The sequence below is a fragment of the Solanum lycopersicum genome, chromosome 1 (genome assembly GCF_036512215.1).
Source record: "Solanum lycopersicum chromosome 1, SLM_r2.1".
NCBI classification, from domain to species: domain Eukaryota; kingdom Viridiplantae; phylum Streptophyta; class Magnoliopsida; order Solanales; family Solanaceae; genus Solanum; species Solanum lycopersicum.
Genome location: NC_090800.1, coordinates 33994184 through 34066272, shown reverse-complemented (window position 1 = coordinate 34066272; position 72089 = coordinate 33994184). Strand labels below are relative to the sequence as shown.

The 72089-nt window shown below is 34.1% G+C and overlaps 2 pseudogenes; both read left to right on the top strand.

Moving 5' to 3' along the window:
* Positions 1-51678: 51678 nt before the first annotated feature.
* Positions 51679-53710, top strand: LOC138341865 (uncharacterized; annotated as a pseudogene).
* Positions 53503-59964, top strand: LOC138348352 (uncharacterized; annotated as a pseudogene).
* The last annotated feature ends 12125 nt before the right edge of the window (positions 59965-72089 follow it).

The window sequence follows — 72089 nt, the reverse complement described above, 5'->3', positions numbered from 1 at the left end:
ACCTCACTATTATTTAGGTAGAGCTTTCCAGCCTGTGAGCCGATGTTTATTCCATCCTGGAGATGCGGAGACTGAGTCATAGAATACTCCCACTAAGCTATCTAAGGACACGGTTCTAGAGGCCTCGTTCAAGGTCCCTGTTGAGACACAATTTGAAGAACAATTTTTTACCAAGAGGCACCACTCCAGCCACACCACTGAGGCTGGTGATGAGGCTTGTGCGAGAAAGAGAGAAAGGATAGAGCTGGAGCGAGCTAGCAAGGCATCTTTAGAAGATGAGGAGATACATCAAATGAGAGAGTTAGAGATGGTAGTTGGGGCATCCATTTCTGTTCTAGTGAGCGGAGAATGGTGCCCTACTTATGGTGCAGAGGCTGATTCGGTCACTACTTAGGGTGGCCCAAGTGATGATCCTGCGGGTTATGGGAAACTGGACCCACCAGTTGTTGAGAGTTCTTCGTCACTACGCGCCATAGGTTTGCTTCACATACCACCCTATGTATTTTTGATTTTTTATGCATTGGGGACACTTGCAAAAAAAAATTGTTGGGTGTTGGGTAAATGGAAAGTGAGTGGTAGGGTGAAGTCTTAGTAACCCAACTCACAATCTTCTCTTGGGATTTTCTTACCTATGTTCTTTTTACCCAAGAGACTACTTAAATTTCTGTTTAACTAACATGTCATAGGAAGTACAAGTATAGAAGCATCAAAAATAAAGCCTGATGGCAAATAAAAATGATACCTCATCTATTGTTGTGCTTTCATGTATAGGTTAAGATAAGTTGAATGTGTTGGCTCTAATTGTTACATTAATAGGCACCCACTGCATGAACTTCAATTAAAACCTAACTTGGAAATGTGATAATTTGATGATTCAACGGTGTGTCAAAAGACTGTGAGGAGATTCGAGTGTTCAAATAGTTGGTGCCTATCTATATCTTACCCTGTTAGTCCTGCGATGAAAATCAACTCTAGAAATTAGGAAGTGATCGTATGCCGTTGTTCGAAATAGCCAATATCTAGCCTAAAAGAAGTTTACCAAATGAAATAATTGTCCCTTTTTTAGCCAAATATGGTGAGTCTCTAATAGAAAATTTTATTATTATTCACCAACTCGCCTTTCAAAGGTCTAATGTTTTGGCACGGTCCCTCCTTTGATATGTACACCTCGACTTAGGCCAAAATCCTAAGTTGATGGTGGCTAATGCAAAAATTAAATTCGTCTTGTCCCTGACCCGACTTCGGATATTGTGTACCTCAATACATGGTAAAACATGAGTTGAAAGTGGCTATTATGAGTGAGGAACCCAAAATTGGTATGAAAAGAGTTGGATGTTGAAAAGAAAATCTTAAGTGAGTGAAAGATGTGACTTGTCGAAAAATGAATTAATAAGTGGAAAAAGAAAAAAATATCAAAGAAAAGTTTTCTGGAAAAATAAGATGCAAAAGAAAAGTGAAAGTCACATATAAAAGAAAAGGGAAATAAGGCAAAGAAAAGAAGAGTAGAGAAATAGGGGGTTAAAAGCACTAAAAAGAGGTAGTAAGCTTAGAGGTAATGTTAAGGAGGGAAGAAAGTCACTAAAAATTTACCCAAATGTACCTCACCTGACCCTGAGCCTATGTTACAAGCCAAGAAAGTCCTACCATGATCCTAGAATCTAGTGTGGCAAACCTAAGCAGTGAAAATAAAGGCAAGCCTATGGCGTATAGTACTAATTGTATTTGAACTTGTTCCTGAGTGAAAGAGTTGAAACAAATATCCTTGTACCAAAAATGCATAATCACTGTGTGAAAAATAAGGATTTCTTTTGAAGTGAGGGTACTAGTTGTGCTATGAAGAAGTTTGTACCGTGGTGAGAGGAAAAAAGTGGAAGAGTCTGTTTCATGGTTAATTTGTGTCATGATGTCATCCGCATGAGTTAGTTTGTCGATCCTGAGAGCGTAAACCTGCACTTAATCAAGAAAGGGTCAGGATTTATATATATGTGATTGCTAGAGCTTAAAAATGTATACTCATGTATGAGTGTCGTTTAGGGTCATTTTGTGTCGCTTGAAGACAAAAATTAAATTTAAGTTGAGGGTGTTGATATGTCGTGATTTCACATCATTTCTAATGTATTTTACTTAAAAGTTGTGTGCGTCTAAAGTCGTTTTGTAGTTATTTTAACAAGTTTTGTGTCTTGTTTTGCAGGAAAGATGTTCAGGTGGCAATAAAAGAGAACAAAAAAAAATAGTGCAGAACAGACCTACAGAGACAATCGACGGACTGTAGGTAGTGACCGTAGATGAACAGCTTGCGACATTAAAGGAAAATCACAGAAGGATCCAGTACCTGATTTCAGAAGATTCTAAGTATGGACCTAGGGAGGATCATCAATGGCCCGTACGTGGATTTATGGACCGTGTTGTTGGTCCATCGTTTGATTTAGAGAGGGTGCAATCCCAGGAGAAAAAAATATTCTAAATCTCGCACGACAGAAGCAGTGACGGTCTGTCAGTTGGTCCGTCGATTGATGTCGCGTTACCTGAACAAACTTCCCTTATTTTAATTCCTTTTCTATAAGGGCTTTGTTTTCTATATAGAGTATTAAAACCTCGTTTTGGGGGTTAGATACTATTGATTTTTTTCTAGTTTGTGTATTGGAGATTAGTTTTTACAACATTAGAAATTAATTGACTTCCAGATTTTGGTTTAAAGAGTTTTTCTTGCAATTTCAAGTTGGAAATCTGGGTAAATTCTTCTTTTTCAGCAAGTTCATGATTGCTTCATCTAAAACTATGAGTTGTGATTATGCAAGCATGGGTAACTAAATCCACAACTAGGGTTGTGGGAACCATGTTCAATTAACAAAGTAATCCTAGTAATTAAGAAATTCTTGAATAGTGTTATTGCATGCATTGATAATTCTTTCGTTTAGAAGTATTTTTAATAGTGGCCAATGTTAGAACTCGCCTTGTTGCTACTTGTCAGACCAAGGAGGTAGTAATATGAGAATAATTATCAACATAGATTTAGTGTCATTCTATCTAATAGGCTAGTGTCGATTGGTGTGAAGTAATACTAAGTCATACATCGATTATGATGTCTAATATGAGGTAATGGAAATGGTTAGTAAATCATACACACATAGCCGGACCAATGTACGGGGTGAAATTCTATAGAGGCCGGACAAAGGATTTAGAGATATCTAACTTAACATTTTGCATGTAATACACTAGGAAATGATTGCTATTGGTAGGAATATTGTGGTAAGAACCTCTAGGAAACACATATACCCTAGTTACTCTCTCATCTTGTTAATACCAACGTTTATTTTTGTTCAAATGTTATGCTATTAATGAAATTTATTTCACAACCCCCCCCCCCCCCCCCCGTACTTACTTGCTTTGAAAGACATTGACTAAATAGATATAACCGTGAATTAAAATTAAGTCTAAACCATTTTCCTCGTGGGATCGACCTGAACCTACTAGTTGGGTACTTGATAACGATCATTTATGCTTCATTAGGGAGATATAATTTGAGTGTATCATCAACTAAGTTAAAGGAATTAAATACATATTTGTACTAAACACAAATTTTAGGTTTATATTTATACATAGTTATATAATTATTTCTGAAAAACTATCAAACCTATTTAGAGAAAAGATTTAATATACTTTCAGATTTTTCAAAATCAATTTTTTCATTTGAAATTAAAGAACCTCGATAATTAACACGAATTTCATAGGGTTAAAATTGGGTACCAACACTTGTGATGACTCTAAAAATACAGTCACCTTATTTAAAAGTATCTACAATTTCTTAGTGTATTTTTTGTTTAATTATATATAACAATATTAGAGTGTATATAAACATCTTTTATATAATATTATGCATCTATATAAAAGTGTATTTATTTGTACATATAGTGTATAATGTTGGATACGTTCAAAAGACAATACGACTGTAGATTAAAAATATGGTCTTTGTAGATGTAGTTATTTTATTAGATTGTAATTTTTTATAAAATGTCTCTAAGCATATTCAGAAAGATTGTGTCATTTTTTTAATAAAATGATTTAGGAGAATTAAAAATTATTACAAAATTAAACTTTCGACTTGGTTTAAAAAAATCTAATAATTTGTTCGTTTAGAGTAAATTGATTTAAAAAATATTGATAGTCATAACAATAGTTCTTTATCATATTATATTTAAAAGGTTAGTGGGTTAATATGTTTCATTTGTGGTTTCATTTTGAAGTTTAGTTCAAACATATTATGAAGTAATAGAAATGCATGAAATATTTTACATATTTGGAATGTCTGAGTTTGTAAGTCCATGGTATCTCTGTAAAAGTGCTATACGTATGTGGAATCACTACTAAAAATGTTCGCATATTAGATAGTAACAAATAAATCGACTTAGTCTGTACAATTTACGAATCACAAAATTGATATACACGCACAAAAATTAGCACCAAGACTTGAGAAATTATTTTTCTATTGTATTTATCGGTGAAAGTGTATAAAATTAAAAATGAAAGGTTTTAAACCAACAAATATCTGTAATGGAGTGGTAGAATAGTGTCCATTCATGATACTTATTCTTTAGATTGTATTACTTGAATGATGCATTTTCTCATAGCATAATCTAAGAAAACTGATGAGTTTAATAGTTTTTTTACTTTTATAAAATTTACCGAATACATTAGTTTTAAATTTTTCTCTCGCCACTTAACAAATGAACTTTGTCTATTTCTTGTGAAGCAATTGTATTATTCTTTTTGTCAGTTGTAATTATGAACAGAAAATATCATAAATGGTCCTTTAACAATTATACTAGGTCTAAAATAGTTTTATCACTATATCCTAATATTTTATCATGTTTGGTCTATTTACTTTACAATTATCACTTTTAGCCTTTTTTAAGTATTATAAAATTTATCAGTCTTGGTCGCTACCTATTTTTTATAACATAACTTATGTTTATATGAACGAAATTCGTGTATTTGTTAAATTAAATATCTTACCCATTAAATGTCATGTATTCGATACATCATTTAGTGACGAAATAATGTGTCACTACTAATTTTAGATTTATTACTAATAATATTCAATAAATGGCGGGTGGGAAATTTTAGACAATGTTTTGCTTCAAATTTTTATGTTTCGTCACTAAAACTATCTCATACTTTTAAGCACGATAAGTACTGTTTGTCACTAGAAGTGAACAATTAGTGACAAGTTTCATGTCGTAGCTATATTTTCGTAGCTATATATTATATTTGTTGTAGTAATACTTATCATTCCTGTTCTTTAAAACACCAAATGAGTACAATCTAATACAACTTTTTAATGTTGTTTTTTGAAATTTCATGATTGCAGATTTTATTTTTTTTAAAAAAAGGTGGCTGTGGACCAGGGGGGCAATTTCAAAAAAGAAGAGAGTAAAAAGCAAACTTTTTATAAATTTATTACTTCAACAAAAAATATTTCAAGAAATATTTTGCAAGTGAAAATGACTAAATAAAAACAAAGGAGCTAATCTTGTAGACTGGGGTTCCCAAATTATATTTATAATATGGTAACAAAAATATCTTAGAATCAAAGAAATTCTAATCATCAAAATAAAAAGACAATAAATATAAATAATTATGGAGAAATAAAATTTCATTTCACTATCACCATACAATTTTATAAAATAAATAAACAAATTTAATTTCATTCATTAAAAAGTAAATAATTGATTTAACAATTATTGAAACATAACAATAAATAATATATCGAATATCTAATCACAATGACCTAAAGCCCCTGAAAGTTTTTAAAGTTAAGGCTTGTACTTCATTAGTTCTAAAATTGCTATATTTGACCATAAAATTAGTTATCGATGCTAAGATCATTCGTGCCACTACATTCACCAACCAATTATGCTTAGTTATCAACAACTAGACTTATGTGAAATTTTCACACTGTTGCCCTTTGAAATATTGACTCAGGTCCCTTAAATAGTTCTTCATCTGTTTCATTCTCAATATATTCTTTTCATTTTTTCTCAACTCCTTTTGATAGATTCGAGTTTCCAATAACACCCATTGATGACTTCTGTTTAGATCCATCACGCGTAAATAAAATTATCAGATTTTTCAGAAATTTGATCAATTTTTGCTTTTATAGCTATGATTAGTTCTTCAAACTCAATTTTCCATGACTTGTAAATTGAAGATGCTTCATCAATAGTACCCATCAAAATTTTCTTCTTTTCAATCGGGTGTCTGATTTCAACAACAACTTTACCACTTCTTTGCTTTTGATCACCAACATGTTAAAACCTAGCACAATTTTTGTTTGGTGTTATTTAAGGTGACCTGGCTAAAAATTTCAAAGGGCAGCGATGTGAAAATTTTATATAAGTTAAGGGTTCTAGTTGTTGATAATTGTTTTACAAAAATATACAGTAAAAGAAAAATAACTAAATTTCAAAAAATCAATTAACCTTGTCATTAGAGAGAAATTGATTTTCTGAATTAACAATGTCGACACTTAATCTTTAATTAAAAATCAATAAACACTTATAATCATTTTCAAAAGATTTAAACAGATAAAATCAGTTGAAAAATGTTTGAAGTTCAAATATACATTTCGAGAATGTGTTAGGTCCTCGGAATATCCGCTAATTTGTGGTTGACTAGTGATTTGACTAAAATGACCTTTTACAAATATTTTCAAATTTTTACTAAGTATAGAAAATACATTCTTATTTATCTACTTATTATTATATTATCGTAAGGGGAAATAGGAGAGGGGAAATTTCATAAAAAGGGAAATAATTCATAAGTGTTGCTAAGTAATAAACATATATGAAAGAAACATTTGTAGTTTTGAATATAAAGAGAAATGGCTATCTCGGGATTTAATTAAATTACACCATAAAATAAGCGAAGTTAGTCAAAATAATACGTATATGTAAAAAAAGAGAAGAGAGTATCAAATTTAGGTCTTTGGCCCATATCTTCATAACCTGCCCTAATCTAAAATGACCCAAAATTGATCTCGCCCCACTTTAAATTCTGTTGGGCCTGCTGGAAAACTCATTGGGCCTTTGGCGTATTTTATGTCCAAAAATCTGCATATACACTGATTGTATATGGCCGTATATGGGTTGTATTTGGATTCCTTTTCCTGTATATTGGACTGTATAATCAACGATAATTCCTAATTCAGCTCCTCGAACACCTGTATCAATTTTTAGACCTGTATATCGTATTTTATGACTGTATATCGGTGTATACAGCAATATATCAGCCCCTCTCTTAGCTTTTGAAAGCCTGCAAATTTAATTTCCAGCAATATTTGCTGCTTTGGAAACCTGTACGTCAGTTTTAGAGGAGCTAGCCGAATCGAGAATGAAGGATTGAGCCTTCATGGCTCGACAGGAGGACATAAGGAGAGGAAATGAAATCCAAATGGACTCGAGAGTAGTTTCACATGCACATAAAATGATTATATTAGCCAAGGAAGATAAGATATAAAAGTAAGATAATAGAAACATAAATGAAGAAGTAATTTTGGCATGCTTATTGGATCGGTTCCAGAGAAGAAACAAACAAACACCATACTAGCACAAGCTTAGAATAAGGTAGGCATATGTATACGATAAGTAAACAACGATCTCTATAAATGTTTTGACAAATAAAAAAAACATGTAACTTTCATTCTCTACTTAAAATAAGTAAATTACTAAGTTATTTAAATTGCTACTTCTATTCATGATAAAACACACAAAGAAATTAAAACTTAAATGTCATATTGGCATTAGAAGCACTTAATCTTTTAAGAGACAAAGTCAAGAACACATAAACCTTGACAAAGAGCAGAGGTTTCGAAATCACACAATGTAATATAGACGACTAAGAGTAAATTACTAGTCTCCATATGATTTAGTGTAACACCAAATGGCAGCGATATATAAACCATTAAACTAACAGTGACTACATGAAAAGACCTTGGCATATTTACTTGGACAAATAGTGACCGAGAAGACCATTATCAGTAAAAAAAAAAATAATGCAATGGATCAGACTATTAAATTAATATTACTAAGTTTAAAAGGTAATACATGTTCAAGTGAAGGCACCAATGCCACTAGTTTGCAGATGGACATAACAGTAAACAAATCAACAAAAGCATGCCACTGTTTTTGCTAACATGTATCAATATATCCCTTATAAATAACATCTCAGCACTGATTTGAAAATAGGCTTTGGACCCTCGAAAGAAAATATTTTTTTTCTCTAAAAGAATAAGGATTCACATTAAAAGATATCAAAAGAAAGTGAAAAATCTAAAAGCAAGTTTTCTTTCAAAGTGTCGTGTCAATTCTGTGTCGTTAGCACTCTAATATGACCGACCTATAAACCTTTTCATATGGATATTAGATTAGATATATTTTTAAAATTTATTTCTCTTATTTATATGCTTAAAATTATATTTAATTTTATGTATTTCATAATATATATTAGTATTCATAATTTTTAAAATAATAATAATAATAATAATAATAATAGTAATAATAATTATAATAATAAAATTATTATTATTATTATTATTATTATTATTACTATTCTAATTATTTTTATTATTTGCTAAATTTGAAAAAAATTATATTTTTTTATAGTTAAACTTTATGTATTTCATTAATGTGTATACAATATTTAAGTATATTTATGTATGTAAAATTTTTTATTATTTTTTATTTATTAATATGTTTATTATTAAATAACAATCTCTTTAACCTTTCTCCAAATTATTTGAATAATAGCCTCTTCTATTCAATTGCTATTTCAAATTTAGCCAATTTATTATTCTATTTTATGTCAATTTTAGTCACATTTGGTTCAATTGGACAAATTCATATTGTAATTTACCTTTTAATAAATGTCACGACCCAAAATGGGTCGCGAGTGGCACCCACACTTATCCTACTATGTGAGCGAACCAACCAATCTAAACCCAACATTTCAACCATAATTAACATAATATAATGCGGACGACTTACTCATTAATGAAAATCAAAAATTATTATTCCCAAAATCTGGAAGTCATCATCACAAGAACATCTATCCTCAAATTACTAAATCTAAGAATTTCTAGGAAACTAAAACAAATACAAGAGATAGTCCATGTCCGAACTTCAAGGACATCAAGACATGAATGAGAGAGAATCCAGTCCGAGCTAGGAACAATAGCTCACCCTGAAATCTGACGCGGTGAAGACTGGCTAGAGTTGCTGTTGAGTTGAAGACGACGGCACGTTTGCTGCACTCCACAAATAACAAGAGAAAAACATACAAGTAGGGGTCAATACAAAACACAGGTACTGAGTAGATATCATCGGCTAACTCAAAATAGAAAACATTATATATCAGATAATATCATAAAATCAACTACAATACCCAACATGCGGCATTTACAATTATCATAACCCTTGGTCACAACACCAAGCACATCAATGAGGACTCACGCCTCCCCATCATACTCATTTGGGAATCAGGTTCATTAAATTGAGTATATTAACATATTTCAAGATTCGTTCTCTTTACTAATCCTGGTGCCGGAACGTGACACCCGATCTATATTCTATCCTGGTGTCGGAACGTGACACTCCGATCCTCAAATACTATCCTGGTACCGGAACGTGGCACCCGATCCATATACTATCCTGGTGTCGGAACGTGACACTGCGATCCTCATATAATATCCTGGTACCGGAACGTGGCACCCGATCCATATACTATCCTGGTGTCGGAACGTGACACTCCGATCCTCATATACTATCCTGGTACCGGAACGTGGCACCCGATCCCCTAATCTCACTACTTTCATTCATCAAGCCATATTTTATACCAAGGCATCATCATTAATAAAGTAGATTAGGGCTTTTCAAGATTTAGGATTCAATAGCTTCATCATGCTTATTTTATCACAATTATATAATCACATCATGCAAGCACACAATTAAGCATATAGAAGGTTTTATAATACTACCCAACACATATCATTCGCTATTAAGAGTCTACTACGAATAGCATAAAAACTATAACCTACCTCCACCGAAGATTATTGATCAAGCAAGCAAATTCCCCAAAGCTTTGTTTTCCTCTTTGTTTCTCCTCTCTCTCGATCGTTCTTCTCCCTCTTTCTGTTCTTTCTATTTTTCTTATTCAACCTTCTTTCTTTTACCCTAATTAGCATATAATTAAGTATAAAAGATGATGAATTAACCCATTAATTAATTCAAGGTTATCTCCTTTAACCCTGAAGTAGTTAAATTATTAACATTAACCCACTAAATTTATAATTATAGCAGGAATAGTCCAAAACGTCCCTTAAAACATTTAAAGAAATCCGACTCAGCCTGGGATTACAAAGCCTGTGACGGTCCGTCGTGCCTACGACGGTCCGTCCTGCTGCTTCCGTCACAAAGTTCAGAGACTCAATTCTTTGAAGGGTCTGTGACGTCCTGTCACGCCTGTGACGGTCCGTCCTGCCATTCCGTCACGAAGTTCAGTGAGTCGATTTCAGTACCCAAATTTCAGAATTCTAAGTGTTTTGGAACGAGACCCCCTTGACGGTCCGTCATGCCCATGACGGTCCGTCGTGGGATCCGTCGTCTCTGCCAGCTTTTTTAGAAATAAAAACTGCTGCTCAAAACGACTAAACAGGTTATTACAATAGATACCAATTTACCCATCGTTCATCCTCGAACGATCACAAGAAAAGAAACAAGGGCAAAAAGGAGTACCTGAATCTGTAAACAAGTGTGGTGCATATCAGCCTCCTTCTCCCAAGTGGATTCTTCAACTGGTCGATTCTTCCATTGAACCTTGATGGATGCAATCTCTCTTGACCTCAACTTGCGGACTTCTCTATCTAGAATAGCAATAGGCTCCTCCTCATAAGACAAATTCCCATCAAGCAGAACTGAATCCCAACGAATGATGTAGTTCCCATCCCCATGGTATCTTTTCAACATAGACAAATGAAATACTGGGTGCACTCCGGACAGTCCTGGGGGTAAGGCTCTTTCATAATCCACCTCCCCTACTCGCTTAAGTACTTCAAATGGTCCAATATACCTTGGGCTTAGCACCTCTTTTCCAAACCGCATCACCCCCTTTATGGGAGAAACCTTCAACAAGACTTGCTCACCCTCCATGAACTCCAAGTCTCTAACCTTTCGATCTGCATATTCCTTTTGCCTGCTTTGAGCCGCTAAGAGCTTTTCTTGAATAGATTTCACCTTCTCTAATGAATCCCTCAAAAGATCAGTACCCCAAGGTCTAACCTCAAATGCATCAAACCAACCAATGGGAGACCTACATCTCCTCCCATACAATGCTTCGAAAGGAGCCATATCAATACTTGAGTGATAGCTATTATTGTATGAAAACTCCGCTAAGGGTAAGAAGTTATCCCAATGACCCCTAAATTCTATCACACATGCACGAAGCATATCTTCCAACACCTGAATTATTCGCTCAGACTGACCATCGGCTTGAGGGTGAAATGCAGTACTAAGGTCCAACCTAGTACCTAATTCAGCATGCAATGTTCTCCAAAACATAGAAGTAAACTGCGTACCTCTATCTGATATGATGGAAAGTTGAACTCCATGCAATCGAACAATTTATGAGATGTAAATTTTTGCTAACTTCTCTGCATTATAAGTCACCTTGACCGGAATGAAATGAGCAGACTTAGTTAATCTGTCCACAATTACCCAAATAGAGTCAAACTTCCCCAATGTCTTTGGAAGACCAACCACGAAGTCCATTGCAATTCTCTCCCACTTCCATTCAGGAATGGACATTCTCTGAAGTGTTCCTCCGGGCCTCTGGTGTTCATACTTTACTTGCTGACCATTTGGACATTTGGCAACAAAATCAACAATGTCGCGCTTCATCCTACTCCACCAAAAGTGTTGCTTTAGGTCATAGTACATCTTGGTTGCACCAGGATGTATAGCATATCCGGAACTATGAGCCTCCGTAAGAATAGTGTGGATCAAATCATCAACACGGGGCACACATACCCTTCCCTTAATCCTCAAAATACCTTCCTCATCCATTATTGCTTCTTTAGCCTCTCCCCGCAACACCATATCCCGAATTCGGCTTAGTTTCTCATCATCCAATTGTTTCCCCTTGATCTTGTCAAGAAAAGAAGATCTCGCCTCCACACTGGCCAAAAATCCTCCCTTCTCATTTACTTCTAACCTCATAAAGTCGTTAGCCAGAGTCTGAACCTCTCTAGCTAATGGGCGTCTAGAAACTTGTATGTGGGCTAAACTACCCATGCTCCCTGCTTTTCTACTTAAAGCGTCTGCCACAACATTAGCTTTTCCCGAATAATACAAGATAGTGATGTCATAATCCTTCAGTAGTTCCATCCACCTTCTCTGTCTTAAATTCAAATCTTTCTGAGTAAAGACATATTGTAGGCTACGATGATCCGTGTAGACTTCACACTAACTCCATATCGATAGTGCCTCAATTGCTTTAATGCAAACACTACCGTAGCCAACTCCAAATCATGTGTCGGATAATTACGTTCGTGCACCTTTAATTGCCTCAAAGCATAAACAATTACGTTCTTCTCTTGCATTAGCACTGCACCCAAACCAGAGTAGGATGCATCACAATAAACAATGAAGTTCTTACCCTCTACTGGCAAGGTAAGGATAGGTGTAGTAGTCAGCAAGGTCTTGAGTTTCTGAAAGCTTTCTTTACATTCATCCGACCATACAAATGGAACATTCTGCTTAGTCAAGTTTGTCAATTGGGAAGCAATAGAAGAGAATCCCTTGACAAATCGATGGTAGTAGCTGGCTAAACCCACAAAGCTCCTTATTTATGACACATTAGCAGGTCTTACCCAATTTCTCACTGTTTCAATCTTAGAAGGATCCACCATCACTCCATCCTTAGAAACTACGTGCCCCAAAAAAGACATTGAATCTAGCCAAAACTCACACTTAGAAAATTTGGCATAAAGCTTTTTCTCCCTCAACATTTCCAATACCATTCTCAAGTGCTCCTCATGTTCTTTCTTGCTGTTCGAGTATACCAATATGTCATCAATGAATACAATGACAAAGAGATCCAGATATGGCTTGAAAATCCCGTTCATCAAGCTCATGAAAGCAGCAGGGGCATTCGTAAGACCAAAAGACATTACTACAAATTCGTAATGCCCATACCTGGTTCGAAAAGTAGTCTTTGGCACATCCGTTGCCCGTATTTTCAATTGATGATAATCGGATCTCAAGTCAATCTTAGAGAAGACACAAGCACCTTGTAACTGATCGAACAAGTCATCAATGCAAGGAATGAGATACTTGTTCTTAATAGTTACCTTGTTCAACTGCCGGTAGTCTATGCACATCTGAAAACTCCCATCTATCTTCTTCACAAATAACACTGGAGCACCCCAAGGGGATGCACTTGGTCTAATGAAGCCTTTGCTCAACAACTCTTGAAGTTAGGCCTTTAACTCCCTTAACTCCGCTGGAGCCATCTTATAAGGGGGTATGGAAATGGGGTGAGTGCCCGGCTCCAGATCGATGCAGAAGTCAATATCTCTATCCGGGGGCATACTAGGAAGCTCTACAGGAAACACATCTAGAAACTCGCGGACTATCGAAACCGACTCAATTGAAGGTACTAGGATGGTATCATCCCTGAGGTGTGCCAAGAAAGCTAAACAACCCTTACGAACCATTCTCTTAGAACAAAGAAAGGAGATGATACGAACCGGATTGGAAGTAAAGTCACCCTCCCACACTAACGGATTTGTCCCAGGCTTGGCTAATGTCACAGTTTTAGCATTACAATCCAAGATTGCAAAATTTGGAGAAAGACAAGTCATACCCAGAATTACATCGAATTCAACCATTTCTAAGATAACCAAGTCTACATGAGTATTTTTTCCCATAAAAGTCACAAGACAATACCTATACACCTTTTCGACTATCACAGACTCACCCACCTGAGTAGAAACACGAATAGGCATGTCAAGCAATTCACAATGTAAATTAAGACCAGTAGCAAATGAGAAAGATACATATGAAAATGTGGAGCAAGGATCAAATAATACAAAAGCCATGCAATCACAAACCAAAAGATTACCTGTGATGACAGCATCAGATGTCTCCACTTCAGATCTCCCAAGGAAAGCATAACAATGGGCGCTATCACCTGTCTGCCCGTTGCCTCTACCAGGTTGTGCTGCAGTAGTTCCCATTTGTCCGTCACCCCGGCCGTTTTGGTGACCACCATTACCTCGGCCACCACGCCCTCCAGAATGGCGGCCTGTTCCATGACCACCTCTACCTCTGACTATTTGAGGTCTGTAACTCTGTTTTGGACAATACCTCTTAATGTGTCCAGTCTCCCCACATCCATAAAACTCTCTGGATTCAAGCATAAGTATCTGTGAGAATGACGAAGTCTGGGGATAACCTCCAAACTCAGAGAAGTGTTGACCGGTCTGCGGTGGACCCCCAACTACAGTCTGTAGTGAAGACTGAATAGGTCGGGCTGGATAACCTCCTGAACCCTGTCCTCTAGAGTAAGAACCATTAAAATCACCTCAATTTCGAAACCTTTTTGATGTCGATGCCATGGTGAAGTCATCTGTCTTCACCCCTTCCACCTCTATCACGAAGTCTACCACTTCTTGAAAGGATTTTGCCGTAGCCGCTACCTGTAAGGCTGAAATCCGCAATTCTGACCTCAACCCCTTCACAAAACGGTGAATCCGCTCTTGTGGACTGAAACAAAGTTGGGTAGCATACCTGGATAATGCACGAAACTTAGCCTCATATGCTGTAACCGACATCCTACCTTGCTCTAGGCTCAAGAACTCATTTCTTTTCCTATCCCCCGAAGTCCGGGGGATATACTTCTCCATAAACAAGCTAGAGAATGATGCCCAAGTCATAGGTGGTGCCTCTGTTGGTTGACACTCAACATGTGACCGCCACCACATTTTGGCGTTCCCTTGAAACTGATAAGTCACAAACTCAACACCAAACCGTTCTACTATACCCATCTTGTGTAGTAGCTCATGGCAGTCAACCAGAAAATCATAGGCATCCTTAGATTCAGAACCCTTGAAGACTGGAGGTTTCAATTTCAAGAACATACTGAAAAGTTCATGCTGATCATTTGTCATTATAGGCCCTGTAGTCAAACGAGGAAACGTGCCTATTTCCAATGACGCATCCATGCGGGGAGCCACAGTAGCTGCATGTTGTACCTCCGGAACCTGAGGTGCTGGTGCAGAAAACACTGGAGGTGTCTGGCCCTGATCAGATAACCCGCTAAGATATGCAAGAACCTGATTGATCATCTCTGGGGTAGGTTGGGGTGGAAATCCTTCATTCTGTACTTGTTCATTCTTCCCTTCCTCACCCTCTCTTACTACTTCCTCAGTCGGTGGAGGAGTCACCGCCCTAGTACTAGATGGGCCAGGTGTTTGTCCTCTTCCTCTAGAGGATGTCCTCCTATGACCTCTACCACAACCTCTTGCCACTGTTCCTCTTCGAGCTACAGTCTCAGTGGCTGGCTCAGATGCCTCTTCTCTTGCCGGTGCTAGTGTTGGCGCGGTTGTTGCTCTAGTTCTAACCATCTGCGAAATAGAGTGAAGATGGTCAGATACCAATTTGTATCACCTAGATACCAATTGGATCCAAGTAATATCACGAAAGAAAGAAAGAATGGAATTTTCCTAAAGTCTTATAGCCTCTCAAAGAAAAGTAAAGGCGTCCCCCTACCGTTCCATAAGACTCTACTAGACTCGTTCTTGTGTGATGAGACAAACGAACCTAATGCTCTGATATCAAGTTTGTCACGACCCAAAACGGGTCGCGAGTGGCACCCATACTTATCCTACTATGTGAGCGAACCAACCAATCTAAACCCCAACATTTCAACCATAATTAACATAATATAATGCGGAAGACTAAAACTCATTAATGAAAATCAAAACTTATTATTCCCAAAATATGGAAGTCATCATCACAAGAAAATCTATCCTCAAATTACTAAATCTAAGAATGTCTAGGAAACTAAAACAAATACAAGAGATAGTCCATGTCCGAACTTCAAGGACATTAAGACATGAATGAGAGAGAATCCAGTCCGAGCTAGGAACAATAGCTCACCCTGAAATCTGACGCGGTAAAGACTGGCTAGAGTTGCTGTTGAGTTGAAGACGACGGCACGTTTGCTGCACTCCACAAATAACAAGAGAAAAACATACAAGTAGGGGTCAGTACAAAACACAGGTACAGAGTAGATATCATCGGCCAACTCAAAATAGAAAACAGTATATATCAGATAATATCATAAAATCAACTACAATACTCAACATGTGGCATTTACAATTACCATAACCCCTGGTAACAACACCAAGCACATCAATGAGGACTCACGCCTCCCCATCATACTCATTTGGGAATTAGGTTCATTAAATTGAGTATATTAACATATTTCAAGATTCATTCTCTTTACTAATCCTGGTGCCAGAACGTGACACCCGATCCATATTCTATCTTGGTGTCGGAACGTGACACTCTGATCCTCATATACTATCCTGGTACCGGAACATGGCACCCGATCCATATACTATCCTTGTGTCGGAACGTGACACTGCGATCCTCATATAGTATCCTGGTACCGGAACGTGACACCCGATCCATATACTATCCTGGTGTCGGAACGTGACACTCCGATCCTCATATACTATCCTGGTACCGGAACGTGGCCCCTGATCCGCTAATCTCACTACTTTCGTTCATCAAGCCTTCTTTTATATCAAGGCATCATCATTAACAAAGTTTATTAAGTCTTTTCAAGATTTAGGATTCAATAGCTTCATCATGCTTATTTTATCACAATTATATAATCACATCATGCAAGCACACAATTAAACATATAGAAGGTTTTATAATACTACCCAACACATATCATTCGCTATTAAGAGTCTACTACAAATAGCATAAAAACCATAACCTACCTCCACCGAAGATTAGTGATCAAGCAAGTAAATTCCCCAAAGCTTTGTTTTCCTCTTAGTTTCTCCTCTCTCTCGATCGTTCTTCTCCCTCTCTCTATTCTTTCTATTTTTCTTATTCAACCGTCTTTCTTTTACCCTATTTAGCATATAATTAAGTATAAAAGATGATGAATTAACCCATTTATTAATTCAATGTTATCTCCTTTAACCCTCAAGTAGTTAAATTATTAACATTAACCCACTAAATTTATAATTATAGCAGGAATAGTCCAAAACGTCCCTAAAACATTTAAAAAAATCCGACTCAGCCTGGAATTACGCAGCCTGTGACGGTCCGTCTTGCCTACGACGGTCCGTCCTGCTGCTTTCGTCACAAAGTTCAGAGACTCAATTCTTTGAAGGGTTTGTGACGGTCCGTCCTGCCATTCCGTCACGAAGTTCAGAGAGTCGATTTCAGTACCCAAATTTCAAAATTCTAAGTGTTTTGGAACGAGACCCCCTCGACGGTCCGTCGTGCCCATGACGGTCCATCGTGGGATCCGTCGTCTCAGCTAGTTTTTTTCAGAAATAAAATCTGCTGCTCAAAACGACTAAACAGGTCGCTACAATAAATGTCTATCTAAATTCATCCAATATAACATTTCAACCTCATCCTTCTATTTTTGATCGACTGGGCCAGTAGAAGGCCTCTTCTTTATTTTCTTAAATGACTACTTCCAAACCCTCAATGATTTTAACTCTTTCTCTTCTCAAAAAAGCGGCAACCCACCTTGTCTTCTCCGTCTCTCCGACGCCACTTCTTCTTCAACAGGCAAAAATGTCAAGACATCCACCACTAGTGAACACCACCAGTGCCTCACTTTCTTCTTCCTCTTCTCCCTTCACTTCCGCTCCACCCTTAACCAATGGAGACTAATGTGCCTCTATCTTTTTGCCATCTCCACCAAAGAATAGGATCTTCACTGTGCGACCCCACTGTCCCCCCCCATGCCGGTGAATCCCTTTCTTCTCCTCCGCTCTTCTATTTTCTCTCCTCTACAAAAGTTGACGACAACAACTTTTCGTTGTTATTGTTTCACAACCCGACCAGCGAGTTATGGCAACGAGCTTTGATGAAGAGAAATATGTGCAACCCGATGAGAAGCTTAAGCCAACTCTGGTCAATAACGACACCAACCACGGTTACGAACAGACCAATCGAAAATCTCAAATCCTTCATAAATTTTAATGGGGACAACTTTCATTTGACTTTGGTTGGTAAGATTCTTGTACCTCTTGAACTTAATTGATTTGATATATTTTTTTCCTTTTAAGTTTGTTTTATTATTATTGTGGTAACTCTTTTATTATTAAAAATATGTATTACTACTGTAAAATTTCTTGTTGTGTTTGGACTAACTTTGCTTGATTCACATGTGGATTCTATGTACCTTCCTCAATTGATTCATACCCATAATTGGGCGGCTTGTCATTTGACTATTTTAATTTAAAAAACTATTTATTATTTGCATAAGTTCTACAATGATTGATCTTGCTTCTTTATTTGAATAAGAATATATTAATACTTCTTTATTAGGATAGATTTAGTATGTTAATCGATTCTTGTAACCTTAATTAGTTGTACGAGTGTGCATCGATCGTGCCTTTTCAGATTTTTTTATGTGTTATTGGTTTGATTTATCGGTTTTCAGTTTGTAAATACGTCAAATAGATAACCAAACCACTAAGAAATTCTTATTGGTTTTGGGTACTTAACTGTTTAGTTTTTGATTTAACCAATGATAAAATACTCATATTATAATATACATCGTTACAAAATTCTCATATAGAACGTAAGATTTTTACTGCATTTAGCATGAAATGACAATCATTTTCTAGTAATTCTAGGCTGTAGGCACATTCTTCACTATATAATAGAACTTGATTTGTTCTAGGCAATCATGATTGATCCTTTTACAATATTGATTTTCCTTTAATTTAGAGATTAACTTGTAACAATTGGGTTCCAACGTTATAAAAAAGTAAATGGAAGTCAAGGTGCAAAGCGGTCTTTTCAAGAATAGGGGAAAATTTTTCGGTCGGAAAACTTTTTCGGAGTAATTTGAAATTTTTTAACTTAGTCCAGGTCGTTTTAGACGTAATTAGAGTCATTAAAGTGAAGGGAAATCTGGTAACAATCGGGTGATTTATTTATAATTTTGATTTGATGAGGGGATGTATAACTCGTTAAGGAATTTGTACGACTTTACGAAAATGAATTCGGGTGAGTTGAACTCTCGAAATTGATCTTGGTCTGAAAGATATTTTTTGACTGTCGTTGGTTAGAGGTGTGTTGTGAAATGGGGGTCTTAGGATTGTTAAATCAGCTCACTATCTCGTGTAACCCACCCTGACGGGGATTTTTGCCTCTCTAGGATCGGATGCACATTTCAGAATAAAAAGGGGATCAAATTGCTACATTCTAGCATAAATATTGGATTTGTTACTAACAATATTCAATAAATGGGGCCAATTTATTTTTTGGTGGGAAATTTTAGAAAAAATATGCCATGAATTTTCATGTTTCGTCATTAAAACTATCTATCTCATATATTTAAGCACGAAAAGTACTTTTTATCTCTTAATGTGAACAACTAGTAGAAAATTTCAAGTCGTAGCTATATATTATATTTGTTTTAGTGATATTTATCATTCTTGTTCTTTCGAACACTAAAAGAATACAATCTGATACAACTTTTAAATTTTATTTTTTGAAATTTCTTGATTGAAGAGCTTTTTTTTTTTAAAAAAAAGTGTTGGTTGTGAGCGCGAGGGCGGGAGGGGGGGGGGTATTTCAATAAAGAAGAGACAAAAAAATAATCTTTTTATAAATTTGTTACCTCACATAAAATATATCAAACAATTTTGTGCAAGTGAAAATGACTAAATAAAAATAAAGGAGGTAATCTTTTAGACTAGAGTTTTCAAATTATATTTATAATACGATAACAAAAAAAATTTAGAATAAAAAAATTCGAATCATCAAAATAAAAAGATAATAAATTTATATATAACTATGAAGAAAGAAAATTTCATTTCACTATCTCCATACAATTTTTTAAAAAATAAATAGATTAATTTAATTATTAAAAAGTATATCATTGATTTAAAAATTATTGTAACATAAAATCATATACTATATCGAACCACAAAGACCTAAAGCCCCTGAAAGTTTCTAAAATTAAGGCTTGTACCCCAATATTTCTAAAATTGCCCTTTTTTATTTGGACCATAAAAATATTTATCAATGCTAAGATCATCCTTAGAACCAAATTCCCCAACTAAATATGCATAGTTATCAACAACAAGAACCCCTAACTTATGTGAAATTTTTACCTAGCCTACCTTAAATAGTTCTTCATCCGTTTATTTCTTAATTTCTTCTTTGATTTTTTACTCAACTCCCCTTGACAGATTGGAGTTTCCAGTAGCACCCATTGATGAATTCTGTTTAGATCCATCACCTACAAAAAAAAAATTCAGATTTTTCAAAAATTTGATCCTTTTTGGCTTTTATAGCTATGATCAGTTCTTCAAACTCAATTTTCTTAGACTTGATTATTGTAGAAGCTTCTTCAATAGTAACAAAAGTACCCAACCAAATTTTCTTCTTTTGCATTGGGTGTCTGATTTCAACAACAAATTTACCAGTTCTTCGCTTTCGATGACCAATATGATACAATCTAACACTATTTTTGTTTGATATTATTTTTTGAAGTTTCATTATTTAAGAAAGTTTTATTAAAAGGGTGGGGGTAGGGCTACTTCAATGATGAAGTGCGTAAAAAAGCAAATACATATATGCATAATAATATTAATAATAATAATATATATATATATATATATATAGACACACACACATCACACACTGCAATTTCTCAAAAATATAAAAAATTACCTAGAGAATTTGACTATGTTTCTTTTTTTTTAAAAAATTATATAAATGTGTTTTGTTAAATCTTTAACATAGGTTAGATTGAACTTTTGCTCATTTAACTTCTAGATTCATAAACTATGCCTCTGATTAAATTTTAGTCTACCTGTCAATTGTCATCCTACCTAATATGTTTGTTTATAATAAACAAACATATTAGGTAGGGTGACAATTGGCAGGTTGACTAAAATTTAATCTGAGACATATTTTATGAATCTAGTTATGAACACATATTAGGTAGGGTGACAATTGACAGATTGACTAAAATTTAATTAGAGGCATAATTTATCAATCCAGGAGATAAATGAGTCAAAATTCAATCTAATTGAAGTTAAAGATTTAACAAAACACATTTATATAAATTTTTTAAAAAAGAAACATAGTAAAATTCTCTAGGAATTTTTTTTTATATTTTTAAGAAATTTCAACATTTGATTTTCTTATCACCTCCATATCCAATATATTAATGTCCTAATTCGACAATGAATATTAAAATCTCCCAATATGATATAATTATTAAATTGGCGCAAGGTGGATGAAATGAAGGTATGCATCCAGTATCTTCTGTGATAAGAAGGTGCTAGCAACGCTTGAAGGCAAGTTTACAGAGTGATAGTTAGACTAACTATGTTGTGTAGGGTGGAGAGTTTTCCTGGCGAGAAATCTCACATTGAGAAGTTTTAAGTTGCAAAATAAGAATTTAGTGGTGCATGTGTGTGTATATTAGAAGATATATAATTAAAATGATTTTATTTGAGACAATTAGGGAGTGACTTTTGTGGAGGACATGATGTAAGAAATGGTATTTAGATAGTTCAGACATGTGAATAAGGAATATCCGAATATCCTAGTGCGGATGTGTGAGAAACTGACTACATATGAATTATGGTTTAAGGAGAGGTAGAGACAGACTAGAGAGGAATAGGATAGAGGTGATTAGATAAGTCATGTCGCAGTTTCAAATTAAATAAAACATAATCTTTAATAAAATGTTATGGATAACACAAATTAAGGTAGATAGTTAATAAGTAGAAACTAAGGGTATTGTCTTGTCATATGTCCATACTAATACTTGTTGTTTATTATTCCCGTAGTTTGTGGTACTTCAATTTAGGTTATTATTTATTACCTTGTACTTTGACTATCAAATTCTTTTATTTGTTTTTGTTATCCTCTTGTTACCTTCTGTTATTTTCTGCCATCTTCTCTTTCTTGTACTTTTTTTTTCTGGACAGCTTTGAACTAGTCTTTTCATAATCTAAAAATTTATCAGAAACAATCTCTCTACAACAAATACTTTTGAAGTATATAAGATATGGAGACATGACACCCTCCCTAGAATCTGCTTTCTGGTATTATATTTGATATATAATTATTGTAAGTACCAATTGATAATATTGGTAAATACAGTAAATCACATACTATTATTGATTTAACCATAGTAGTTGTAGAGAATATTTACACTTTTGGTGTATATTACATTTATTTGTTTGTTTTGTTTTTGCTCGACTTTGGGTTGGGGCCTAAATCATTTCATTTTTTGTGGCTTTTCTTTATTCATATAATTGTTGATTATGTTTCAATTTGAGGATATTTAATTAGTGATAGTTTATGTATGAAGCTCACACTTTTAATAGTTTGGGTATAAAACTTTGAAAAAATAATAGTATAGGTGTGTTTTTTACACTTATCTCATATATTTAATTTAAGTATCAAGGCCCCTCTGAAGGATAGACAATAATACAAAATTGTAGTAATTTATATGCTGCACCTACAACTTAATTATTTGAACAGATATGGATGACAATAACTACTTTATCCTATACCTTTTCCCTCTTTTTTTGGTTATATTATGACTATATGAAATCCTTTTATTGAAGGAATGAGATTCAAAAATATTTTATGAGCTGAGACAATTTATAAGATTAGCTACTTGATTGTCTTTGTAAATTTGTGAGAGAAAATAATATTGAGACCAACTAATCTTTTTAATCGAACATAAAGATAAATTAATCTCATATTTTATATATAATAAAATCATTATCTTTATCTCACCAACCAAATGGACTAAACAAACACCTGAAGGAGGATAAAAGTGTATACACCAATTATTTATATCAAATCAGAAATGTGTATCTTGTGTTTGCATTTAAACTACTCTCATTCAATCATGATTAATTAATAGATACAGTTACTTCATTCAATTATTTCACTATAATAAACTAACATGATTGTGTGTTAAAATTAAGTATAAATTTATTTTGGAAAAAAAAACATATATATATCCTTGAATTATTGTAAATGGTATGTCGATACCCTCCGTCATACTTTTGGGACATTGGTACCCCTGGCGTCCAAAACTAGTCCATATATGGACTGGTGGCACAACCCCAACCGAACCTCCACAACTACAACCTGCATACAACCAACCCAACATAACAGTTCACTATTTACAAAGCATATAACTCCACAACAACACTATAAAAATTTAATATCATCGACAACAACACTCTAACTTCTTATCCTCAACAACAAGCTCAATATTCATCAGTCACAAGTTCCAAAGAAAGATATTCACAAGATCAGCAACACACAAGATCAAGTTTACCAATAATGAAGAAGTACAATGCAATGTCAATTATAGTTATGCATGTCTGATCTAATGATACATATCTGTTATCTCTCCGCCCTGGACCCATGGGGATAGATTTGTCTATGCATCTACGCGGCGTGCGATACGACCGTTGATAGTAGTAACCATCGCGGCGTGTGTTATGTCCCTCGAAATATAGTATCTATCGCGGCGTGCGATACGCACCTCGAAATATAGTATCTATCGCAACGCACGATACGTCCCTCGAAATGGTATATCATCTTTATGTTCTTATTCTTTCTCAATGCACATAAAACTTGTCACAACCATGTCTCAGAATAATAAAAATGACAAGTTCACACAATTAAAGAGGATATGACCATTTTCATAACATTGAACAATTCACAACAATCATAGTCACGGTACAATATCAACAATGATTTAATAATTCTTTCAAACCATTCTCTATTCTCAACACATCACACACAAACAATTTATCATATTACCTTTCTATTACCCTTTTTGCATATATTAAGATTAATCAATGTCGACGAATTAACTCATCATCAATTCTCATTACTCACAAACATATATCACAAGGAAATATACGCATTCCATACACTTAACAAGAGTTTAAAAATTCACTTAATTCAATCAATCAAGAATTCATTCTGGGACTTGAACCTTCACTTTTCATTGGACTTCCAACTCAAAGATATCCATTAAATTGATGATCATGATAAAAATAACAACATTCATAATATTATGTGTCTAGTCTAAGACCCAATAACTCATCCCGAATTTATAGTCAAGTTCCTAAATTTCAAGCTTAGGATTACAGTTTAATTTCTCTCATAATACAATTCCAATAATTTTCATACAATATAATATACCTAAAATTTCATTACCCATATTATAATATCGAAACTTGATTCACAGTATGATAATCAAAGAGTAAAGCTCAAATCAGTGACAAGTTATATCAATTCCTATGTCGTCCGAGGAATGACATAATTAACCCATCAATATAATTTCAGTTATACTTTATTTCTAATAATAACCTCACCCATAATGATTGCCTCAATCATTTGTCACCACTACACACAAAAAAGAAAATAATAATAATAATCCTAATACCCTCATTAATTATCAGAAACATTGCAAGCATGCATATCAAATTACATATTAAATAGATCAATTTCTCTCCTTTTTATTTCTCTATCTTACATTATAATATTATTAATAATAAGATAACCTATAACTATATACTTAAATAGATCAACTGAAATAGTACCTGATGTGCAGAAGTTAATACTTATATCGGCGGCCGGTTTGCACAGGTTAGTGTTTCTTCTTCCCTTTCTTTTTTTTTTCTAAAATAAATATATACTAAAAGTGATAAATCTTATGAACTTGCTTTTAATAATTATAGGTTACATAGTATACGGTGTTAAATAAATTATCACTTTAGCGACTAACTATCAATGAAGTCAGTTATTTATAATAATCCATCAACTAATTTACTAAAGTTAAATGTATTGTTCAGAATTTCCAAAAATTATTTTCCGGGTCATTACATTATCCACCACTAAAAACTATATTAATCCTCGAACATAAGAAAGAAGAAGGAATAATAACCAACGTCACCAAAAGCTTGAGTTATAACCTACCAGTCGGTGTTAATCTTTTCAAGTGAGCTCCTTTTAAAACCATTCCATCAAGATTAACTAGTAAGAACTGAACTTTCAAATCAAACATTGAAAGATCTATAAATCAGGGAGTGATTATAAAGTCACAAAACTAACTCATGAACCTAATCTAAAATGAAATCTATTGGACCTTAAAACAACCTTCATGACGAATTTTTTTCACATAACCAAAAAAACCTTTTTAATAAATACTTGCTACAAGCAGAAGTGGACTTTAACCAATCACCACATGCACATACCATCATCATATATCTTATCACAATTCCCTTTTCACAACACAATCTTTTCATGAGCTTAAGTTATAAGAATCTCATCTTTAGTCACTGGGTACTCATCAAGGGAGAATCAAATTTGTCTAACTCAAAGAAGGACAAGATCAAGTAAACAATCAATTATCGATAAACTCTAATATGCAAAACCTTTAACAACAGTGTCAAATCACTATAACTATTTACGGAAGCTCTTGTGTAAATTCTCGTAAGCAAGTTCGTGCATGTAGAATCACTAGTATACTTTAACTGTCCCAAACAATACAAAATCTTCCATAACTAAAATGAACAAATCTAACCAAGGATTCATCCTACTAGGACAAAAATCAAAGGATCGGTTCACCTGATCCACCACAAGGAGTTCACCATAGAAGTGAAAAATACACGAACATAAAAAGTGAATCATACTCTAAATCATGTCCATAATGAAGTAGTTGGTCACGTAAGAATATACAGAAGGAAGGTCGAATAACACAAGTTACTCCTTCCATAAGACCCATATAAATAAATTTCCTTTTATCTGATTTTGTCTCTCGAGTTTTAGCCACACACAATCAACCAGTATAATCCCCATCACAACATTACAAATACTCGATTCATCAAACCCTACATACTTCTCTCAGTACTCCATTGAAGCTAACACTTTTAATATCAACAAACATCATAACTACACCAACCATTTACCTTACTCTCAAACTTTCACTATAGTATCAAAGTCTCCTTATAAAATACATTTTGGCCTCTAAAAGTTTTAAAATATTGCTCTCTCTATTTCCATTTAAGAATTACATGACAAATATGAGTCACACCTAAGATTCATAGCACTAATTTCAAATCTAAATACTTTTCCGTCGAGGTCAATAATTGAATCACACCCAATGTCAACTTCACATAAAATTTCACATATCATTTTTCAAATATCATGCACCTCATGCCAAAACTCAAATAAATAATTTTGATCCCTCTAATAATTCGGTATACTATAAGCTCATCGCCTCTAATCACCATCATAGACATATGTAACACATCAAAACAACCTATATCGCCCTATTAAAAAATAGTTTCAATCACCTCAAAATTCTAATTAACCATGTAGAACTGCAGGTCCACACCAGTTAACATCCATAAGTTACCTATCATATTTGAAAAATCCAGTTCAACATAACCACATAGAATCTTCCACACATTATTGCTTTCACTCAAACAAAAATCCAATCTTCATAAAGCCGTTGATAAACTTTAAGTGAGTCAGTAACGAACTAGTTCACATCTCATAGTAAAATATGAACACAAAGGTAAAAGTAAATACAACCTTAAACTCTTTACCAAGGATCTATTCGAGAGGTCTTATTATCCAATCAAATTTCTTAAATTCTTCACATGAAGGAATTTTCAACAATTGAACTTTTTAATATACAAGACTCTTGTTCCTTTGTTGACTCGCTCATATACTACAAATGAACCCCTTCAGAGAATATTTTTTAAGGTCCTTTAACAATTAAAAGTGACAAATTGTATGATCCAAATCTTGTACATGTTCTTTTAAATTCTCAATTCCTGATGCAATCTATCAATTCTTACATTACTTATTCATGCCTTCACAAAACACACTACCAAAAATCTAAATTCACCATGAAAAACTTGAATTTGATCCCAACCATGTAACACAACTTCATTATCTATCAACATTAGCTCATACATTAAACATATTTATGAATCCACATATATTAGCCTATAATTGATCGGCTCTCCATTGATCTTACTAAATCCTTTACTAAAAATTAAACTGTACCAGTTACCAATTCAAAATCATAAAGAATTCATCGCCACACCCAAGTCAAACGTCTTTAGTTCTTTTTTCAAATCTCATCAAATAAATTTCAATTGATACGAATTACATGTAACACTATAATTATAACCATAGCAAAACAGATAGAACCATGTCTATATAGATCAAATTCTCAAACCTATAAATACATATCTTTAGCCCTTGCAATTAGAGAAAAATATTTTTACTTTAACCACTTTACGAAGACTACACATATACCACTAACTTATTATTATTGTTCTCATCATGACTCTAACTCCTTTATATTCTATTCGAGCGGTGTCTCAGCACCTCCAATAAATTTCCATGCAATCATGTTACTTACAAAATATTATTGAACAACAACCTTAAATACTTGCAAGCCGTCATTACAATACAAAATTTATTTAATAAACAATCCTTATTATATAGTTGCATCTCAATCACAATCCATAAGAAACTCTTATTACCATCACGCTCATCAGCTCTTATCATTACCACTCTTTTTCATCAATATGACACCTTAAGTCCAATTATACGAAAAAAAAATCAAAGGACTAACTCAATCTTATATGAACTTTCTTACTGAAATTTTCAATTACTTTCACGCAAGTATACTCTTTAAGAATTTCTTTACCAATAAGCTTGTTGTTTTGGTATCTATCCATTTCCTTGGACCTTAAGATGACATCACTGATCCTCACTTAGAACCCTCGGATACGCGTCGTAACTTAACAAATTAATACCGAATCAATAATCCACAACTAAAATCTTTCTTATATGCGCTGCTTAATCCAAAATATTTGTCATAACAACCTAGTTGGTTTGTCAAATGTGAATACAACATCAAATCCCACTTTACGAGCATGTGATATAACTGATAAATTTTTAAGTAGTTAGTATTCCCACTTGAAAATCAACTTATCCGTTTCCATGTACCACTAGTACCACACCATGAAAGTCCATTAGATCCACCACTAGAATATTGCATACCCCTCAAAAAGATTGTATGCAAATAAGTCATACATTTCTACCCATCGAATGAATATAAAATATCAGCAAATCAGTTTCTTACCCAACCAAAAGCTATATGTATTCTTTCATAGGTCAGATCAATATCAAAAGTAACACACTTCATAACTCTAACCAAGTAAGCATAGGTACTATTGTTGTAATTGTATCATGACCTTCTTTGATGTATACACAATTTCTTAAGTTGCAGTACAAATTCTAACCTCAATTGGTGCATCACTATCCTGATCATTTTCTAAGCAGTCCATTCATGTTATGATAACTTTACTAATTGTAGTTTTCAAGCTACAATATTCATTATCTAGCCATTTTTTTAATTATTCCACTTCCAATTGTCAAACCACTCCAGATATATCCTATACCACACAAGTATTGATTCCACTACTATATCACTAGCCTAAAGAAAGGAAAAATGCTTATGAAAGTTAAACTACATACCATTAATTGTTTTTCCTTTCCATAAATCTATCACTTCCACATTTGTAAAAAATCTAAAATCAAAGAAAAATACAACACATCAAATACACACATGAGGATCAATACACAAGTCATCACATAAATGAGAGAGAATGGAGTGAAGTGATGATAATTAAAACCGGACCAAGTACACACTATAGAGATCCAAGAAGTGAAGGTTTTTCTTAATAGTCACCATAGCCTCTCGAAGACAAGTACAAACATCTCCGTATTGACCTCGATACTCTACTTAGACTCGATGTCACGACTGGAATCTAGACCCCAAACGAGACCGGCGTCGTTAACCTCTTAGAGGTCGCAGACAAGCCTACATGCATTATTCATACCTCACATAGATTAATATTAGCGGAAAATTTGAAACTTATTGATCTTTAACATACTTTCTAAATATTCTTAACATTTCATAATCGTTCATCATCAACCATCTAACATTAAAGATATAAGAAACTGAAAGAAATAGTTCATTAAGTATTAATTGTAAAATGTCCAAAATCACTCAACCAAAACAGGAAAGAAACGCTAGTGGAACATGCTACACTAGCTCAACTCTAAAACTACGCTAGAATGTAAAACAATAGCATCCTCGAAATCATGAGGACCTACCGAACTCCGGATGAATGCTAACGTCCGGATAGCTGCAGCAATGAACCTGTAGCTCTATCGCGCACCTGTCCCTGAACCTAATATAGTATAAATGTATAGGGTTAGTACACACTTGTACTAAGTATAGGTATATGCAAGCACACACCAAGGATATGCATGACAAAGAACAGCTCTTTCCTAACGACATGATTTTCGGAAGTCAAGTCAGTAGACTTGCCAAATTGAGATTAGGAAAGTTTGTGAATTTTTCAAATTTAGTTAGGAAGGTCATGTCATGAGAGTAACATGTATCATGATAAATATCGTACTGCATACAACACATAGCTTCTTTCATATCATTCATTCATATTCCATGAGACCTTGGAATCATGGACTTGACATTAAGACTTTCCAAATTAAGGGCTCAACACATGGGACCTGAACTAGGGAGTCTTCATTAGAAAACACAGTGTCTGCTTCACTCATTTATACATACTGCATTCATTTCATTCATAGGCCAGTGGGAACACCCTTTATACCTAGGGTATAGTTTAAGACTTTCATCGGGTTTGCTGTGCAATGATCAGGAATAATCTAATGTCATTATCTGTGTCTAGCTCACCTCTTGATTATCCTATCCTAACACATTGGTATCATTCATTTCATTATGTGCTTTATTTGAGGCTGGGCTCGTTCATTCATTGGGAACTTTAACTTTAACTGACATAGATCATGTGAGCATTATGAAATCTAGTGTCTCCCGTACACCGGAAAGAGGTGGTATCACCGGCCGAAAAGACCCAAAAACATGCTAGCGTACATGGGAAATAAACCCCGCCAGATCCCTAAATTGGCAGTATAGGTTCAAAGACTAGGAGATGTATGGAGACCCATACTCGGCAAGCCGGACAGTCTCATCTCATGAGAGTTACGTGAACCTTCGCCTTTCCTGAAAGAAGGCATCACCGCTCATAGCTAGCCTGAAGGTGCTCAGTATAAAGTTCCATTACATTCAACTCATACGTCATGGAAGTTGGCTTCGTGTATGAGGACAACATATCTCATTCGATGATTTCTCATCTCATCATTAGTATTAAGTGTGTTAAGCTCAATACTTTTATTAGAGTGTTCATAGAGATTGATATCTTTATTATCTTACACTCTCATTGGTTAGTACGTATTGGTAACATTTACTAAGGCTCATTTGGGATTTCTCTCATCATATACATTATCCTCATATCATGTTGTCTCCACATTCTTCATTATTAGCACTTTTGCTTTTCATAGTTACTCACCTCTTATTACGTGAATGCTCATTTCATCATTTCATAGTTCATCTCATCATATGTCAATGCACTTGTCCACTTAGTGTATCTTATACTCATACTTACCCTCCTAGGGTTCATCATTTCATTACATACATCTTAGGTTCACTTATTTTTGAACGTATTTCAGACTTATGTGTCTATACATACAAGCCATGGGGCTTAATTCATAGTTCGCTATGTGATTCTTACTTTCCACAGATTATGTAGTACAAGACTCATGTATCTTGTATATATGCCAAGATCTTAACTTTTGATCTAAGTAACTCACGTATGACTTATGTATCAAAACGTAAGTTTGAGTAAGGGAATCCAAATCTTGAATCACTTAGATATCATTTATAATTTTCATTGATTTTATTTCTAATATTCATAACATTAGAACTCTAAATCAAATATCAACATTTACATGGACAGACTAATTTTCTATTTTAATTTTACTCTTAGTTAACCGAAGTGTTGGGGGTTCGAACCCCCACAATCCCTTTTTAATTTTTGTTAGTCTCTTGTTGCCCATTCTTGCCTAAACTAAGAGGTTGTGGATTCAAACCCCCACAACCTCTTTGATTTTTCCTTTAATTCTCACTCGGATAGGGAGGTTGTGGGTTCGAACCCCCACAACCTCCTTATTTTTTTCATTTAATTTCACTGATGCTTGGGAGGTTGTGGGTTCGAATCCCACGGCTCCCATTTATTTGATTAATTACTTTTCTCTTGATTCACCTCCAGTTCGCGAGTTCGAATCCCCTTAGCACCATTTCCCTTTCCTTATTTTGCGAAATCAATAGCTAGGATCGAATCTCTTATCCCCATTTCCTTTTTTTTTTGTGAAAGCAGTAGCTAGGATTGAATCCCCTTATCCCCATTTTCCTTTCTTTTTTCGCAAAATCAACAACTAGGATCAAATCCCCTTAGCTCCTTCACATTTTTTTTCTTTATTTTCAGCTTCTTTAACATGTGAGGTCTTGGATCCAATTCTCATTGACCTCACTTATTTTATTTTACTTTTAAAACCCAGAATTTGACATTCTTGAAGAGTACACAAATCTGGAAAATTTTAGTCATTCTTCAACTCCGTTTTAGGCACATTTTTCATAAGTTTAGTTGGCTAAAAGATGGTCATTTCAATCCACTATATTTCATTGCAATGCACATCACATGGTATACACATTTCACACATAAAATACACAAGAATTTCATGTCTTATACGACTCCAAATAGTGGCGAAGGCACTGCCAACGTGCTCACACACACCAACCTTTTCGATCACTCTTTGAATATCATTTTCATAATTTCCCTCACATAAACATGTTCACATTTAATATAAACACATCATTCATACCTAAATCTAGCAGCACAACATACCCATCCTACAAATTCGTTTGGGAGCTAGGAACAAAGACATAAAAAAAGGGAACAACCTTAGTTTCGGAATGAATCTTTTGAATCGTAAGGGATCTCTTGGGAAAGGGACCAAGAGAGAAGAAACCCATACTTGTTGATGTTGTTCAAGTGTGTAGCTTCTGCCCAAAAACTCATACGAAACACGCCCAAATTTTCCTCAACGTACACGCCACTCAACGAACAACCTCCCTTTGCCTTGACGTTTTTGATTACCTTACTTTTCTTAAAACTTTTCGCGTGTTAGTGTGAAGAACAATTGTTATTAAACTGTTCTTTAGCTTTCTTGTTATTCAGAGCGTGAGAGAATGAGAGTTGAGAGACGTGAAAGAGAGTTGTGAAACGTGAGGGAGAAAATTATTAGGACTAGGAGACTAAATTCAAGACTTAGTCAAAATAGGATTTAGTCAAATTATTACAAAATTTGGTTTATTTTAATTTATATGTTAAAGGACCATTTTACCCTTATTGAATAGATTCTAATTGATGATTAAATCATCAATTCATTGCTCCTAGTGGGGCTCGAACCCGAGTAGCACCCCATTTGCAAAATGGGTCACTCCGGGTCGCCCCAATCCGAATTGCTCTAGAAATGAAATTAATTTATTAATTCGTAAGGGTAATTACAATATTACACCTTGGCCTGGAAAAGACCATTTTACTCCTTCGATTAAATCTTCATTTTCGCGAGCCTTACTTGGTTGGTTCCAACCTTTCCAAGCTCAACTAACTCCCCAAGTTAGTTGACTTGGTCGTTGTAAGGGTTCTGAGGTCTGGTTCTACGCGTATCAATCAGTTTGAAACTTGGTTTAATCGTAAGCATTCTTGACACCTTAAGTCTTGATCCTATTAATTTTTAGGGTTGTTACACTCGACTTGTACACACGTGGGACCTATGAACTTGTGGCTCTGATAGCACATTGTCACGACTAAAAAATGGACATGATGACACTCGTCTTATTCCACCACGACAAGTCAGCGTAGAACTCAACCATTACAATAAAATGCAGAAGTTTTATAATAAACTCAAAAATACCCCAAAAAACTGATTGTCATGTGTACAAGCATCTAAAGTATTACAATTGAATTAAACGAAAATATAATTCCCGTATGACATAGTTTCTAGAGTAGAACAAAATGATAAAAAGGAGTTAAAAGCTCCGTTGAGAAGATAAACAACTACCTCACAAATCTCTAAGAAGCCTTGAAAAATAACAAAGTATATCACAAAGGTTCGGGCTAGTAACAAAAATTTATAGAAGCAAGAGGTGAGTACGAAATCACACGGCACTCAACAAGCAAACCTCTAAACACAAGTTAAGGGAAAAGAATCCGGGTACTCCTACCACCCCAACCGAACCTCCACAACTACAACATGCATACAACCAACACAACCTAATAACTCATTGTTTACAAAGAACATATCTCCACAATAACACTCTCATAATTTCATATCATCGCCAACAACACTCTAACAATTTCATATCCTCGACAACAGGCTCAATATTCATCAATCACAAGTTCCATAGAAAGGCACTCACAAGATCAGCAACACACAAGATTAAGTTTACCAATAATGAAGAAGTGCAATGTAATGTCAAGTATAATGTATTCTTTTTATTCAAGAAGTTTGACCCCCCTCTAATTTTTTGTTTTCTTTATTTGATTTGCATTTGATGCATGTCTGGCCTAATGATACACACCTGTTGTCTCTTATTTCGGGACCCATGGGGACATATTTGTCCATGCATCTATGGCAGCATGCGATACGATCCTCAAAATAATATTAACCATCGCGGTGTGCGATACGTCTGTCGAAATATACTATTCATTGCAGCATGTGATACGTCACTCGAAATATAGTATATATCGCGGCACACGATACGTCTCTCGAAATGGTACATGCTCTTTAAGTTCTCATTCTTGCTTGATGCTCATAAAACTTGTCACAATTATGTCTCAGAATAATGCAAACGACATGTTCATACAATTAAAGAGGATATGTCCAATTTCATAACATTGCACAATTCACAACAACACAATCACAGTACAATATCGACAATGATTCAATAAGTTTTTCAAACCATTCTTCATTTTCAACACATCACACATAAGCAATTTGTTATATTACCTTTCTATTACCCTTTTTGGATAATTAGAATTACTCAATGTGGAAAAATCAACCCATCACCAATTCCATTACTCCCAAACATATACCACAAAGAAATACACGCATTCCATACATTTAACAATAGTTCAGAAATTTACTTGCATCAATCAATCAATAATATACTCTGGGACTTGAGCCTTCCCTTTTTGTTCAATTTCCAACTCAAAGCAACCCATTCAAATAAATGACGACGATAAAGATAACAACATTCATATTATTATGTATATAATCTAGACCCAATAACTAACTCTAAATTTATAATCAAGTTTCTAAGTTTCAATCTTAGAATTAAATCTTAATTTCTCTCATAATACAATTCTAATAATTTTCATACAATATAATACACCCAAAATTTGATTACCCATATTATAATATCGAAACTTGACTCGCAGTATGATAATCAAAAAGTAAAACTCAAATCGGTGAAAACTTATATCAATTCTTATGTCGTCTGAGGAATGACATAATAAAGTCACCAACATAATTTAAGTTATACTTTATTTCTATCAATTACCTCACCCCTAATGATTACCTCAATAATTTTTCACCACTACACACTAATAATCATTACCACCAAAAAGAAAGTAATAATAATCCCAATACACTAATTAATTACTAGAAACGTTGCAAGCATGCATATGCAATTACATATTTAATAGATTTCAATCTCTCTCCTTTTTATTTCTCCATCAAACATTATAATATTATTAATAATAACATAACCTATAACTATATACTTCAATAAATCAACTGAAATATTACTTGATGTGCAGAAGTCAGTTCCTATGCCGGCGGCCGCTTTGCACAGTTTAGTGTTTCTTCTTCCCTTTCTTTTTTGTTTTTCTAAAATAAATATATACTAAAAGTGATAAACCTTATTAACTTATTTTTAATAATTAAAGGTTACATATATAGAAGTATATATAGGGTGTTAAATAAATTATTACTTTAGCCCACTAATTATCAATTAAGTCAATTATCTATAATTACCTATCAAGTAATTAACTAAAGTAAAATGAATTATTTAGATTTTCCAACAAACATTTTTCAGGTCATTGCAATTTCAATCAACGTTCGAATAAATTTTATTATATATTATTATTTTTTATTTTTTTATCATAAGCACATATATCAACAACCAACAATAAAAGTTAATTAATTGTTGCATCTATAACTTATTAACGGATATGAATTATAATGACGTTGTTAGATGCTCGTTTATTTTTCCATTGAAGCCAAAATCAAATTAAACTTATGCTCATGAAAAATCTTTGAGGAGCCAGCCCACTTAACCGGAGGCGAAGCCAAAGGGAACAAGAATTTATTCAAACTCAATTATTATATATATATATATATATATATATATATATATATATATATATAAAGATTAAAATTACTTTTAAATGTATAGATAATAAATATTAACCCCACTTATTCTTTTTTTTATTATTTATTTTTATGTTTGCTTCTTTGTATTTTGAATCTATTAGTAGTTTCATGTAGATTATTACTGTTTTTTTTATTATATAAACATTTTAGTTGTTGTTACCTTTGTGACATGATCGAAAAATTGATTTGATGACACTCGTCTTTTTCAACAAAGACAAGTCAGCCTAAAAGTCAACTTTTACAAAAAAAAAAAAAAGATGTAGAATTTATAATCAAGTTAAAAATACTCCAAAACCTGATTGTCACGTCTACAAGCTTCTAATGTGTTATAACAAAATCGAAAGAAAAATACAATTCTCAAATGACATTGTTTCTAGAATGGACAAAAACCATAAACAGGTAGAAGAAAGGTCTGTTGAGATGACAAGCAACTACCTCACAAATCTCCAAGAAACCTCGAAAAAGAAGAGAATGACAAGTACAAAAAAATTAGGCTCGTAACCTACAAAAATTATAGAAGTAAGGGGTGAGTACCAAACCGCACAACACTCAACAAATAAACATCTAAACACAAGCTTAAGGCATTGAATATGGTTACTCATTACGCCCCGACCAAACCTCCACACCTACAACCTATATAAAACCATCCCAACCTAATTGTTCATACTTCACATAGTACATAACTCAATAACAACATTCCAACAATCACATATTCTTAGCAACAAGCTCAGTATTCCTCAATCATAACCTCCATAACTACAATATTCATAAAACAGTCGAACGTAACAACTCACAATTCACATAGCACACAACTCAGCAACAACACTAACAATTATATTTCCTAAGCAACAATCTCAATATTCCCCAATCACAATCTCCACAACTACAACCTGCATAAAACTAGTCCAACCTAACAGTTCACAATTCACATAGAACACAGTTCAACAATAACACTCTAGCAATTACATATCCTCAACAACAAGCTTAATATTCATCAATCAAAGTTCCATAGAAAAGCACTCACAAGATCAGCAAAACACCATATCATGTTCACGAATAATAAATATGTGTAATGCAAGTGATGAATGTCTGTCCTAGTGATACACACCCGTTGTCTCTTAGTCCGAGACTCATAGGGGATATATCTGTCCTTGCATCCAATGTGGCGTTCAATACAACCCTTGATAATAGTAATCATCACGGAGCGTGATACATTCCTGAAAATATAGTATCCATCGCCGTGCGCGATACATCCTCTTAAATATTTTATTCTTTCTCAATTCATGTAACACTTGCCACAATCATGTTTCAAAACAATGCAAATGACATGTTCACACAAATAATACGGGGATGACTAATTTCATAACATTGCACAATTCACAACAACACAATAATGATACAACATCAACAATGATTCAACTAGCCTTCCAAACCATTCTCCTTTCTCAACACATTACACACAAACAATTAAACAAATGGTTTGTTTTAAGCCCCATTTTTCATCATTAGAATTAATCAATGTGGACAAGTCAACACATCACCAATTCTCATTACTTCCAAACACATATCACAAGGAAATACATAAATTCCATACACTTAATAAGGGTATAAAAATTTCACTTGCCTCAATTTATCGAACAATCACTTCGGGACTTGAGTCTTTCCCTTTTGTTAAGATTCTAACTCGAAGTCATCTATTCAAATAAATGACCACAATAAGATTTTAAAACTAACAAAATCCATATAATTATGTTCTAGCCTAGACACAAGAACTGACCCAATCTATAAGCAAAATCGTAACTCTTGATGTTAATTGACATGTCAACTCTCATAATTTCAAATTTCAAATCTAGGATTATATTCTAATTTGTTAAATATCACAAATATAATAATATTCAAATAATACAATACATGTAGTGTTTAATTAAATCTATCAATATATCATAACTTTGATAATAATGTGGTACCATATTTTTTATTGGAGTTACAGGAAGAACGAAAGAAAAGAATGTGTCCAGCAACCAATTAGTACGTCTACTACTTAAATTCCATTTTTCCTTACTTAAATTTTCCAAGGACCAACTTACTGTACAATAATGACAATGTAATTAATCATTATTCAATTATGCACTCTAAACCCATTTTTCTACTCATATTCCAATTTCAAATATATTTTTTGTCAAATCCACCTTCCTTGATTAATTTTCATGGCCAATAATGACAATAATAATAATAATAATAATAATAATAATAATAATAATAATATTAATATTAACAATAACAATAACAATAACGATAACAATAACTACTACTACTATTAATAATAATAATAATTTTAAACAATTATAGCTTCTCTTTAATTATAAAAGAGATGAACAACTGCATCCTTATTAAGTTACGGTCATTACCTAAATGAAGTGCATCAACAACTGAGGTGATTATTTCAACCCTTTCTATATTTTTTCTCGGCTGCGTGAATTGGTGCTGTTCACAGCAGCCATAAACATATTTCCTTTATTTCTTATTTTATTATTTATTTATTTATTTTATTTTTCGATTTTTATTAGCAACAAAATAATCTTTTATTAAATCTGAAAATCACGTCACTCATTCTTACAAGTCATAAATTATTTATAAAAGCTACTAAAAACGGTTAATATAAAAAATGAGTAAAATTTATAAAACGACTAAGAGGGTCGTTACATTATCCACCAATCAAAATCATGTTTGTCCTCGAACATAAAGACGAAGATGAAAGAATAACCAACATTATCAAAACATGAGTTTTTTTCCTACTACTCGGTGTTCATCTCTCAAGATGAGCTCAGTCCATTCCATTAAGATCAACTACTAAGAACTGAACTTTCTAATCAAACTTTAAAAGATCAACAAATCAGGAATTATTTTATGAACTCAATCTAAGCTGAAACCTACTGGACCATAACACAACCATCATATTGAATCTTTTCTCACATAACTAAGAAACATTCAGAATCAATACCCACTACAACCAAAAGTAAACCTAAACCAACCACCACATACTCATATTACACAAACGATCATAGATCTTATCAAGATTTATTTCTTACAACAATTTTTCCACGAGCTTAGTTAGTTATAAGAATATGATCTTTATGGACTGATCACTCAACAAGGAAGGATCAAACTTATCTAAGACAAGGAAGATCAAGATTAAGTAAACGCCCAACAAGCGATACTCTCACAATGTCGGATAACTATAACTTTTCACATAACTCTTTTATAAGTTCTGATAAGTAAAGTTGTGCATCTAAAACTACTGGTATATATAAACTACCTCAAACAAGATCAAATCCATCATAACTAAAATGGCCAAGTCTATGTAAGAATCCAACCATTTCAAGAGGACATAAGAGGATTAGTACATTCGATCCACAACTAAGGATTCACCCTAAGATGTAGAAATACACTTGGACATATGCAATGAAACATACACCAAGAAATGTCCCAAACGAAGTAGCTGATCAAAATAAAAATGTACGGAACCAAGGTCGAACAATAATAGATACTTTTTTCATTAGTGCCTATATCAAATATTTCCAATCATTTGACTACATCCATCATTTTTTTTCCTATCAAAAATCAACTAGTCTGATCCCTATTAAGATATTACACATATGTGATTTATCAAACCCCACATAATCTCACATTCCTATGATAAAGTCATCATTCTTAATACTAGCAAGCATCCTAACCACACTAGTAATTTACCTTATTCTCAAACTGTCACTAGTATCAAAGTCTTCTTAGTGAATACATTGTACCCTCTAAAAAGTTTAAACTATGGTTCCCTCCCTTTCCATTTAAACATCCCATGATAGATACGGGTCACACTCAAGGCTGATAGAACAAAATCTAAATCTAATAGTACTCTCCCGTTGATATAAAACTATTATATCACCCACAATTTTGAGTCGAGACAATCTTTTACACACCAAGTGTAACATTCCAAAAAATAACATGTCTAGTGAAGAGCCCATAGGTCTTTAAGAATGGGTATTGGGGAAACATAGACATTCCAATGCCCAATATTGAGAAAAATTGGGCATAGTATAGAAAATTGGCTAAGGGGTATCAGTCAATTTCTATATAATACCCAAATAAGCAAAATATTTGGCATATTTGAAATTATTGGCTTAATGGGTGTTAGCCAATTTTTCTAAGTATTAATGAGATTGTTTAAGAAATATACCTGCAATAAAGACTCTAAGCTAGAAACATATGTTTCATTGTATTTGCATAATAGATATGAGGCATCCATGTGTCAAGTCTTGGCATCATAACACATGACCACTTAAAATGGCCATGTAGATTAAGCAGTGCCGAAAGACATAGTGAGGATCCTTGGGAGAATAAGTAAACATTCCAAATGAACCATCGTGAATAGTTAGTTAGGAAAGTATAAGCAACACATGTGCAAGCACATTTGAAGGAACGACCAAGGGAGGGAACCACCCTAATCGAATTCGGTTAGGGTAGTTAGGGGGAAGGCGTGTGCAAGGGTCCCCCCATGTGGGGCCTAACTCTATAAAAAACTCTAGACTCTAACTAACTGAACTAATTAGCTAACTAACCTAGGAAAAACAAAAATAAACCATATCACCTATGACTTTATTGGGTGACACTAACCCAGTAACTAGTTATAGAGACAACCTAGTGCCTAGGATGGTCCAAAAGGGTTAGTTATGGTCCTAAAGACTTAGGGGTACTTTAATAATTACCCTAGGTCCCTTAATTAATTAAATTAATTAATTAATTAATCAAGGAAAATTCATTAGCTTGGCCAAGACACTTAGCAAAAATTTCAGATTTGATTAAGTCAAATGTTCTCCTATATCTAGTGAATTTAGGATGGACGTTTTTAGTAATTAGATAATTAATTTATTAATTAAGTTAATTAGTCAAAAGTTGAATTATTCAACATTAGTTCCTAAGACCTAAAACCAACGATTCATTAACTTATAACAAGACTCAAAGGCAGTAAGCAAAAATGTAGAAAGACAAAGGTTCTCTTAGCCGATTTCAAGGTTTTCTTCAAGGTTTCGTGCAAGGTGATCTTCGTAGATTCGATTCCACATAAGGTATGGATTTTATATCCTTGAATTGTTCCTCCAAGAGGATTTCTAAATGCTTCAAAACACATGAATTTAGAAATTAGGGTTATTCCCAATGACATTGTAGAACGTCCATCTCCATAGTTATCATTGTGTTCGATTATAATAAGTATGTAAATGTAAATCTCGAACATGTTTTTGGTATGTGGTGCTAGCTAATTTTTATGTGTAAGTTTATTTATTTGTTAATGATTAATGAGGCCTATAGATTGGATTCGAATGATTTGAGTGTTAGTTGCACGAATTAAGGAATGATATAATGTTTACTTGTGTTTGGAGAATAAGAAGTTACTATGAATTGGCTATGAAGTTTAGTTATTGTTAAAATTTTATAGTTTAGATTTGTTCATGTTTAGGAATCACTATATTACATTCATGAAACTACTTGATTTTGTTAGTGAAAACATAATTAAAATAGTTTAAGTAAAGTTGGTTCATGCCGATAAATTGGCTAACAATATTTTGCCCAAAAAATTGAATGAAATTGGCTTACAATACTGCTTTTAAAGTATGATGGAAAGATTGACTTATGACCAATGTAAACCAAATTAAGCATGACCAATGTAACTTCGAATTCATAACCAAGGGTATGTCAATCATTGGAACAAATCCCAACATACCCTTTCCAAATGAACTATGAACATAGTAACTACATTGAATAAAATTCTTAATGTTTATAAAGAATGGTTTAAGGCTAGACATGAAACCAGTTAAGGTGAGTAATAACATAATTAAAAGTCTTTGACTTATGAAGGTGATCAGAATGGGTGTTAAATAAAGTGAGACAAGTCTCACTTACACCTAATACATGTTAAAGATACTCACATAAGATGGTATTAATAATCATGAGACAAGTCTAATTAACACCAAGATTATAATGTAAGTTTAAATTCACATTTCATCAAATAATGGATTCCACCTAAGCGAGCTAGGTATGATGCGGTTTCACTTTAGCCGGTGATTCCACCTATTTTGGTGTGGGGAATACACCTAATTTCATGTTTACCTCACATAATCTATGTCGTTTAGATGCTAAAATTACGTCTTTGGTTCACTTAAGCCGTGAACCACCTCTTTTTGGTATGGGGAGAATACTAGACTTGGTTTCACTTTAGCCGGTGACCCACACCTTTTTGGTGTGGGGGCAGACACTGATTTCATGTTAGCTCACATGATCTAGATTCACTTTAATCAGGGAATCAACCCTTTTCAGTGTGGGGCAAACACTACATTTCATGTTAGCTCACATGATCTTAATTCTAAACATGTCCTTAAGAAAGCAAGCAAGAAAGAAGAAGAGATGTATGTTCAAAGTGAGCTAGTTAAGTAAGATCTTAAGATTATCAACCGTCAGTGTTTGATAAGAATGAAGTTTTTAGCAAATAACGGGCATAGCCAATAATGACTTCTTTTATTATGCAAATGATCAAATCCAAATAAAATTGGCTTATAATTACTTCTTATATTATGCAAATAAAGGAGAGTAAAACATAATGATAAATGAATGTCCCACATTCTCCATAACATTAAAATGATGACATAAGTGGCCTAGCCAATAAAGATTGGCTTATAAAAATTTCGTGCCCAATCTATTAAGAATGGAAAGAATAACTTGTTGTAAGGGTAGCCAAATAATTTCCTTAGTCTCTTGGATTACTTACTTGATACATTGTAGGTATGAGATTACAATGAATCATTGCACTTCTAAGTAAAATATGATATTAAAAACATCTTTGAAATACACAACTAGAAAGAATAACTTGTAGTAAGTGTCGCCAAATTATTTCCTTAGTCTCTTGGATTACTTACTTGAGTCATTGTAAGTATGGGACTACAATGAATCATTGAACTTATAAGTAAAATATGAGATTAAAGAGATCTTTTATCTACACAACAACAAGAAGAAAAAGATTGAAAACTAAACTTAATATAAAAAAAGGGCTCTCGGTTTTGGAGGAGCAATTTTTAGAATTTTCGTTCGACTTATTCTAAAATTATGTTTATGATTCTAAGGTCTTATGTTCATATAGAAAATGAGTTGTGTTCTTTGAATGCATTAAAATACGTCATATTCATACCATTATTCACAAATAACCAATTAGGAAAGTCTAGTGATATCACTTTCCAAAAATGGCATGTTGTTATAGGAAGAACTTTCCTCGATCATGCATAGTCCTTATGTGTATGTGGGCATACACCCATACTTATTACAAGTGTGTATTAACCCTATACTATTATTATCTTTATCATTGCAGGTTAGAGAGAAGGTTGAAGACTCATCGGAGCTATTTGGATTGTCCATCTCCAGACTTTTGTAGGTTCTCTTGATGTTCAAGGATGCTACACTTATCTATATAGCCTATTACTTTAGACATAGTTAGTGGATGTTGTCACTAGCGTTTCTTTTCAGACGTTTATTTCGAAGCTTTGTACTAAGAATGTTTTGGCAAACTATTACATTATATATTGATCTTTTGATTTGAATTGATTTATCAATTGTAGATGGTTGTTATAATTCGAGCATAGTAGAATATTAATCTATGTAGAAAATATATGAAGTCTATGTATACCTCATTATGTTTTAAAATTTTTAAATTTTCCGCAAATTTAACTATATGAATATGATGAAAGCTAAGAAGAGGCTTGTCTGCGACCTTTGAGAGTTTACCGACGCCGGTTGCATTCGCATTCCAGAATCTAGGTGTGACACCAAGTGTCATCTACCATTCAAACCATTAGATATGTCATACTAAAACTCAAAGAAAATACTTAGTCACTCTAATAATTCTATATGCTATAAGCTCATAAGCTTTATTCACCATCAAATGCCTATGTAACACATCATAACAGTCTAGGTTGTCTCATAAAAAAAGTAGTTTCAATCCCTTCAAAATCCTCAACAACCATGTATCAGTGTAGGTCTATACTGTTGCGTACCCATAAGTCACCTATTACAATATGAACAATTTAAACCCACATAACATCACATAATCTTACGCGCCTCACTATTTTTCAACCAATTCAAAACCCAAACTTCATTAAAATTGATGACAAACTCGTAGTAAGTCTACCGAAACAATTCATAGCCACAGTCATTTTGGATATTATATATAAATATTCATACATCCTTCAACTTTGAACCAAGAATCCGTATTAGAGGTTTTATTCCTTCACGTCTTTTAAATTCTTCCCATGATGCAAATATTAAATACCTGAACTCTTAAATACACTTATTTTTTTTTCTTTCGCTGACTTTGTTATGAACTTATACATTTAACAACAACCCATTACATTTTATCTTATACTCTAAATCATCACTTTTAAGTAAAACTCTTCCTTAGGTCCTTTAAAATCAATGTAACACACTTTATGACTCAAACAATGTACAAGTCCTTCAAAATGGCCAATATCCGAAGTAATCGATCATTTCTTAATTTACCAATTCATATCCTAACAAAACATACTACCACAAACATAGACTCATAACGAAAAGTTTGAATTCTAGTTTAAACTATATAGCCCAATCCCATTATCAATAAACATGAGCTCACACATTGAAGATTTTTATGAATTAATGTGTCGTAACTTGTCATTGATCGCCTCTCCATTAAACTTATCATATTCTTCGCTAAAACTCAAACTATACTCATTATCAAATTCAAAATCACAAAAGAACTTATCATCACACTCGAGATGAATGTCTCAACACTCTTTTCACAAGTTTTATCAAATACTTTTTAACTAATCTGATGAAACTCTAGCTCTATTACCATAATAGAGCAAAACGGATGAAATCACGCGTCTCGAAATCCAATTCTCAATCCATTTGAAGATAACTTTTTAGCCCTTGCTGCAACATCTCGTAACTCGCAATAGCAAAGAATAAGCTAAGAAGCTAAAGTTTATGATTTTTTGAAAGAGTAGGTAAAATCTAGAAAATTTCCTAAGTGTAAAAAGTGATTTTTTTTATTCATTTTCAAACGTTCATAACTTCTATCTCCAAATCAGTTAGAGTCAGTTCTTTATATGTTTGGCAAATTCTTTGAGAGATATTCCCAACGCCGCCGATTTTTCACATTTTTGATATCATATGAGGGAGATATGCCGATCGGAAGTTGGGTTGTTGAATTGAGAAAAGTCCAATTTAATTTTTTATAAGGGTAAAGTAGTCTTTTCACCCTCACTATTTCCTATTTGTTTCAAAGGTTTAGTAGCGGTAAAAACTATAAGTCAGTTTTAGAAAATTAGAATACGCTTGGGCTTGGGAGAAAAGAGAAGAGAAGAAGTAGAAAGGAGAAAAGGGACAAGAATTTCATGAAGAACACAAAGATGTTCAAGTGTAATTCGTCAGAGTGTGATCCCTATTAAGGTATGTGGGACCTTTCATATTGGGTTAATTCACCCACACACCAATTTGTTTCAATTCAGCAATTTATGAGTTGGTTTCATGTTAGGAGTTGAAGTTTTTGAAGAAAAGTTTTGAATTTTTATTGTTTAAATTGTTGGCTGTGATTTTTTTGTTGATTCTTGTTTATCTGAGTTGTTTTTAGTTGAATTCGGTGAGTATTGAGGGTACTAACAGTCCCAAGTATTTTGTCGAATAACTAGGGAGGTTTGGAGGGCTTAGATATTAAAAAAATAAAAACAAAATTCATCAGACGCACCTTGTCAAGGCAAGGCGCGTTGCACCACCAGTGTTCTAGAACCAATCCACTATTAACTGAGGCTGGCATGACACCTCACAAGTGCACCCGGATCGGTGTTTTTCACCTAGTTTTCGTAGCATAGCCTTCCTAAATCTTTCTAAGGTAAAATAACACCTTCTGATGATTATAATTACTTCAAATGATTTCTAAACACCTAGAAATAATTAAAGAACTCAAATTATAACCTTTAATCCATAATCCAATTCAAGGAAAGTTAAGATGAAAGTCGATGAAGTTGATAATCAAGTTGAAAAGTTAATAAGCAAGTCAAAGTAAGTTCTGAAAGTTGTCAAGAGTCTTAATCAAACATTTTAAATATTTTCACATTTTGAGTAATAAATATTTTCACATTTTGAGTAATAAAGGAAGCTAGACTTCCAATATTGTCTTTGGCTAGTTTTTTTTTTTTAAAAATAATTATGATTTCAAAGCGAGCTTTTAAAACCTAAGCTTGAGCAATTATCTCAAACCAAAGAACAAGTTGTTTTAAACATATGAGCTAAGTATTTAGGGAGTATTATTGAGAACCAATATTGGGATGCGAGTTCATATTAACTTACGACCCTATACACCATGTAGCCAATATTGTTTAATGAAGGGTCTAGTTTTTACATGATTCCAAAGTACTTTTTAGTATATATTAGTATATCCACTTAGTAGTTCAGGTTCTATACCAACGACAAGGTATATGAAGGTCCTCTTGAAATATGAGGTAAGACATTGTACCATCTCTTAGGGTCATAGTGATGGTTGTCGACAAGGGATCTCCCATAGAAACTATATTACTTTCATTATAAGTGAAGTTGAGTTTGTTATTGCATTATATTTAGCGAACTAAGTTGTTTACACTGTTTTAATAGTTATATATATATATATATATAGATATATTTATATATATATTGCATTGTTCTTTACTGTTTTATATTGGGTTAGTATTTCATGACTTGAGTAGAGTCAAGGTAAGTTCTTCTTAATCCTTTCAAGTTTTAAGTTTTTGTTAGCATTCCAACTCGCATACTTGTAATTCAATGTACAGATGTTAGTTAGCCTACATGGTTTTATGATGCAGACGCATTTTACTAGGATTAGCCCATAACACTTTTTTGATCCATTTTGAGCATCCAAAGTCAGTGGTGAGCCTCCTTGCATTCTGGAGAATAATATCTATTTCTAGTCTTATCTTTTATAGAATTTTGTGGGGACTGACGTAACATCCATCTTAGTATATAGAGGCTTCATAGATAGTCATACAATTTAGTTTGAGCCTCTTAGTTCTATATTACAAATAGTATGTTATTAGATTTAAGTGCCATTTTTTCCAGACTATTATGATGTAATTATTTCTATTCAAAATGTTTCTTACTTCAAAATTGAGTTGAGTTGAGTCTTTCACTTAGTTGAGTAAGCCAAGTCAAGGGTTCGCTCAAGGTTAGCAATAGTCATTGAGTGTCGGCCACGTCCAGGGTGTACGCTTGAGACATGACAAACTTGGTATCAAAGAACATAATTCAAGAGTCCTAGGGAGTCTATCAAGTTGTGTTTGTAGAGTCTTCGTCATTTGTGTGAAGCACGCCACATCTATGATTAGGAGGTTACAACATTTAGGAACTTCTCACTTTTATCATATTTATTATCGTGTATTAGAGTTTAGCTCTAAAAGTTTCTCGTTAATTCGTGCTTGTGCATGTTTCAGATAACTAGTCCTTCACAAAGTGTAGCACAAGGTTGCCTAGCTAGGAGGAAAATTTCGCCTAAGAACAAGAGTTACACAATGCACCTGAAGTTCAACCTCAAGAGGAAGTTAGCAACACTGAGTTCCGTGAGGCTATTAGGATGCTGAGTCAGGTTGTGACTAAATAGGTTGGTCAACAAAGAGGAGCTCTACGAGTAGAGGATGACACATCAACCAGTAGAAGGAGGGCATATATGAGAATGCACCACATCCAAATTGGGCTTGTTTCGAAGAGGCGTTCTTGGGAAGTTTCTTTCCACGAGAACTGAATGAGGGAAAGGTGAGAGAGTTCCTCACTCTCTAACAGGACTCCTTGAGTTTTTATGATTATGGGTTGAAGTTCACCCAACTATCTTGCTATGCTCCTAAGATGGTTAAGGATATGAGGAGCAGAATGAATTTGTTTATCGTTGCTTGGGTCCATCATCTAGTAAAAAGGGTAGAGCGACAATGCTGATCGGTGACATGGACATATCCCGATTGATTGTGTATGTACAACAAGTTGAAGAAGAGAAGATCAGGGATAGAGAGGAGTAAAGGGTCAAGAAAGTCAAGAGTAGGAATGAGTCAGGGTAACAGAATGAGGGTCTAAATCAACCATATTTTAGAAACAAAAGAGGCATGCAGCATTATGTATTAGTGCACCTATACCCAGAAATAGATCCGAGTATAATGGACAAAATTCGCAGAACTTCAAGGTTAGACCAACATAGTCCCAAGGTAGTGTGGGCAAGGAGGTAGTTGGGCTCCTGCATGTAGTTGGTGTCATTCTAGATATTCACTGGGTCTATGCCTTTTATGCTTCAATAGACTGTACAACTCGAGTTGTCTAGTTTCAGATTCCTGCTCAGACAGTTATAGAATGGAGTAATAATTCAGCAATGCCTAAGGGACACTTCATTTCGTTTCTTAAGGAAAGAAAGTTAGTTTCAAAGGGTTGTATCTATCACTTTGTCCAAGTTAATGACTCAAGTGCTGAGGTACCTTCCCTTCAGATAGTTCCTATAGTATATATCATCCCAACTACTCACCCTATATCTATTCCCTCTTATAGAATGACACCAGCAGAGTTAAAAGAGTTGAAAGGAAAATCTAAAAAATTTGTTATATAAAGGTTTTATTTGACCAAGTGTCTCTCCTTGGGGCGCTCTAGTCTTGTTTGTAACAAATTAGGGTGGGTCCATTAGGATGTGTATAGAATACCGCCAATTGAATAAGGTGACCGTCAAGAATAAATATCCTCTCCCAACGATTGATGATTTTCGACTAGCTTCGGGGTGCTTCCTGTCTCAGATCAGGCTACCATCAGTTGAAAGTTAGGAAATGTAACATTTCAAAGATAGCTTTTAGAACAAGATATGAGAATTATGAGTTTTTGGTAATGTCCTCTAGTTTGAGAAATGCACTTGCGGCATTCATGGATCTTATGAACAAATTCTTCAAACCTTATTTAGATTTTCTTGTCATCATTATTATTGATGACGTATTGATTCATTCAAGGAATAAAGAAGATCATGTTAGTCACCTCAGGATAGTTCTTCAGACTTTGAAATATACAGAGTTATACGCCAAGTCCTCCAAGTGTGAGTTTTGGCTTAAGTCTATGGAATTCTTTGGCCACATCATTTCTTGTTATGGGACTAGAGTTTATACACAAAAGATTGAAGCAGTTCAGAGATGGCCTAGACCTACCTCTCCAACTGTTAGAAGGATTTTATTAAGTTTCACTTGATAATATAGGAGATATCTTTAGGGGATTTCATTTATCTTATATCCTTTGACCAAGCTGATTCAAAAAACAATTAAGTTTTAATAGTCTGAAGCTTGTGAGAAAATCTTTTAAGAGTTGAAAAAGAGGTTGGCTACTGCTCCAGTCTTGACTTTACATAGGGTACTCAAGATTTTGTGGTGTATTGTGATGCCTTAACAGTTGGTTTTGATTGTGTGTTAATGGAGAATCGAAATATTATAGTTTATGCCCCAGACAGTTGAAGGTCAATGAGAAGAATTATCCAACCCATGACTTAGAGTTGGTTGGTGTAGTTTTTGCCTTGAAATTAGGTTGTCACTACTTGTATGGTGTGTAGACACGTAATTTTTACCGAATTTAAGTTTAACACCAATTTTTAGAGCATAAATAATTTTATCAATATATTTTGATAAGTTTATTTAAAAGATATTAGAATAAACAACATAAATATAATTTTTATTAGATAAGTTTATTTTGATTGTTAAAAAACAAAGATATATATATATGTATATATATTTCATATATTATTTAAATAAACTAATATTTCTTAATTATGTTTTTTTTAATTACCCATTTAGCTTTATTTATTTATTTACTCAAAGCAATTATTAATTATATAATTATCATTTTATATATATATTTAATATTAAAAAATAATAATAATAAAAAATAAATCCACGATCCCATGACGCACTCCCCACTCGCCATTCACCATTCACACCACACGTACACACATATACAAAACACAAACAAAAAGGGGAGAAGGGGAGGATCAGAAGAAAAAAGAAAGAAAAACCGTGAAAAGAAAAAATACACACAAAAAGAAAGAGACTCTCCCACAAACAAAAAATCAGTAAATATATTCACATATTTTGCTTTGACTCACAAACAAAAGTTGAAGTTGAGATTTACTTTCGCGGTTCCTTATTCGAATTGTTTTCTTTTGGTGAAATTTTCGCAAGAGGTACCATTTAATTATTTTTTTAATAATTTAATATCATGTTATACAAACATTGATTGCAATATATTAAAGTTGTCAAATTTCACATGTGGTTAAACCGTTATGTTTTTTATATGAAGTTTGTTCAAATATTTCATATCAACTTTATGTTTAGATCCTCTATATAGTTATATTTTGTGTGAAATTGCTATAACAAACCATAGTTTATTTCATATAAAATAACTCATGGTTTATTTCATGCTTAAGTAAAATTATTGTCCAAGTCTATTCTTATTTTTCATGTTTAGTTTTTAATGATAATATGTGTAGTTATTATGGTTCTAATGATAATATGCATAGTTATCCAAATTTTTATATTCATGTCTTACTAAGTTCAATAAATTCTTTGTTTGGTTGTGTTTAGAAATGTATTAAATTATATTTTATATTATATTATGTATGTTGTCTTACATTAGTATTTTTAGATTCTTTTTAAAATAATAATAATAAACTTGTTAGGATAAGAAGAGGATAATAAACTGAAAGAAATAAGAAAAAAAATAACAATAAAATGGAATAAGGAAAAGAGGTAAAATACGTGATGGAAGAACATCTGAATAAGAAAAAGAATAATAGAAAAAAAGTATAATTAGAAGAATAAAGACAATGTACATGAAAAAATAAATTTAATAAAAAATACTGCAAAAATAAAAAGAAACAAAAGTATAGTGTTAAAAAAATAATAAAATATTTTAGTATGATCAATTAAAAAACTCAACTATTTAAAAAAAAGGGGTAAGAAAAGAAAAAGAAGAAAAATCAATGTAAAAACCAAAAATATAAAATAAGGAAAGTTAAAAAAAAACGTGAAAAATTAGTACAAAAGAAATAAGAAGAGAGAAAAAAAATACAATAAAAAATAAAATAAAAGAGAAAAATTAAGAAGCAGACAAATGTTGAAAGCCTGAAAAAATAAATAAATAATTAATAAAAATGTGTAAAAACTTCACATGTTTATAAAATAGTACAGTTTTAAATATGTTAATATATACCAAAGAGTGAAGGTAAAAATATTTGTCTTAATAATATAATATTCAAAAATTAGTTTAAGTTATAAAAGTCCATAAAGTGACCGTGCTAGAACCACAGGACTCGAGGGATGCCTAAACCTTCCCCTCGGTCAATAGAATTCCTTACCCGAACTGGTTAGCAGACCAAACAAAGAGTCATTTCCTTTTGATTAGGATTAAATAAAAAGTGACTTGGGACACCGTAACTCAATTCCAAGTGCCGACTCTGAAAAAAAACTAAAATTATCCCCTAAATAATAACGTCACTTAAATTGGAAAAACTGTTACGTCGCTGCGCGAAAAAGGGGTGTGACATCTCTGGCGACTCTGCTGGGGACTTGAATTCGAGCTTGTAAACATGGACTTTTACATGACTTTATTATGTATTTACATACTCATCTATTTGTGGATATTATGTTTAATGGCATAATATGTTATTTGCTTGCTTATTTACCCTTCTGATAATATGTGAATTATAATATAACTATCTTTCCTTGCGCATCCATCTAAGTCTTCTGAGATGCTTTATTCGGAGATGCGATTACGCTCCCGAGCCATGAGATACCAGAGATGCGGTAATGCTTTTGGGAAGGATTCTATAGTAACACATGTCTTAGGATGGGAAGGACTAACAATGAGGCCAGAAAGCCCTGCTACTGGTAAGTTGTCCTTTCTCGACTTGAGTAGTCCGCTCATTTTATGGCCAGTCTAGACACCTTCCCTATTAGATTGTTTACCTAGTAAAACAAGCCTCAACAATGACTATCCCTAATAGGATTCGATTTATCTGCATCATTCATAATGTTAAATTAATGGGGAGCTCGATACAGGGGTCGAGTCTGTCTAGGAGAAGCATCCCTACTTGAGATTATCATGTACATTATTTGTGTTATTTGTTGCATTATTAGGAAGACTATACAAATGTTGATCGGCTTTAGATGAATGAATTATAATGAAAAATTAATTATAATGAAAAATATCAAATTAAAGTTTTGACGTAATCCTTTTATTAAACACAATTTTTCTATCAAAATTCATATTTCTTTTACAAATAGAAAAATCTATCATTACCATCAAAGTTTTTGTTATATAAAAAAAGATTGAAAATTTAATCAACAAAAAATAAATACAATCGAATATACTAAGGGCTATTAATATACATACATATATATATATATTCTCCCTCTTCCTTTAATAACCATTTTTTTAAAAATAAATAAAATAAAAAATAAATAAATAAAAATTGAAAAGAATAAAAATGTTATGTCCCGATGGAATTAAGGAAACCTAAAAATGACCAAATACAAATAAAGAGTCTGGCCACTGAAGGAGAGGCAGAGGAATTTCTAAGAAAGATGAAACTATCAGACTAATCCATGGTGGAACAATTAAGAAAAACTCCAGCCCAAATCTCTTTGTTGTCTTTAATAATACATTTTGATGAACATCGTAAGGCTGTAATGAAAATTTTGAATGAAGCACATGTTCCTAGTAAAGTTACAGTGAGTCAGTTAGAGAAGATTGGTGGGAGAATATTTGAGGTAAACCGCATCACCTTTTCAGATGATGAACTACCCAAAGAAGGTACAGGACATAACCGAGGCCTACATATCACTGTAAAGTGTGAGCTTTCATATGTCACTTGAGTTCTAATTGATGGAGGATCTGGAGCAAATATTTGTCCTTTATCAACTCTACAAAAATTGGATTGTAGTGCTAAAAGGGTCCAACCCAACAATGTATGTGTTAGAGCTTTTGATGGGTCAAAATGAGATGTCATTGGTGAGATAGAGCTCGTACTAACCATTGGGCCTGTAGATTTTGCTGTGAATTTTCAAGTGTTGGATATCAACGCGTCCTACAATCTATTGTGCGGGAGGCCATGGGTGCATAAGGCTGGAGCAGTCCCCTCAACGTTGCATCAAATAATTAAGTTTGAATACGACCAACAAGAAGTGATTTTTCATGGTGAGGGGGATTTGTAAATCTACAAAGAATCTTCCTACCCTTTTATCAAGGCGAATAATGAGAATGAGACACTAGTTTATCAAGTTTTCGAGGTAGTGGTTATTGAGCATGTCCCCGAGGGGAGTGTCATTTCAAAACCAAAGATGTCTATTGCGTCTGTAATGGTGGTGAACGAATTGTTGAAACATGGTTTTGAGCCGGGTAAAGGCTTAGGAATCTGCTAGCAAGGGAGAGCTTATCCATTGAGTCTACGAAAGAGCATCGGTACTTTTGGATTAGGCTACCAACCTAGAATCGAGGAAAAAGTGAAGGCAAAGAATAAGAAAAGAGATGTATGGTCACTTACCAAGCCTATACAACCAATCTACAAATCTTTCATCAAAGCCCGTGCAATAGAATCTTAACAATCATCTTTTCCAGAGCCAGTGATGAAAGTAAGTGAAGAAATGGTCAACTATTTTCAAGATTTATTTGTCGAGGTTGATATGATGGAACATGGAGAGGGCACTAGCGACAGAGATGTGCAATTCATTGGTCCTGATGTCAACCTAAACAATTAGGAGGCCACCCCTCTCCACGTTAAAGACGAGTCTTGGTAGTCTGTCTTGTTTTTTCTTTTGTCGGGTCCGATTCATTCAATGATTGTAATTCGGATTTTATCTTGTCGTTTTATTTCAAACATTCTATTTCCCTTTTCAATAGGATGTAATTGCATCGTTATTTCAGTCTAATATATTTATTCATTTTCTTTTATACAGTTTTTTCTATGCCGATTCTAGTAATATGACATGCATGCAAAATTTTTTGCAAGATGTTAATATCCAATCTAATCTTCGACCTAATATTGAAATAATAAGTCAAGAAATCGAATATGATGAAGAAAGAGTATTTGAGGAAGTAAGGAGGGATTTCAATCATTTTTGAAAATAAGTCAAATCCAAACATGAGTGAAATTGAGACGATAAATTTGGGGGATCAAGAAATTATTAAGGAGACTAAGATAAGTGTACATGTTCGACATCAAAAGGATGATATAATCCAGGCCCTGTTTGATTACAAAGATATTTTTGCGTCATCTTATGATGACATGCCTGGATTAAGCACTGACATGGTTGTTCACAAGTTGCCAATTGATCCTAATTTTTCTCCGATAAAGCAGAAGTTGAGAAAACTCAAAATCGACATGAGTGTAATAATTAAAGAGGAGATCACAAAACAACTTGATGCCAAAGTCATTCAAGTCTCTCAATATCCTTCTTGGTTAGCCAATATCGTACCCGTCCCTAAGAAAGACGGCAAAGTTCAAATGTGTGTTGATTATTGTGATTTGAATAAGGCAAGTCCAAAAGATGATTTTCCTTTTCCTAACATCCATATTTTATTGGATAATTGTGATAAACATGAGGTTTGACTCTTTTGTGGATTGTTATGCAGGCTACCATCAGATTTTTATGGATGATGAAGATGCAGAAAAAACATCTTTTATCACTCCATGAGGTACATATTTTTATCGTGTTATGCCTTTTGGATTAAGAAATGCAGGGGCAACTTATATGAGAGCAACGACAACCATTTTTCACGATATGATGCATAGTGAAATCAAAGTTTATGTGGATGAGGTTATCATTAAATCCTAAAAACAGTCAAATCATGTGAAAGACTTAAGGAGATTCTTCGAAAGGCTCCGCAGGTATAATCTCAAGCTCAATCCTGCAAAATGTGTATTTGGAGTATCATCGGGGAAGCTTTTGTGGTTTATAGTCAGTCGAAGAGGTATCGAGTTGGATCCTTCAAAAATAAAAGCAATTCAAGAATTGCCACCTCCAAAGAACAAAACTGAGGTTATGAGCCTTCTAGGAAGGTTAAACTACATCAGCAGATTCATTGCTCAACTCAAAACAACTTGTGAGCCTATCTTTAAGTTGTTGAAAAAGAATTCCACAGTCGAGTGGACCGAAGAATGTCGAGAAGCTTTTGAAATAATTAAGAATTACCTGTCTAATCCCCTGTGTTGGTTCTTCCCTAGCCGGGAAGACCTTTGATATTGTATATGTCAGTACTGGATAATTCTTTTCGTTGAGTACCGGGTCAGCATGATGACACTAGGAAGAAAGAGCGGGCAATTTATTACCTCCGCAAGAAGTTTACCATTTAGGAAGCGAAGTACACCCTTCTTGAAAGAACGTGTTGTGCCCTAACTTGGGTAGCACAGAAATTGAAACATTATCTTTCATCTTACACTAATTATCTCATCTCTCGCATGGATGCGTTGAAATATATTTTTCAAAAAAGCCCATGCCCAGAGGCAGGTTTGCGAAATGACAAATATTGCTCACAGAGTTTGACATTATCTATATAACGCGGACCTCAATGAAAGCTCAAGCATTGGCAGATCATTTGGCAGAGAACCCTATTGATGAAGAATATGAAACACTTAAAACCTATTTTCCACATGAAGAGATATCTTGTATCGATGAAGTTATTCACGATAATGATCAAGGTTGGAAGTTATTCTTTAATGGTGCCTCTAACAGGAAAGGAGTTGGAATAGGAGTTGTTCTTATGTCTGAATCAGGGGAATATTACCCTATATCAGCCCAACTTAGATTCTATTGTACTAATAATATGTCTGAGTATGAAGCGTGCATTCTGGGTTTGAGGTTAGCTGTTGACCTGGGCATCCAAGAATTGTTAGTGTTAGGAGACCTTAGACTTACTAGTTCATCAAATTCAAGGAGAGTGGGAAACTCGAGACCCAAAGCTCATACTATATCAACAATGTTTACAAGGTCTTTTTCAACGATTTGTGTCTATAAAGTTTAGACACATTCTTAGAATGCACAATGAGATTGCAGATGCATTGGCCACTTTATCTTCGATGCTCCAACACCCTGATGATGCCCATATTGACCCATTATACATACAAATTCGTGATCAACACGCTAATTGCAAAATGATTGAGGAGAAATTTGATGGTAAGCCTTGGTTTCATGATATCAAAACATATCTTCAGTCTGGGCAATGTTTGTCAGATGTAGCCAGTAATAAAAAAAACTATTCAACGATTAGCAAGGGGTTTTTTCTTAAGCGAAGGCATAATGTACAAGAAGACACCTGATTTAGGTCTTCTAAGGTGTGTAAATGCTCAAGAGGCTTCCACAATCATGATTGAAGTAAACTCAGGAGTGTGTGGACCTCATATGAATGGATATGTTCTAGCCAAGAAGATACTTTGAGCAGGATATTATTTGCTCACCATGGAGCGGGATTCCATATGATTTGTTTGTAAATGTCATGAATGTCAAATACACAGTGATTTAATACATTCTCCCCCTTTTGAGTTGCATGCAATTCTGCTCCATAGCCTTTTGTGGCACGGGGAATAGATGTGATTGGACCGATAGAACCAAAAGCATCGAATGGTCACAGGTTCATCTTGGTGGCCATTGATTATTTTACAAAGTGGGTGGAAGCAGTAACTTTCAAGTCAGTGACCAAGAAGGTCGTGGTGGATTTCATCCATTTCAACATCATCTGTCGGTTTGGTATTCCAAAGGTGATTATAACTGACAACACTACAAATCTCAACAGCCACTTAATGCAAGAGGTATGCTACCAATTTAAGATTGAGCATCGAAATTCGACTCCGTATCGCCCAAAGGCAAACGGGGCTGTAGAAGCAGCTAACAAAAATATGAAAAATATACTTGATAAGATGGTGCAAAGTTCTCGACGATGGCATGAAAAGTTGCCTATTTGCTTTGTTGGGTTATCACACTACAGTCCTTACGTCAGTGGGCGCTACCCCATTTTCACATGTATACGGGACTGAGGCAGTTATACCTGCAGAAATTGAAATCCCATCTTTACGAATTGTTGTGGAGGCTGAAATTGATGATGATGAGTGGATAAAAACTCAATTAGAGCAATTAAGTTTCATTGATGAGAAGCGTGTGACATCAGTATGTCATGGACAATTATATCAGAAAAGAATGTCACGGGCATACAACAAAAAGGTGCATCCCATACATTTTGAAGAGGGTCAATTAGTGTTGAGACACATTTTGCCACATCATGCTTAAACCAAAGGCAATTTTTCTCCAAATTGGAGAGGACCATTCGTTGTTAAAAGGGTATTACCCAATGTTGCTTTTTACTCAGCAGATATAGAAGACAAAGTGACAGAAACGGTCGTCAATGCTGATACTGTGAAAAGATATTACATATGATTGAGTTTCGACATTAGAAACCCTTATGTTTGGGCTCGACATTTCAAGGGTTGATTCAATGGAATCTCTTGTTTATGCTGTTTCCTTGACTTTTCAAAAAAAAGACAAATTGCATGAACTACGTTTGACCTGATTCTTTTTTCGGCAAGATACGTAGGCAGCCCTAATATTGGGTTCGGTTCAACCAAATACAATTCCAAAACTTCATATTATAGTATACTGGGGCAAAATTCGTTTATTAATTCATTCGGTATCTCATCTCAAAGCTCAAAATCAATCCCATCATCTTAAGTAAAAAAAAATTCTTTTCATCAACCCTTGATATGTCGAGAGTAAGTCGGTTAAGGGTAGGTAAAAATCCTGAATGGGCGCCATAAGACAAATGTGAGTAAAAAGAAATAAAAATGAGAGAGACTTATTGGTGAAAACCGTAAGTGGGCACCGTAAGGCAAAAAGGAGTTGAAAATCAAAGAGTCTTATTGGTGAAAATTATGACATGTACCATAAGGCAAACGTGAGCTAAAGCAATTAACATGATAGAGTTTCAGTGGCAAAGACCTTCGTGAATATCACAATGTCAATAAGAGTTCAAATTATTTATGGCTTCATTAAGTGTTGGGATTCCACATCAAGATTGAATAATCAATAATGGTTGAGGAATAGATTGGATAGCCAAGTTTGGAAATCAATTCAAATTGCATGGCATGATCAGTAGACTCGGCTCCCACACTCAGATAAGTTTTTCATTCTTTTTCTTACAAAAAAAAGTCTTCATTGAATATTTTTTTTATTCTCATATAGTTCGTAATTTTCTTATACTTTTTTCATCACTTTTTTGGTATGTATTTGAGTCGAGTCTTTGTCAAAAAACTAAGAAGGAATTTCAAGACTCGCTACCAAGTCTCGAAACGGTACAAGGAAAAGCATCAGGCTACTAAGTTAATCTGTCTTCAAGTATTGAATTCGAAAATTCTCTGATCCTATGAAGGCTAAACAATGAGTGTTGTAAGATAATGACATTAGATTTAGGTCCCAAAATAAGAAAATTTGGATGAAAGTACTATCAATCAATAAGAAGTATTGACCGTTGGAAACAACCAAAACTTCATAAGTGTTTGAGCCGCCCTTGTCGAAAGATGGAACCACAAACAAACCACCACCTTTTCAAACTCACAAATTTTCTTTGTTGAAGAAGGGACACAAGTTGTTTCAAGATTGAGGATTCGAGGAACCTAGATGTTCAACCTAGTCTGCAGCTAGCGAAATTGAAACCCTACAATAAAGACTTGTGGAATATTATATGAAAGTGGAATAATATATATCAAAATATCAATTACTTGAATGTTGGAATATTTATTTTATTTATTATTATTATTATTATTATTATTATTTTTTTTTCTCCTTGAAGGAACTTCCAAATAATGAAGATAGCATTCACAATGTTTCGTTGGTATTATTAGTTTGTTGAAAATTTTATTAGCAGGACCCTCCTGGATAATGGGACTAGCATGACTCTCCTGGATAATGGGATTAGCAGGACCATCCTGGATAATGGGACTAGCTGGACCCTCCTAGATAATGGGACTAGCTGGACCCTCCTGGATAATGGGACTAGCAGGACCCTCCTGATTAATGGAATTAGCAAGACCCTCCTGGATAATGGGACTAGCAGGACCCTCTTGGATAATGGGATTAACATGACCCTCCTGGATAATGGGACTAGCAGGACCCTCCTAAAATAATGGGATTAGCAGGACCATCCTGGATAATGGGACTAGCAGGACCCTCCTGGATAATGGATTAGCAGGACCCTCCTGGATAATGGGACTAGCAGGACCCTCCTAGATAATGGGACTAGCAGGACCCTCCTGGATAATGGGACTAAAAGGACCCTCTTGGATAATGGGACTAGCAGGACCCTCCTGAATAATGGGATTAGATTACTTTCTCATAGGATTAACACTTCCTAGTCTAAATTTTTAGTTTTATTTTCTCCTGAAATAAACACTTCCCAGCCGAAGTTTATGTTTTATATTTATATTTTCTAATAACTCACAAAAAATTTTCCCAGTGAAAACTGGGGAATTTATTTTTTTTGGTGGTGGTTCTAAGGTTTTCTCAAGCGAGACCTGGATTTGAAATTCAAGAACAAAGTTTCAAATTTTTTAGAATAATCAATTCCATGATGGTTAGAATTAGCTTCTTCAATGCATGTAGCAGCCTGACTTCCACACATCTTTTACTAGTCGACTTTTGATCAAGAAAACACACATTCATTCAAGAGAATTTTTCATATTGTCATTTTGAAGAATGTCAAATGTTCCGTCTAAGTGGCAAGTTCAGCCTCCATTACAATTCTAAGTTAAGATATTCACTCAAAAATCAAGGTGATATCTTAAAGTCAAAATTCAAGTGAAGATTCAAGAAAAGCTGCGTGGATAGAAGTTTGTACATTTGTTTTTCTTTTGACTAATAGTTTTCAATTTTTATGTAAGGATAAGAGCTGTGATCTGGAGCCTCAATGGAACCTCACTTAACTTCCAACTCATCACTTTATCTCCTCGAACTACAAGTGGCCTGATTCCCTTATCATCCGGGATATGTAGGATGTCCAAACAAGGACTCGGTCGCACTAATTTTTGTCTTTCAAATAAGAGTTCGATCAAAACTTGTTACTTTGTCTACTTCTTTGTCTGAAAAACTCTTCATGTTTCCAGTCAAAGAGGGGCAAACTGTAAACACGTAATTTTGACTGAATTTAAGTTTAACACCAATTTTTAGAGCATAAATAATTTTATCAATATATTTTGACTTTTTTTTCATTAAGTTTATTTAAAAGATATAAGAATAAACAACATAAATATAATTTTTATTAGATAGTTTATTTTTATTGTTTAAAAAAAGATATATATATATATTTCATATATTCTCTAAATAAACTAATATTTCTTAATTATATTTTTGTTGTTTTAATTACCCATTTAGCTTTATTTATTTATTTACTCAAAGAAATTAATAATTATATAATTATCATTATATATATATATATATATATATATATATATATATATAATATTAAAAAAAACAGAAAAAAACCAACGATCCCACTCCCCATTCACCATTCACACCACACGTACATACATATACAAAACACAAACAAAAAGGGGAGAAGGGGAGGATCAGAAGAAAAAAGAAAGAAAAAAAGTGAAAAGAAAAAATACACACAAAAAGAAAGAGACTCTCCCACAAACAAAAAATCAGTAAATATATTCACATATTTTGCTTTGACTCACAAACAAAAGTTGAAGTTGAGGTTTACTTTCGCTGTTCCTTATTCGAATTGTTTTCTTTTGGTGGAATTTTCGCAAGAGGTACCATTTAATTTTTTTTAATAATTTAATATCATGTTATACAAGAATTGATTGCAATATATTGAAGTTGTCAAATTTCACATGTGGTTAAACCGTTATGTTTTTATATGAAGTTTGTTCAAATATTTCATATCAACTTTATGTTTAGATCCCTTATATAGTTATATTTTGTGTGAAATTTTTATAACAAACCGTAGTTTATTTCATATTAAATAACTCTTAGTTTATTTCATGCTTATGTAAAATTATTGTCCAAGTCTATTCTTTTTTTTCATGTTTAGTTTTTAATGATAATATGTGTAGATATTATGATTCTAATAATAATATGCATAGTTATCCAAATTTTTATATTCATGTCTTACTAAGTTGAATGAATTCTTTGTTTGGTTGTGTTTAGAAATGTATTAAATTATATTTTATATAACATTATGTGTATTGTCTTTCATTATTATTTTAGATTCTATTAAAAATAATAATAATAAACTTGTTAGGATAAGGTGAAGATAATAAATTGAAAGAAAAAAGAAAACAAAATTCTAACAATAAAATGGAATAAGGAAAAGAGGTAGAATACGTGATGAAAGAACATCTGAATCAGAAAAAGAATAATAAAAAAAGTATAATTAAAAGAATGGAGACAATGTACATGAAAAAATAAATTTAATAAAAAATACTGCAAAAATGAAAAGAAACAAAAGTATAGTGTTAAAAAATATATTTTAGTATGATCAATTAAAAAAAACACAACTATTTCAAAAAGGGGTGGGGGGGTAAGAACAGAAAAACAAGAAAAATCAATGTAAAAACCAAAAATATAAAATAAGGAATGTGAAACAAAAAAAATGTGAAAAATTAGTACAAAAGAAATAAGAAGAGAGAAACAAAATGCAATAAAAAAGACAACAAAAAAAACAAACAACAAAATATAAAATAAAAGAGAAAAATTAAGAAGCAGGCAAATGTTGAAAGCCTGAAAAAATAAATAATTAATTAATTAAAATGTGTAAAAACATCACATGTTTATAAAATAGTACAGTTTTAAATATGTTAATATATATCAAAGAGTGAGGGTAAAAATATTTGTCTTAATAATATAATATTCAAAAATTAGTTTAAGTTATAAAAGTCCATAAAGTGACCGTGCTTGAACCACGGGACTCGAGGGATGCCTAATGCCTTCCCCTCGGTCAATAGAATTCCTTACCCGAACTGGTTAGTAGACCAAACAAAGAGTCATTTCCTTTTGATTAAGCGATTAAATAAAAGGTGACTTGGAACACCGTAACTCAATTCCATGTGGCGACTCTGCAAAAAAAAACTAAAATTATCCCCTAATTAATAACGTCACTTAAATTGGATAAACCCTTAAGCTGCTGCGCGAAAACGGTGTGCCATCTCTGGCGACTCTGCTGGGGACTTGAATTCGAGCTTGTAAACATGGACTTCTACATGACTTTATTATGTATTTGCATACTCATCTATTTGTGGATATTATGTTTAATGGCATAATATGTTATTTGCTTGCTTATTTACCCGTCCGATAATATGTGAATTATAATGTAAATATCTTTTCTTGCGCATCCATCTGAGTCTTTTGAAACACTTTATTCGGAGATGCGATTACGCTCCCAAACCACGAGATACCAAAGATGTGGCAACGCTCCTGGGAAGGATTCTATAGTAACACATGTTTTAGGATGGGAAGGACTAACAGTGAGGCCAGAAAGCCCTGCTTCTGGTAAGTTGTCCCTTCTGGACTTGAGTAGTCCGCTCGTTTTATGGCCAGTCTACACACCTTCCGTATTAGATTGTTTACCTAGTAAAACAAGCCTTAACAATGACTATCCCTAATAGGATTCGATTTATCTGCGTCATGGATAATGTTGAATTAATGGGGAGCTCGACGCAAGGGTCGAGCCTGTCTAGGAGAAGTATCCCTACTTGAGACTATCATGTACAGTATTTGTGTTATTGTTGCATTATTGGGAAGACTATACAAATGTTGATCGGCTTAGATGAATGAATTATAATGAAAAAATAATTATAACGACAGATATCAAATTAAATTTTTGACGTAATCCTTTTATTAAACATAATTTTTCTATCAAAATTCATATTTCTTTTACAAATAAAAAAATCTATCATTACCATCAAAGTTTTTGTTATATAAAAAAAGATTGAAAATTTAATCAACAAAAAAAATACAATTGAATATACTAATATTTTTAGTTTTGAAAAATTTTTAAGGGCAATTAATATATATATATATATATATATATATATATTCTTCTTCTTCCTTTAATAACCATTTTTTAAAAATAATATAAAATAAAAAAAATAAAAATAGAAAAAAATTATTTTTTTTTGTGTGTGTATGGTTATTTTATTATAAAAAAAATATAATAATAATAAAAAATACTTTTTTTGTGTGTATGATTTTTCCGTTATTCTTGTTAAAAAATATATATTTTTTATTAAGCCTAGTTTGTCACTATCATAACATAGGGAAATATGAATCCATATGGAAAGGGAGATAAGAGACAAAGAGAGGACCAATCACCACGATTCATGATATTGGATAAGCCACCGCCACTCTTGAAGACATGGTATGAAAATATGCCAAACCATGGACGAGGAATGGTGTTCAAACGCTTGAGATTTCTACGAATCCTTTTGTATGTTGAGCCACGATGAAATTTGATAGAAGCACTAGTGCATTTTTGGGACCCGTTAAGGAATGTATTCCATTTTTCTTTTCGTGAACTCCCCCCACCCTTGATGAGATAGGGGCATTCATTGGAAATGGTAAACATCTTCACAAAGTAGAGCCTATGATACCAAAACATATTAATGGGAGGAGGTTTCTAGAAATACTGCATATAAATGAAAATGATATAGGTGATTGTCTTGATAATGGATGGGTTCTGTTAAATATTTTGTACAAAAGATATGGCAAAAGTGATGGATTCGAAGTGTATGGAAAGAAATTCCGTAATAATGGGCGTCGTCTGACCTGGGAAGCACACAGTTATGATGCCTTCGTGGTGGCTTTTTTGGGGATCATGGTATTTCCAAAAAAGGGAGGAAATATTAGCATGAACTTAGCTGCAATCATTACAGCTTTTGAGAAAAAGCCTAATATCACCCTCGTACCAATGATTCTGGCAGACATCTATCGTGCTTTAACTATTTGCAAGGATGGAAAAGACTACTTTGAGGGATGCAATATGTTACAACAACTATGGATGACTGAACACATTCGTCATCAACCTTATGCAGTGGACTTTAAAGTAGAATGGAATGATTATATTGGAGGTCACAAAGAAAGAATCAAAGATCATAGTTTTCCGAAGGGTATTGAAGCTTGGAAGCAACACCTCAATAATGTGACTGCTGACAAGATTGTGTGGAATTATCATTGGTTTCCATCGGCCGAGGTGATATACATGTCTACTTTTTGATCGTTCATTATCCTAATGGGTCTTCGAGGTGTCCAACCTTACATGCCACTTAGAGTCATGCGACAACTTGGGCGACGCCAATTTCTACCACCTAATGAAGATATGCGTGAATTCATATATGAGTGTCATCCCAAGATACCTTTAAGGCAATCAGAGATATTTAAGTTTTGGGGGGGATGCGTACTCTCAAGTCCCCACGATATGGTGAAGGATCGCACAAGAGGCGAGGTGGACCAAACATACTTAGACTGGATTCATGATCACCCCCTTCCTAAGGTTATGCCAGAAAGGTCAATAAAAGGACCTATAGATCGAGAAGCAGAAATTGAGGTTAAGATTAAGCAAGCTCGCCTCAAAGTCAAAAGAAGCTACAAATCTACTCTGGATATCCTAAGTAATGACCTGAAAAACGTTAAAGAGGAGTTGACCCAACGTGATGCAATATTTGAAGTTAGAGTTAGAAAACACCGCTCTACCATTCTAACCTTACAAGAAGACTTGGGCATTGCCACAGTCGCTATGGAGCAATAGGAAGAGGAGTATAAGTAAGAAAAGGCCCAGCTTATCTGCGCACAGTCTAGACTCCAAACTCAAGTTAAAGCCTCTATGGAACGGGAAAGAGAAATAGCAAGGCGTTTCAGTGCTTATCAGGCAGACTGTGAGATTGAGAGAGGTCAAAGGATAGCCGAGCGAGATGCACTCCACCTTCAAATTGAAGAGCTCCAAGAACAAAGGGAAAATTTTACGCATGAAGTCAATATTGCACACCACTGGTTACAGAATTGTTATGACAATATGGATGAAGCCAAAGATAGAATACTATAATTCATGGATGAACTCAACAATGTTTATGCTATATATTTACACCAGAACGATGAGAGGCTGGGCCGACAAGCCCGTTCTTTGGCTCCATATATACCGAAAGTGTTGGCGAAGATTTATAAGGGTCTTGGAGATGATTGAGATTCGAGGATTCAGTTTCTTTTAGAGTCTATTTTCTTAGTAGTGATTCTTTCATTTTACTATTATTTTTAGTTTTTTCTCTTTCTTTTCGTTTTGTTATTTTATTTCATTTAGAGTCTATCTAAGTCCTAGGTACTTCAGTTTTTTTTTGTTTGTTTTATTCAAATCATTGTTTAAAATATTTGGAAATGAATGAAAAAAATTTGCTTTCGGTCACCTTATGTGCATATGTCATGCAAAAAAAATTAATTAATATATTTCTCGAACTACGCAAGATCTGATTCATGGGCCAAAGATGATATGTAGGCAACCAAGAGGGTTCGATCCAAATTATTATTATTATTATTATTATTATTATTATTGTTGTTGTTGTTATTTCTTTTCTTTTTTTTCTTTCTTCTTTCTCTTAAAATATGATAATCATAATGATAATAAATAACTAAGTAAATAAATAAATAATAATAATAAAAAAATAAAAAAAACTAATGAAGAGAAGAATACCTAGGTAAGTCGGGATGAAACATAAAGTCCTCCATATTGAAAGTACGTATGTGGATACAATGTGCATAATTTCTTAACACTAATTGGTTTGTTACTCTATTCAGAGAGAGATAGAGATACAGAGAGAAAGAGAAAGAGACATACTGGCTTCAAGGTAGTTAGTTTGTGGTTAAACTGGCATCACATCCTAACAACACAAAATCAAAAGGGAAACAGAAAATGGCCCCCAAAGACGGAATTGAATCGGACAATGATGAGGAGATCCAAAACCAGATGACTTCACAAGAAATAGGGACAACAGGAGAGATAAGGGTGTTAAAACAACAAATGGCAGAGATGCACGAGGCTTGGATGAGTGTACAACCTCCATCCTATTCAATCCGAGACTATTTTAATACAAATATGTCTCACCCTATCCAGGTGTCGATAAGTGATCCGATATATCCCCCTGGATTCAGCCCCTATGCTAACACATTCAATGTCGCTGGAACTTCAATGGTGAGCCCTTCGAATATGCCTGTGATAAGTAATCCACTCTTTGTGTCAACTGTCCCGACTAACAGCAACCCGCAGCCAACGATGGTGCCCAAATCCAACAGCGATCCTCCGTCCAAAGTTTGGTGTGATCAGAGTTACGCTCTTGAAGAGGCCATTAAAATTCCAAGCTCTCATCCCAACATTCATCAATATAGTTCCCCTGTCGAAATTGAGAGGATGGTGAAGAATGAGGAACATGAAGAAATGACTAAGAAAATGAAGAGTTTGGAACAAAGTATAAGAGATATGCAAGGACTAGAAGGCCACAAAAGCATCTCGTTCAGTGACTTGTGTATGTTTCCTCACGTCCATTTACCTGCTGGTTTTAAAATTCCAAAGTTTGAAAAATATGATGGTCACGGAGACCCCATAGCTTATCTAAAGAGATATTGCAACCAATTGAGGGGTGCAAAGGTCAAAGAAGAGTTACTTATGGCCTATTTTGAGGAAAGATTAGTAGGGATTGCATCTGAATGGTTCATAGATCAGGATATCACTAACTGGCACACATGGGATGATTTGGCTTGATGTTATGTGCAGCAATTCCAATATAATATTGACATTGTTCCAGATCGCTCCTCGTTAGCCAACATGAGGAAAAAAACCATGGAAAATTTTCATGAATATGCTATCAGATGGAGGGAACAAGCTGCTAGGGTTAAACAACCGATGAAGGAGTCAGAGATGATTGACATTTTTTTCCAGGCACAAGAACCTGATTACTTTAACTATCTACTTTTTGTCATAGGGAAGACATTCACAGAAGTTATTAAGGTAGGGGAAATGGTGGGAAATGGCATCAAGTCTTGAAAGATTATAAGTCAAGCTGCCTTAAAAGCCAAAACACAAGTGCTTCAAAATGGTTCTGGAAATATTGGAGGGAAGGAGAGAAGGGAGGATGTGGCCTCTATTGTATCAGCGCCTAGGACTCATGTCCAAGGTAATTCCCCACAACACTATTTTCCTTCCCAAGCTCCACAATATTCTGTCCCATACACTCCATATCATATTTTTAATGCACAACCAATTGCACCCCCTAATTATCCACAATGGTGTGCACCAACTCCACAAAATCATCCACCACCTCCACAAGTTCATCAAAATACTGCTAGAATTCCTTTTCGTCCTAGACCACAATACAAAAAGGGAAATGGCGTTAAAGATGAGTTTAATCCTATTGGGGAGTCGTATGCTAGCTTGTTCCAAAAATTAAGGACATTGAATGTTTTGAGTCCTATTGAGAGAAAGATGTGGAATCCTCCCCTGAGAAATTTGGATTATTCTCAACATTATGCATATTGTTCTAATTCCCCAGAGCACAACATAGAGAGATGTTGGTATTTAAAAAGGGCCATTTAGGATTTGATCGATTATAATCGAATTATAATTGAAAGTCCGAGTGGACCCAACATCAATCAAAATCCATTGCCGAGGCTTACTGAAACAAATATGCTAGAAATGATGAAGGGTCATGAAGAGTTTGCATCTCCGTATAAGCCAATCCTTAGGGTTGGAAGTGGCATTGAGAAGTCAGCAAATGTTGTTGATTTAACAAAATTGATGCCTTTAGGGGCGGAAAGTGTGTAAGAAAAGTTGAGTCCATAAAACACACTCATCTTAACTGTGAAAGGACCCCTTGAAGATGTTTGGGCAAGTCCGAGTAAGGCAAAGTCATTTGTTCCAAAAAGGACAAACAAGCCTATCTTGATCGTACACGGGGCCCATATTCCTCCTGTGATTATCAGGCCAGTATCCCAGCTCCCAATGACTAACCCCAAAGTTGTTCCCTGGAATTATGAGCCTGCTGTCGTGACATATAAGGGAAAAGAAATTGATGAAGAAATAGATGAAGAGGGAGGAATAACCCATTCAGGAAGATGTTATGTCCCGATGGAATTAAGGAAAACTAAAAATGACCAAATACAAATAAAGAGTCCGGTCACTAATGGAGAAGCAGAAGAATTCCTAAGGAAGATGAAACTATCAGACTACTCCATGGTTGAACAATTAAGAAAAAATCCAGCCCAAAATCTCTTTGTTGTCTTTGCTAATACATTCTGATGAACATCGTAAGACTATAATGAAAATTTTGAATGAAGCACATGTTCCTAGTAAAGTTACAGTGAGTCAGTTAGAGAAGATTGCTGGGAGAATATTTGAGGTAAACCGCATCACCTTTTCAGATGATGAACTACCCAAAGAAGGTACATGACATAACCAAGGCCTACATATCACTGTAAAGTGTGAGCTTTCATATGTCACTCGAGTTCTACTTGATGGAGGATCTGGAGCAAATATTTGTCCTTTATCAACTCTACAGAAATTGAATGTTTGTGCTGAAAGGGTCCAACCCAACAATGTATGTGTTAGAGCTGTTGATGGGTCAAAAACAGATGTCATTGGTGAGATAGAGCTCGTACATACCATTGGGCCTATGGATTTTGCTGTGATTTTTCAAGTGTTGGATATCAACGCATCCTACAATCTATTGTTGGGGAGGACATGGGTGCATAAGGCTGGAGCAGTCCCCTCAACGTTGCATCAAATGATTAAGTTTGAATACGATTGACAAGAAGTGATTGTTCATGGTGAGCAAGATTTGTCAATCTACAAAGAATCTTCCTCCCCTTTTATCAAGGCGAATAATGAGAATGAGGCACTGGTTTATCAAGCTTTCGAGGTAGTGGTTATTGAGCATGTCCCTGAGGGGAGTGTCATTTCAAAACAAAAGATGTCTATTGCGTCTGTAATGGTGGTGAATGAATTGTTGAAACATGGGTTTGAGCCGGGTAAAGGCTTAGGAATCTGCTTGCAAGGGAGAGCTTATCCATTGATTCTACGAAAGAGCATTGGTACTTTTGGATTAGGCTACCAACCTAGAATCGAGGACAAAGTGAAGGCAAAGCATAAGAAGAGAGATGTATGGTCACTTACCAAGCCTATACAACCAATCTACAAATCTTTCATCAAAGCTCGCGCAATAGAATCTTATCTATCATCTTTTCCAGAGCCAGTGATGAAAGTAAGCGAAGAAATGGTCAACTATTTTCAAGATTTATTTGTCGAGGTTGATATGATGGAACTCGGAGAAGGCACTAGCGACAGAAATGTGAAATTCATTGGTCCTGATGTCAAGCTAAACAATTGGGAGGCCACCCCTCTCCCCGTTAAAGACGAGTTCTGGTAGTCTGTCTTTTTTTTCTTTTGTCGTCCGATTCATTCAAGGATTGTAATTCGGTTTTTATCTTGTCATTTTATTTCAACATTCTATTTCCCTTTTCAATAGGATGTAATTGCATCTTTATTTCAATCTAATATATTGTTCGTTCTTTTATACAGTTCTTTCTATGCCGATTCTAGTGATATGACATGCATGCAGAATTTTTTGCCAAATCTTAATATCCAATCTAATCTTCGACCTAATATTGAAATAATAAGTCAAGAAATCGAATATGATGAAGACAGAGTATTTGAGGAAGTAAGGAGGGATTTCAATCATTTTGAAAATAAGTCAAATCCAAACATGAGTGAAACTGAGACGATAAATTTGGGGGATCAGGAAATTATTAAGGAGACTAAGATAAGTGTACATGTTCGACATCAAAAGGATGATATAATCCAGGCCCTGTTTGATTAGAAAGATGTTTTTGCTTCATCTTATGATGACATGCCTGGATTAAGCACTGACATGGTTGCTCACTAGTTGCCAATTGATCCTAATTTTCCTCCGATAAAGCAGAAGTTGAGAAAACTCAAAACCGACATGAGTGTAATAATTAAAGAGGAGATCACAAAATAACTTGAGGACAAAGTCATTCAAGTCTCTCAATATCCTTCTTGGTTAGCCAATATCGTACCCGTCCCTAAGAAAGACGGCAAAGTTCGAATGTGTGTTGATTATCGTGATTTGAATAAGGCAAGTCCAAAAGATGATTTTCCTTTTCCTAACATCCATATTTTGTTGGATAATTTTTATAAACATGAGGTTGCATCTTTTGTGGATTGTTATGTGGGCTACCATCATATTATTATGGATGATGAAGATGCAGAAAAAACATCTTTTATCACTCCATGGGGTATATATTGTTATCGTGTTATGCCTTTTGGATTAAAAGTGCAGGGGAAACTTATATGAGAGCAATGACAGCCATGTTTCACGATATGATGCATAGAGAAATCGAAGTTTATGTGGATGATGTTATCATTAAATCTAAAAAACAGTCAAATCATGTGAAAGACTTAAGGAGATTCTTCGAAAGGCTCCGCAGGTATAATCTCAAGCTCAATCCGGCAAAATTTATATTTGGAGTACCATCGGGGAAGCTTTGGGGTTTATAGTCAGTCGAAGAGGTATCGAGTTGGATCCTTAAAAAATAAAAGCAATTCAAGAATTGCCACCTCCAAAGAACAAAACTGAGGTTATGAGCCTTCTAGGAAGGTTAAACTACATCAACAGATTCATTGCTCAACTCACAACAACTTGTGAGCCTATCTTTAAGTTGTTGAAAAAGAATGTCACAGTCGAGTGGACTGAAGAATGTCGAGAAGCTTTTGAAAGAATTAAGAATTGCCTGTCGAATACCCCTATGTTGGTTCCTCCCTAGCCGGGAAGACCTTTGATATTGTATATGTTACTACTGAATAATTCTTTTGGTTGTGTACTAGGTCAGCATGATGACACTGGTAAGAAAGAGCAGTCCATTTATTACCTCAGCAAGAAGTTTACCGTTTAAGAAGTGAAGTACACCCTTCTAAAAAGAACGTGTTGTGCCCTAACTTGGGTAGCACAGAAGTTGAAACATTATCTTTCATCTTACACTTCTTATCTCATCTCTCGCATGGATCCGTTGAAATGTATTTTTCATAAACCCATGCCCACAGGCAGGCTTGCGAAATGGCAAATATTGCTCACAGAGTTTGACATTATCTATATAATGCGGACCGCAATGAAATCTCAAGCATTGGCAAATCATTTGGCAGAGAACCCTATTGATGAAGAATATGAACCACTTAAAACCTATTTTCCAGATGAAGAGATATCTTTTATCGATGAAGTTATTCACGATAACTATCAAGGTTGGAAGTTATTCTTTGATGGTGCCTCTAACAGGAAATGAGTTAAAATAGGAGTTGTTCTTATGTTTGAATCAGGGGAAAATTACCATATATCAGCCCAACTTAGATTCTATTGTACTAATAATATGTCTGAGTATGAAGCGTGCATTTTGGGTCTGAGGTTAGCTGTTGACATGGGCATCCAAGAATTGTTAGTGTTAGGAGACTCGGAATTACTAGTTCATCAAATTCAAGGAGAATGGGAAACTCGAGACTCAAAGCTCATACCATATCAACATTGTTTACAAGGTCTGTGTCAATGATTCATGTCAATAAAGTTTAGACACATTCCCTGAATGCACAATGAGATTGCCGATGCATTGGCCACTTGATCTTCGATGCTCCAACACCCTGATGGAGCCCATATTGACCCTTTTTACATACAAATTCGTGATCAACATGCTTATTGCAACATGATTGAGGAGGAATTTGATGGTTAGCCTTGGTTTCATGATATCAAAGCATATCTTCAACCTGGAGAATGGTCGTCGGATGCAACCAGTAATAAAAAAAGAACTATTCGATGACTAGCAAGGGTTTTTTTTCTTAAGCGGAGGCATACTGTACAATAATACACCCGATTTAGGTCTTCTAAGGTGTGTAAATGCTCAAGAGGCTTCCACAATCATGATTGAAGTACACTCAGGAGTTTGTGGACCTCATATGAATGGATATATTCTAGCCAAGAAAATACTTCGAGATGGATATTATTGGCTCACCATGGAGTGGGATTCCATACAATTTGTTCGTAAATGTCATGAATGTCAAATACATGGTGATTTAATACATTCTCCCCCTTCT